Here is a 72089-nt window from a genome sequence, read left to right as displayed (position 1 = left end):
CCTCTAGGAGTTTACAAGAATATTTATGCTATAAACCAGAATTTTTTTTATCTTTACCATATTTTTCTACTTTGAAAGGTCAAGTATATTATAATGGGAGTAGTTGTTTTGGTTACTTTTTTACACCAATTGATTGACATCCATTTGCCTTCTCTATGAAATTGTTATACTGTATATCAACGTGCCTCCTAGCTTTCCTTGAGAGAAGAGATATTTTAAAACAATTTGCATTAGATTTTTTAGTCTAATTTAAATTCTAGTCTTTTGCTACATATTTACTATGTTAGCATTTTAGCAATGAGAGGACTATGACTCAAAATTAAGTAGCTGACCTAATAAGATAATATGGCTAGACAGTGTCAGAGCCTAATTCCAACTTAAAGCCTTCGAGTTATGAGACTTTATAAGTATAAAACAGTACAGTGGATAGATAGAGCATGGGGCTTAGAATCAGAAAGACTCATCCTCATGAGTTGTTTACTGGTATATTATTAATATATTAATTAATATATATTAATGTGCCAATTAATATATATATATTAATTAATATATTATTATATTCAACAACAGCAACAAAGAGATCAACAAGTTTATCCTTTCCCCTCCTGTTTTACTGATGAGGAAACTGAAGTCCAAGGAAGTCATATGGCTTGTCCAAAGTCACACAATTAGTTAAATGCAGATCTGGGACTAGGATGTAGATTTTCTGATCCACATTTCAGTGCTCTCTATATTCCATGGTCCTCCCTTTGTACATCTAGTTACCTTTCAGGTGAATTCAGGAGTGAGATTGATTTTTCATACAATTTTAAATAGGAATAAAATGCACTAAGTGAAATAAACATCATAATTACATGAATTACTAGGAATTTTTAAAGTCACTAAAATAGGAAAAAATAACACAAACTAACTGTAAATGTTTGTCCTTTCTCCTCCAAATTCTTTAAACTTAAGCATCATGTTTGTTGTTGTTAGTCCTATTCAACTCTTCATGATCCCATTTGGGGTTTTCTTGGTGGAAACACTGGAATTGCTTGCCATTCATTCCCCAGATCATTTTATAGATGGGGAAACTGAGACAAAGAGGGTTAAGTGACTTGTCCAGGGCCACACAGCTAGTAAGTGTCTGGTTGTTGTGTTCATCCATTTTCAAAGAAGACCGTGACATCAGGGAAATGATGACATGACTTGCACTTGACTTTGTTTTGAGAGAGGCAGGGCTGTGCAGGTCACCAGCCTCACTTTCTCCTCCTGAGCCATCTAGATTCAATGAGCAGATATTCATCTGGATGACTGAAAATGGCCCAAGAGGAAGTGGGAGACCTTGGTCTCTTTAGGCTAAGGTCTTTTCAAGTACTTACTTAGGGGGAGGTAAGGCTCATTCAGTGAATAGGCCTGTTTAGGAAGTAGTCAGGGGATGGCCTCTTTAATTAGCAAAAGAAAAAATAACTAAATCAAGCTGGGAGGGAAAGAGCAACAGTTACTACTGATAATCACTCTTAAGTCAGCCTGAATTTGAACTCAGGAAAACGAAACATCTTGATTCCAGGCTGGGCTTCTATTCACTTTGCCACCTGACTATCCTTATGTCTAGTTTACTTAAGTTTAAATTTCAGTATACTTATTGCCTGGGAAACATGAGTAAACTGGTGCTTAAGGAATTAGCTTAAAAGGCATTATAATATGAGAAGGTAACCTACAAAGGATGTTGAGGAATGTGCTTAACAGGAGAGCTGTAAGTACTCCTAGAGCATAAAAGTTATTACGCTAGGGATACAGGACACTAAAATTTCCACCAAAGCCCATGAAAGTGGTGCTATGCTATCTCCTCATAAATGTGGCTGATCAAGGCAAATACATTTGAACAGTGTCAACCATGGTCAACTTCCTAGTTTACTAATAAAGACTGAAATTTTAAAAAAAATCAGCAAAGTCAAATGTACTCTAGTCAGCAAGAGAGCCAAAAACAAGTGATTAGAAAGGAGGTGATCAATTTCTGGAGTTTAAAATTAGTTATTTGTTCAAAATTTCTCTGGTTTCCAAATAGCTCAAGTCTAAAAAATGTCGTTTATTTAATTAAAAAACCCCACACTTATTAAGTGCCCATTATATACATGGTAAATGCAACTCGCTTGCTAATGGTGTAATGGAAATTTCTGAAATCAAATCAGGACTCAGACACATTAGCTGCTCATAACTTTATTTACCTTTATGACTTATTGGCTATTTTGAAAATTGATATCTGGGTGATTATGGGCAAGTTACATAAAACTAAAGAGTTTCTAAAACTCTTGCATCCTCTCTAAAACGGAAATAATATATATGAAATTTGCATTGATTCAAATCAATAGGAATCTAAACAACTGTCATCTGCCAAGTGTTACATAGGTGACTAGGGATACAAAGGCAAGAAAGGAGAACTCTAGCTCTCCAGGAACTTGCATTGTCCTGAATAGTAATTTCTGAATAGTATTACTGAATAGTAATATGCTGAATAGTAGTTGTAAGGAATATGCATTACAAGTTGGAAAATTTAAAAATATAACAGTTTATTCAATCCCATTTTATTCAACAAGCATTTAAGTACCTATTATGAGTCCACCACGATGCTGGACTCAGAGTTTATGCCTAAGTTCACAAAGACAAAATGAAAACAATCTTTGCCCCCAAGGACTTATGTACTAAGTAGTCAGTAGTTTTAAGCTGTCTTCTCACTCCTTCATTTTCCCACCATTTCCCAGAAGAAGTATAATTGAGATAAATAAATTCCAGAATATACCAGGACACATTTATGCTCATCCTATTGAGGTTTAAACTCTGCCTACCCAGGGATGCCAAAAACTGTTTTGTTTTCATGATGTGTTGTGGTGGAATTGTCTCAAAGAATTCAGTCAGACCACCTCTAATCCAAGTACAGGCATTTATTAAGATTGATGCCTCTCACGAAGAAGGCTGAATTCCAAGAGGAACCAGCAACTTCAGAGAAAGCAAGATGGATTTTTATAGGGTAAAGATGCAATTACATAATAGAAATTATGAATATTAAAAAGGCAGGAGGGGTTTGTTAAGGGATTAGGTGATAGGAGAGGGATCCCAGCCATGGTGGAACTGCACATGCAGATTATCCACAATACATATAGAAAAACCTATGGGGGGGGGTATGTATTTATGATAATGATATTATAATAAGCCCCTGTACATCATAAGTTCACTCTAGGTAAGTTCTTTACTATTACTGTGCAGATGCCTACTTAGGGAAATTCCCTTCTATTGTTTTGGGGTCCACATTATGCTTGGGCATCCTGGTGCTGCTGCTTTCTGATGGACTGAGTATTGTGGTCCTCTCTAAGGCTAGATGAATGTGGTTGTGGTTGAGTACAAGGACACATCTGCTGTTTCTGTGAGAAATATGAGGAATGGGCACCCCTGTTGTTCTAGTGAACAGTGAGGCATATATGGAGAAGTCAGGATATTAAGTGGGGTATAAGGGGAGTGGCTAGGTAGAGGCAGTGGGTCTGCTGTTCAGTGGGGTCTATAAGAAAGTTAGAATATTGGGGCTGGGGGCAGCTTTATTAGAATTCCATCAATCCCATTTAAGTTCCATCTCTTAGGGCCACTCCCCCTCCCCTAAACCCTTTTCTTGCTTCATGACTGTAGTTTTGATGGAGCAAATTGCCATTTACTGCACATTTACTTAATCAATATGTGTTGTTTTCTTTTTCTGTTTCTTCTTCCACCTAAAACTCATTTTCTCTGCCCCCCCCCCCCTACACATTTGTCAATTGTAGGGATTGTCAAATAATATGGCCTGGAGTTGCTTTCTGGTACTCATCTAAGATGTAGAGAGTGGCAACCCACCAATCAGAGCATCAGGTCCCATGGAGAAAGTTCCAGGAGTGGAACGATGAAGTCCTCAAGGACTTGGCTGCTTTCCTGATTGGCTGGTTAAATGTCTGGGAATTAAAACTTCAAAAGATGTTAGAGCTGTGAGGACTTTAGACATCATCTGGATCTAGTGAACAGTTGAGGAATCTGGGGCCTGAGAAGGGAAATGACTCATCTAAGGTCACATGGCAGCTGGTTAGTGTTTACAATAGAAATTTTGTCTTCTGATTGACAGTGCAATGTGATTTCCAGTGTACTAAGAACAAGTGTGAGGAATCTTATGTAGGCTGATGTTTGATTGAAACAGGGGGTTATATTTTAACATCTACTAGGAAAATGGTGCAATTTTAAAGATTTGTGTGAATCTCAAGTTTGATATTTAAGGAATTAATTAAGATCTCTATTTGGGCTAAGAGATAAAATTTTGTGAATAAAGGATAAAACTCTATTCATTCAATACATTCTTATTGAGCTTCTTCCACTGGTGAGGGGTTAGCTAGGTGGGGAAGTGGACAGAGTAGTGGACCTGGAGTCAGAAAGATTCATCTTCCTGAGTTCAAATCCATCCTCAAATACTTATGAGCTGTGTGACCCTGGGCAAGTCACTTATTCCCTGATTGCCTCAGTTTCCTCATTTGCAAAATAAGCTAGAGAAAAGCAACAAGAGATAAATGGATATTCAATTAATGAAAGAGAGTAGATTTACAAACTGAGCTAAAAAAAATGAAAAAGATACATAGCCAATCCTGTCCAAACTGCCTCAACACCCCCACCCCAAATCTCATCATTATATCAGACACACTGCTAACAGTTTCAATCACCAAAAGAAACCAAGTAGCAAATGATCATTTAGCATTTCTCCAGGATGCACAGAATTGAGTCCAAACTACAAATGTTACTGAATATATCCACTCCTCCACTATTGTATCTATCTGTGTGTTTCATAGGTTGACCAAGTAAGCTACTGTGTTTTCTCTTCTGTTTATTAAGGTCTGGGCACAAGTATCCAAAGGATACTCAATAAAAGGACGTTCAAAGGCACAAAAAAGAAGGATGGTGATGAGGAAATGGCAAACCATTCCAGTATTTCTGCCAAGAAAACCCAAAATGATGTCACAAAGAGTCAGGGAAAACTGAGAAGACTGAACAAAAACATCATTTGTGAAGTATTGTGAACATAAGTCATGGAATATACAAAGATGAATAAGACACAGTTTGTGTTCTCGAAGGGCTTAAAATCTAGGAGAAAGGTAAGGCAAGGACCTAGACCAAGGTGATAGAGTCAGAATAGACAACAAAGGGCATATTTGAATTCCATAATGAAGGAGTAATCACTGGGATTTAATACTGGAGTGGCTCCATAGCTGTATTGATGAATCATAGAAAGGTTTTCCAGGTATTCCCTTAAAGCCTGAAGGAGAGATGGCACAGATAATTAATGTTGGAGCCAGGATGTTCTCAGATCACATAATATGTACTAGTACACATACCAGCTCTGCAGCCCTGAGCAAATCATCTAACTTCTCAACGCTGAAAACATCCCTCTAAGACAATATGTAGTTGAAGAGGAGATAGATGCAGATTTGCATCAGTAGAGATGGAGTTTTTGCTAGGACTTCCTTATAAAATATAAAAATAGTTGCTAATACTTATGTAGTATTATGGTATACTAATTACTGCATCATTGTTATCTCATTTGATCTTCATAACCACCTTGGGAGGTAGGTGCTATTATTATCCCCATGTGACAAATGATGAAACTGAGTGAAATAAGGATGTTGTGAAGACTTTTCATAACAAAAATATGGGGAGCATTGTATTTTCTAAATAAAATTTCTTTTCCATAAGGTCTCTCTTTCTTGATACCTGATTTCCAGGAGTCCAGGGCTTTGGGCAGTTGAGGCCCCTCCCTTCTCTCTGTGAAAGTGCTGTGGACTGTAGCCGAAAGGCGGAAGTTACTCAGATCTTTCCTTTGTTGGTTATACTGATGCCAAGTCAACACTACCAGTTCCCCTTTCTCCCCACTCCTACTTTTTACCTTAGTTATAGAATAGCCACATCAGCAGTTAAGTTAGGCACCACATCAGCAGTTAAGTTAGGCAATAGAGGAGGAAGTGTGCTGGGATAGGTGAATATTTCCCGGAGTTTGTGTAGTTTTTCACGCTTAGACTGTAAGCCCACTTCCCAGCCAATGGAGAGGTGGGATAGTAGACAGGTGAGATTTTCTGCATTAGGGTATATAATGGTGCTTCATAGCCCCATCCTGGTGGAGAGACTCCACTTTCTCGCGAGAATTGTAATAAATCATTTTCTGTTCTTATGTAGAAGCCTCTTCGTTTATTAAAAAGTTTGGGTGAGGGTCTTTTTATCCCACACAAAACTGAGGCAATAAAAGTTAAGTGACTTGCTCAGCTAGGTAGTATCTGAGGCCAAATTTGAACTCATTCTTGATACCAGACCTGATACTCTTACCTACTGTGCCACCTAGCTGCCAATGAAATGAAATGAATGTAAATAATGCCAATAAAGACAAGTGTGAAAACCCAAGCTGAACATAATTACAATTTGGTTCGGTTTGGTATGAGTGAGTGGTGACCTGGGAGGTGAGGCTAGCTTTAATATATAGCTAACACCTTTAGCTGCTTTCCTGTTACATATGATAATTAATAGGATAAAAGCTCTAATTAGATGAATATTTCAATGCATGAAGTTAAAAATTATTAATCAAAGGGGCAAATAATATTGTCCTCTAAGAACAAACCACCAACCTAAGTCTTAAAGGTTCTGATAAGTGTATCATAAATGATTCATGGCAAGATTTCCCTTCTGCACAACCAAGTATCTCAATGCTTCTCTCAATCAAACATAAACTGTTTGATTCAATAGCATCGTATTATGAATGAAAAGTTCAAGAGACATAGTTTCTGAGTAATTAATATCAAATGTCTTAATTATAGCTGGCAAATAATAAAATGAGGTCAGTGGCACTCTCAGGAACCAAAGATGAACTTTGGGGGCCCTCATGTTCAAATCTGTTGCCCTTGACCTAGCCTGGCTCTCCATTGTCTGTTACCTCAGTATTGCTCCTCCTACCTCTCACCCAAACCCTCCATTGTCTGATGTCTCCTGATTGCCTCCAGCTGTTTCCCATTCTGGATTAATTACATCACTAGTTACCCCAGTCCCATCAAGTTCATCCTTAGACCCTTCTCCCAGACAACTGGACCACCTCTAGAACTTTCCCATGGACTTTCTGTATATAAACTCCATCTTGCCTCCACGAAGGTGCTCAGATTCAACCCAGTTTAGACACTGCTTGGCTGAGATTCTGTCTGGCCTGCTTGTGAATACAAGCATTATAAATGCTTAGGCTCCTTAGGAGTCAACCCAAGATGGCAAATCTTTAATAAACTTTGTTTTTCTTTGGCTTTAAGAAGGCTTGTGTCTAATTCATTTGAGCAGGACCCAGTGTGTTGGCATTTGGGGATCCCCAGGACCCCTAAACCTCAATAGTAGCACATGTCAAGAGTGCTGCCTGTCTCATTGGCCCTTGAGGTAGTTTTGCCACTTGACCAAAGCCAACATCATTGACTGCCATAGATACTGTTGGAGCCAATGTCAGTTTACTAGTCATTATTGACCACATTTCAGCAGAGAAGAGATCCCAAAATGAAGGAAACAATATCAGCTTGAAAAAATGGCATATAGTCTGTTCACTCTCAAAAATCAAAGACAGCACTATTATTTGATTTCTCTCACATGTTATGGTTTGTTCTTCCTTCTCGAAGAGGACCATTGACTTCAAGAAAGTGAAGTCTTTGATTTGCGGTTGAATTGAATTTAAGTGAGGCTGGGCTGTGTATATTCACCAACCTCACTCTCTTCTCTAGAGCCATCTGGGTCCAGTGGAAAGATATAAATAAGAAGAACTGGAGATGACCCTGGATGCAGTGGGAGACCTTGGCCTTTTAAAGCTAAGTTCTTTCCCAAGTCTCATTTCTGTCTCAGGCAATAGCTATTCAATTATTAAGGCTAAGTAAGAAATCAGACCAAAAAATGGCCTCTTCTACATAGTTTAAAAAAAAAAAAGGAATATAAATTTTGATCACTGAAACCTTGCAAGATATCTATGCGGGGGCTTACGGCCTAGATTTCTATTTTTTCCCCTCTTCCCTACTTATTTATTCTATCATTAAAATAATACTTGAAATACAGCATTGGAAATCTACACTTTGATAAAGCCCATTGGGATTCAAATGCCTTAAACCCAAATCACTCTGGCTCCTACTGATCGGCCAAAAATAGGTCCCAGCCCAAGCTTCACTTGGTCATTGTTCGGGTTTTGATGGCTCAGTGTGAACATGAATAGCAATTGTTTCTGTTTGGGCCAGAAACCCTGAGGATCTTCCTGGCCCAGATTGTCTAGCATGTTGACAGGGCGAAAAAGAAAGGACAAAGTTTTTCACATATGGACAGCAGTCTGTCTTTGTTAAACAAGTATCTTCTGTTATACATATAAAGTTTTGCGTTATTTTGGAGAACACTAAAAATGATGATAAAAAGTAGATATTGAGTATTTGGATTTTTGAAATATTAATATCACAGCTGGTTCTCATTCTTTTCTTCCAAATACTTTCTTATCCCACAATATGCACTAATATAGTAGTAACTACATAAAATGTTTCTTTCCTTTTGCTGTTTTTGTTTTTTAAAGACTTTAAAAGTTATGCATCCAAGAGGCCATAACCACCTAAAATACAGATTTATTTTGTGGATTTTTTTTGTCTGCCAAGATTGTGCAAGAAGTGATTAGAAATGGTTGACATGTAGATTTCTGAAAGCTGCCTTAAAAAAGCACTGCTGAAGAGATGAGGGAAGTGTGTGTGTGTGTGTGTGTGTGTGTTGAACAGGTAAGTCAATATAAGTGGGTTTAAAATAGAAAGTAAGGTAGCTCTCAGTTCTGGTATGTTGTTTTTTGTAACTAGAATTGGGGGTGATGTACTGGGCAATGCCTACTCATTGGCCAAGGGTTTGAAATACGTGATGTTATATTTTCTTTTAAAACTTCAGAATAATATCTAGCCAATAGTGCTGCCCAGTTGCAGTCAGAAGAGGTTTTCTTCTGGGCTTTAATGCTTTGGATTTTACACCAACTAGTTTTGTGGGCCTCCACTAAAGTGATACCCCACCCTGGCATGAAGGTGACCCTGGATTATCAAAGTCTCTGCAAGGGCCACACAAGTCCTGATAAATCTGGATCAACTTGGGAAAGACTTTGAATTAAGAATCTTGCCATGTAATTCACGGCTCATGGACAGCTGCAGGATAACTTTTTTTTTCCAGCAATCCATTAAGACCCGAAAGAGATTGTAATCTGTGTTCGGCAGATGTAGTTCCCATACAGACCAGATTAAAAATCCCTGAATTACTGAAGTATAAGGTGCCTAAAATCCCCTGGAAAAGTTGTACTGGAGATCTTCTTGCCCCTCCCTATTTTGCCCCATACCATTTAGAACTCTGGACTACCTTGGATGACAAGACTTAAAACAGATACTTTAACCAAAATAGTTTCTAGTTCCCTACTCTTGTGGAACTCAACTCAGGGATTCCTAGATTTCCAGCTTGGGTATAGGGAGGGACCAAGCCCTGGGTACTTAAAGGCAGTATAGTGGCGGTGAATAAAATATAGCCTTTGGAATCAGAGGACATAGCTTCCAATTCCATTCCTATGACCTGTGTGACCTTGGGGATGTTTTCTCATTCCTAAATTTATGAGAAAGTTGAATAGGATACTTGCGAGACTCTCTTCTCTCTCTTCTCCAGAGATTGTGAGGATGGAGCACACCTCCACATCATCTCTGCCAAGCAAACATTCCAATGAGAGGTAGCTTCCCGGAAACTTAGACTATAAGATCCTTGAGGGAAGGGACGGTTTTGAGTGAGTTAATCAAAGTATTTATTAACCTGTTACTTAGTCTCAGACACTGCAAAATAATGTAACAACAACAACAAAAAAAAACTGTCTCTGTTTCAAGGACCTCGCTGTCTAAAGAGGGAGACAAAGTAAACTGCTATATGTTAACAAGATCTCTACAGGATAAAATGGGGAGTATTGTCTTCGTACAAGTCTCAGAGTCAGGTGTTTAAATACATGCTTGCGGAGTGGAATGGAAGAGAACTCACTTAATTTCAAGCTAAGTGGGAGCCGACCTCTAATAATAAGGCTAATCTCATTCCTATTCCATTAATGAAGTGCGGCCGCGGTGTGCCCAAAGACTTAGCTACCATTGTCCCCAGGGACCAGCAGTCACTCCAGGGGTACTGAGCTCAGGGATTGCTCCCTTAGCATCCTGAACCAGAGAGCGGGTTTGTAGAGAAAGAATCTCAGAGGCTTCTGGGAAGGAGCTGGAGTAGTTTGGCTCTTCGGAAACTGGTTCTTTAGCCCACTTAGTCCTACGCTCCACTTGGGGATCCATGACCATCCAGTAAATTCAGTTCCACAAACACATTTGGCTCCTGCTCTTCGCAGAGGCAGTGCTGGAGCCTTCTTCTTTAAGGGTGGTTCAAGTAGGAGAGGAAAGGCTGGGGAGATGGGAGTGGGGATCGGAGACTTCCATGAGTTGCTTCTGGATGATCAGATTCTTAGGCTCTAGGCTCCGTGTCTCTGGCCCAAGGAGAGAGAGGAGCTGCTAATCTGATGGGCCTAGGGACAGCTGCAGGAAAAGCGACAGATCCTGGGGAGCATTTGCGAAGTAAGTCCCACGCGCGTGGGAAAGTCACCTTAAGGGGAGCGCGATCCTGCAGGGGCCACAGCTCGGTAACTGTAGCCAAGAAGGTAGCCCCATCCAGAGCTGGGGCCCCGCGAAGTTTGCCGTGTAGGCGGGGAAAGAGCCCCTCTTCCATCGTAGCTGCGGCTCTTGCTTTCGCCAGCCAGGCGGCAGCTCCCAACCTTCCGAAGGCTCGAGTTCCATCTGGTCTGTTCTTTTTGGCTGCCAGATTGTGGATAAATATCCGAATTACCGGAGAGAGGAAAAAGAGGAGAGAGTATCGGAAACCCAACCCCACGATTAAGAGAGTTCTTTCCTCCTCTCCCTCATCTACAAAGAGAGTTTCTGTACTTGGAGAAATTGCCATTCCCCTTCGGGTTCCATAAAGGTGTGTTGAGACCAGAGTTCTCCACTTCCCGCCTACCTGCCCAGGGAAACTTGGTCTTACTTTTGCCTCGAGAACAGTGGAAAGAGTGGAAATATGGAGAATTTAGGGAAGGAACCAATTTTAATTTCACTCAGAGATCCTTGAATTCCCAGCGCACTTTTTGAAGGGCCCAGAAGTGACTTCGGAGAACTTCTGGGCTTTTAAGTAACTGGGGAAGCTGTGAGGACCCGAGGGAAACACTTTTGTCTTCCACAGTCACACAAAATCTGACAGTGTTGCTGGAACAGTACCTCTTTTCTTTTTCAAAACAACAATATTTTTTTCCTTCCTTCTTTCCTTCCTTCTTTCTTTCCTTCCTTCCTTCCTTCCTTCCTTCCTTCCTTCCTTCCTTCCTTCCTTCCTTCCTTCCCTCCTTCCTTTCTCACGTCGGGCTGGATATAAGGGGCATCCGGCAATAATCAGTAACCCTTCCGTAGTCTGAATACCAAGGGGCTGATTGGACTTTTCAAGACAAATGCCTCAGAAAATGATGTATTCTTCACACTTTCCACTGAAAGAGCTGTTTTTTTTTTTTTCACTTATGAACTGAAACAAGTTAGTCCATGAATGCTGGCTACTTGTTGCATAACATATATTCATGCCCTAAGAGAGAGAGAAACTTGGGATGTGGGGGTGATAGGAAGTAGGAGCAGTGAGTTCAGCTATTTGTTAGTTTATTTTATAACAGGTGGTTAATACCAAGAACAAAAACCAAAATGTTTATTTTACCATGGGCCCAGAGACGCCTTTATGAAGGTGGACCCATTTTTTTCTTCCGTGATTGGGGGCTGGGGGCGGAGATGAGCAGAGAAGGGGAGGAGAGTGAGGAATGAAGTCCAAAGTTGCTTAAATTGCATTTGTCTTTCCCCTTTCTCAGAAAAGATAAATTATATACAAACGATTACTTGAACAATAGGATCAGTGAAGTCGGTATAAATGCAGAAAAATATTTTCCAAACGCTATTTGCTTGATGTGTGCTAAGGGAATTGAATTTTAATGACTGAGACAACTCTCCCATCGAAGGGACAGTAGCAATCAAAAAGCTATCTTATTGGAATCACACTATCCCACCTCCGACCCCGAAAGTGGAAATACCAAGTTTTACTCCTGGACATTTCGCCCCCTCCCCCCCCATTTCTTCTCTTCTCTCCTCCTCTGCCTTAAAAAAAAAAATGTTCGATGCTCCATTATGAGAATAATAATAACACTGACCCAAAGCGGGAGAATTCTGTGGGAGTTTTGTACTTATCTGTTGGTTTGGGCTTTCCCCCACCTCCCGGCTCCTGTAAGTCCCTGAAAATAGTTCCTAGGCAGAGCTCCGATTTAGCTTGCAAAACAGACTCGTTCTCTGGCTCCACAGCTCCATCTTCACTTACCCAGAATGACAGACTTCTGGCGAAGGGATCCATCCCGGGGCTAAGATGAGATGGACTGTTGAAAAACCATACTCAAGTCAAGTTTGAGGCGCGATATTTCACAGTGCCTCTGGGACGCTGATTTATATTCTCGTCCTAAGAAATAGTCCAAACTCTTTGACTTTGGATTATTATTTTATTTTTTTATCAATTGTTCTTTTTCTCCGTATCACGCGGAGATAGCTTTAAGTAGAAGGGGGATTTTATTTATCACCCAACACGTCTGAAATGTATGCAGACAGAAAAGAACTCACTCTGGATCTCCGGCTCAATTTTGGAGCCGTCGGGGAATCATTTGACTAACTTTCTGGGATGTTTCACATTCGAAACAGAAACGCAGCTCGCGATTCTGCTGTAAATCAGACGGCTGTCTTCTACTATGAAACAGAAATATCTAACAAAAAGGGGGAGGGGGGGAGAAAAAACAGAGGAAAAAGGCAGTGTGGTCAAAGCAAAACGTCCTTCAGGAACGACGATTATATTTTAATTCTAGAACAAAAAACTGTTGGGGTGTAGGAGTGGCATTCAAATATGAATGCCCTTAATGGTATTTGCACCCTTACAGAGTGTTGGACGTGAAGTCAGGAAAAACTGGCTTCACATGCTGTTTCAGGAACTTAATAGCTGTGTAACTTTGGGCAAATCACTTGACTTCTCTCAGCCTTAGTTTCCTCATCTGTAAAATGAGAACACTAGCACCTGCCTTCTAGGGTTGTCCCTCACAGTGAAGATTAAATGAAATAATGAATTTAAAGTGTCATATAAATGTAAGTTCATAATAATACCCTGCATTTATATGGCGCTTTACCCATGCTGAAAGGCAGGCGTCCGAAGTTGGTGTCCCGGATGGTTTGATTTTGCATCTTCCCTCTGTCCCCTACAAATGAATCAAAATCATTTCCAACACCATATTCTCTAACTCGCTCGAAGCGCTGCGGACTCCGAGAGTGTTACCAGGTTCCGGATAGTCTACAAGAAGTTTGGTTTTACTTGAAGAGTGAAATAAGAGACAGGTAGGGGTGAAGTAGCCACAAGCACAAGAATTAGGCATCTTCGGGCGTTTTCCTTTTCCCAACTTTCTGCAAAAAGGATAGCCCCTGTGAGCCACCCAGTCACTCCACAAAACAATGTGGAAACCTTAGAACAAAGAACGCTCAGATTTCCTGCCGCACAATATAGATCTAGGAATCAAAGCCTGGGATGGGAAGAGTCCAAAATGAGCCAGAAAGTAGAGGAAAGCTGGAGAAGAGAAAACCTATACAGGTATCCCTTCAACAAGTGATTGTAACAAATTTAAAACCAAACCAAACATCTCTTGGAGTTACTCCTATCTGCAATTCTGTAACATAGCGCGCAGCCCAAAAGATACACCGGGTTACCACAACCGAGGGAAGGACAAAGCTCATCTTTGTTCTCTTACAGGATGTTTTTTTCACTACAAGAAATGTAAGAAGAGAGAAACTCTCTGAAACAGTGTCCCAAAGGGCCTGACCCTTGTACACCTGCAACACTCGTGGTATTGAATTTTTAAATATGTGCACTGATTTTTAAAAGTCTGATGAAACCCAGTTGAATAATTTGAGTTTAAGTTCAAACATCAAGTTTTTCAGTCACTAAATAAAGAGACCGCAAGAGGGCTAGGATGCTTACTTGAAATTCCCAGGCTTGATACGGATTTAGAGATATTACGGAGAGATGACAACGGCAGATTAAAAGTTTGTTTGCTTTTAATGGTCGTTATCTTGGGAATTCTCAATCCAGGGAAATAGAGTGTTTCACGGTCATTTCAAACAATCGATATTTCAAACCAGCAAAACTTTGTGTTGAGGGAGGAATCACTCTGCTCCCTTCTTGGTTTTCTGTTTTGTTTATAAAAAGGCGAAGTGTCAGTGATTTCATTAGAATCTGGAACTCCCGTAGCTAAAGAAGATGTCCTAGAGAAGTTAAATGACTTACACAAGGTCAGCCAGTCAGTACATGCGGGAGAAGAGGCTCAAAACTAGATCTTACTGACCCCAAGTTGAATATACTACCTCCTAGCTGACGCTGGCTTTGTGAGGGGAAAAGTCGAAATAGAATATAACATTTCCCAGGGAAGATCATTGGCAAGACGCTGCAAATTCTGAGAACAAATTTGATTTATGCATCTCTTCCCCCAAACAGATTGTTATTCTGTTTTTGCAGTTTTAATACATTTCTTAATTAATAATTTCTTAAGGTTCATTTCTTAATCACAGTGTTTGTATAAACTCAAAGGTACATTTTACATCGAATTACTCCCTACTTCTTCCAACGAGGAATAAAAGGGGAAAGGGGACCCTCCATTTTTTTTTTGAATGAGCATCCTATTTTGTGAGTTATTCTTTTGCCAATAGATGGCATAGTGTCCTTTCCATTCCATTACAACCAGACCAGAGCAAAGATGAGAAGTAAGCCTCCAGCTTACTGATTTTTTGCTTCCTGTTTTTCTTTTCTTTTCCTGATTCTAGCGCATAAAGGTGGGTTCTCCTCTTAGGCGTACAAAAACACAGATACCTCCAAAAACAGTGTATTTCCCCCAAAATTAAAATTACAGATGTAATACATACTGTGAACCCTATAAAAAGCATTTACAATTGTTACTTAAAAAAAGAAATTTATAACTTTCATATGTACCTTCCTTGTGTAATAGGCAACTGCCATATGTTTCCTAGTTCCACAATTCAGTTTTTCCTGGACATCTGTAGCAGGTAGTGAGTGCTTCTTAAAGCACATTTTATGTACTATGAGAAGTAACCTGCACTGAAGACTAAAGGTTACCATAAAAATATAAGTCTTTCTAGAAATGCTAGTTATTCTGAATTTACATTATTCAATAGTCAGCCTAAGATAGATCTCTCTCCCTTCTTCAAGTTATCCTGCTGGGAGATGCAGTCTTGTCTATATCAAACTTTTATTTAGCATTTCAAAATAGCTTTTTAAGGTAGTAGCGGTTCTCTGTCTATTGTTGCCATTGTTTTTTGTCTACCATATTTAAATGATGCTTGCATTGACTTCTTTTTATCCTCCTGAAAAGCATTAGGGACATCTCTGTATGAGCATTCCTGTATAATATTTATATTTATGAAGAAAAACATACTAACCTTTATTTCCTCACATTTCCTTTTATTGTTTTCATGAATCCCCTATTTTCATATTAGAGTAAAAATTATACAGGGAGAAAAGGGAGGTCATGTGGCCATGTATTTCTACTAGGATTTTTCATGTTAAGTCTTTAATTGCCACATCAATATAACACTATTCAGATGCTTACTTGAATTTGGAGAGGCACAGTCCTACAGTAATTCATTTTGCTTAAAAAATATTTTCATTAAGCTTAAACTGAAATGTTTTATCTGTAGTGACAGTACAGATATACCCTAGCCACATTCTGGACTGTTTATACTTTCAGCAAAGTACATAAATGCACATAAATTTTCCACAGCTTAAAAGTCATATCTACAGATGTTCGATACAGGAACTTAGCCCAATTTTCATTCAATTAGAAATTGTAATGGTTTTGCAAGAAAAAAAAATAAAAAAACATTGATAGCCAAAGCAGGAGATTCCTACAGCAAAGGGAGCATCAAGGGAAATCTGGTGCCAGTTTCAATTCAGTTCCCAAAGTCAACATGTTAAAGTAAGACCTCTCCTGGAAGAAAAAGTGAACTCCAAATAAGTTGTGAGAAGACGGTTTGAGATGCCAGTTCAAGGGTGATTTTTTTTTTGTTTGATACAGCAGACTTGACAAAAGTTACTAAGGCTCCCATTTAAAACACTTTATTCAGAATACAAGTTCTTTCTTTTTCATCTTTTGATTTATGGTCAAAATCCGAGTATCTGAAGGAATTTGTCATTTTCCCTTGTGTTATTCATTTCGCTCTTTTGCTAACTTCATTTTTTCCTGACCATTCATGAGATGGTTGTGATAGCTGCAGATGGAGTGGGATATATCTATGAGAGGTTGAGAATTGGGATGTATTTTTTTTTAACTTTTTAAATCATGAGAATGATTGTAAATAATACATCTTGAGGGCGAAGTGCGTGACTGAAGGAGCCAATACATAGGGGTTCTAGGAACCATCTTGGAAGACGTATTTCCAAAATACATCACAGACAATCTAACACCCAACTGTCCATTCATTGCTAGTTCCCTTCCTGATTCTCTGGCTTGTGTGCAGGCCGGTTTCTGAAATAATTGGGAAACTAATTTCTCAGATCACTGAAGGTCAGCACCGAAGCAATATGTTCAGTCCGAGATTTCTTCATCTCTTCCCAACCTAACCCCAACTCCCGCCAGCTGGCTGACTTTTCTGCAGAAAACTCAAGTTTTCTGCAGAGTAAACAGTCCAAACTGTTCACCCCTTTTTACCTATCTTCTAGAAAGAAGTAACTACTGGTTGAAAAATAAACACGCAGAGGAAAAATGGCTCAGAGCTCCTTTTATTTGCAATTCGCTTACTCTGATGCTTTCTTTTCGGAATAGCTTTGGTCTCTGCTAATAGGGGTTATGAAGTGAAGGGTTATTGTATGGAAAAAGATTCAAACGCTTTGGTGTGGTGGCAGCATCAGAGGCCTAAGGAGGGAGCAGGGCAGCAGTGGTTGAATACACGCACCATACCACACCAGACACACACTACCTTATTAGCAGGAGAATGAGGAGAGAGATTTTCGACATTCTCCCTTTCGTTCTGTTGGGCCTGCTTATCTAAAGGCCCCCCAAAAGGGTTGTTACATGCTTCCAAAACGTCCAGTGCTATAGTTGTTAAATTGAATTCATTTAACCTTGCTTTCAGTGTGGTCTTCATATCTATGATAAATTCACGGAAACCTTTTTGATACTAGTGGACAAAGAAGTGCCATTATTTAGGCACTGAATCTGCTCTTCTTGGGACATTTCAAGCTTTACAGACTCTAGACTCCAAATTTTATTCATTGAGGTTAGAGGTCTGGGAAACTAAGTAGAAGAGAGAGACAGACGGGGGGGGGGGGGGGTGGGGGGGGCGGGGAGAGAGACAGAGACAGAGAGAGACAGAGAGACAGAGACAGACAGACAGAGAGAGAGACAGAGACAGACAGAGAGACAGACAGAGACAGAGACAGACAGAGAGACAGAGACAGAGAGACAGAGACAGAGACAGACAGAGACAGAGAGACAGAGACAGAGAGACAGAGACAGAGACAGAGAGACACACAGAGAGACAGAGAGACAAAGGCAGAGACAGAGAGAGAGACAGACAGAGACAGAGAGATAAAGACAGAGAAACAGAGAGAGACAGAGACAGAGAGAAACAGAGAGAGAGAGAAACAGAGACAGAATCAGCGACAGAGAGACAGACAGACACACACACAGAAACATAGAGACAGAGACAGAGAGAATCAGAGACAAGAGTAGAGAGAGAGGGATGGAGGGAGAGACAGAACACACGGACACAGACAGACACAAAAAGGGAGGGAAGGACGAGGAGAAAGAGGAAGGAGAAAGGTAAAAGATTATGGGGGGAAAAAGTAAGGGGAAGGCGAGAGGGGAAAGTGGGGGGAGAACAACGGGATGCTTGGTCCATTTTTATAACGCAAACCATTTCTTGAAGCCTTCTAATCAGTATAGGGATTTTATGCAGGGTTCCCAATTAGGAAGATGTTCTTCACCAGATTATATTACAAAGTAACTGAGCCAAACTAAATAACTTCGCGTTGGTGCTTTATGGAATCGCCTCCACCCTTCTGATCCCCTCCTTTCCCTTCCTCCAATGTAATGCCTTTTTTTTTTTTTAACTAATGAACAATTCTTTCTTGGTGGAAAGGAAGCCAAAGAAAGCCTTGACCCTTCGGAAAATTTGTGGATCTTGTGATGATTTAGGAGTTTAGAGTTGTAGTTCATTATACCAAACAGAACCCTTGAACTTCAAAACAAAATGCCCATCCTCCCAGTAGACTCAATTCTCTAAGAGGTGCCTACGTTTGACGGCTAAAAGGGAGGGGTGGGGGATGGAGACTCAGTATCGCTAGAGAACACACTTACCCACGAAGGTATTTTGAAAGAACTGAACTAAGCGGAAGGCAACATATTAACTCGTTACTCCAAGTCTAAGGAGCGGAGGCTTTAAAAATTTGGAAACCTAAACTCGGAGACAGAAATGGGTCGGTAAATCGGCGGTTAATCATATTTTAAATGCCACTCTTCCACAAAAACAGCAGTCTCTCCTCTCAGACCTGCTGAAAATTCCCCGTAAAAATCAAGTATTTTGAAATAAAATAGCCTATACTTACTATCGGGCCAAATAAAATTTATCACCCGACAATTTATAAAAGGAACTGATGCTTTAAACGCACTGGAGAGAGAGTCAGTAGGACAGACTGGGCTTTGTTTCACACACACGATTCTTTCCACTCTGTGCAACTTTAAATGACACCGAGAAAAATAACAATGGAACCCGACAGGTTTAAACACACACGAATGCACAAACGCACACGCATACACACAGCCCTTTGGTTGCTGGTGTTACTAATGCCTGAATCGAGATTACATTCGGTTCCAACTTTTAAAAAAAAGTAGCCTTTCTTCTCATCAAATTAACTTCCTGTAATAGACTTTCAATTTAACATTCCTATACTGGTGGGAATATCATCATCTATATTGCTGTTTTCTGGGGTAGGAACTTGATTTATTTAGAGAGTGATGCTTGCTCAATTCATTCAGTAATTGTTAAAATCCAGCCCTTCCCAGAAAAGATTATTTCTCTCCTAGATAGTGGGTTTGTTCCCGAATGTTTTTGTAGGAGTCTAAGAAGGGGCTCCATTCTGAGGAGATCGTTCCCTTTCCTGCGGATAGACTAACATCAATAAACACTTTCAATCCTTTGCATGTGCTGGCCCTCTTTTTTGAGACATTGATTTGACATTTCACTTGTTCATATTCTGAAAAGTAGTTAGCAGAATCACTGGAAGTCCGAAGAAAGTGGCTACAGCAGTCTCCAAACACTGGCTTCACCAGGGGTTTTGGGGGCCTTGGAAGTGACTTCCCACTTTATGTATCCTAAACAAAAACAAAGTGAGTTCTCATCTCCTCTGCCTCTCTTTCTGATTTTGGAGTAATCCTAATATTGGATGTGTTCAATCATGGAGCCCAGAATAGATGTTGGCCAATTCAGGCAAAATGAAATGGAGAGAAGATGTCTAGTTCAAATGAATTTTTTGCTCCTCCCACACCCCCACGTCCAGAATTTAGGTGGAGTTATTAAAAATCTCCCTCCCTCTGCTTTTCTCTCCATAACTGTTAATGTATTTACATTATATCTATAATCCAGACTGTATGTAGTAAATAAGTGCATGTATGTACAAATCCAAACATGACATACGAGCACATAGTTGTAGATTTATTTTTAATGTAACAGTTTTAAAATTATTTTATCAATCCATCTCCATTTTTATCTAAAAAGATATACCAGCACAGGGAGTTAAATCCACATATACATAAATTATTGAGATAGAGAGAAAAGGATGGAGATTAAAGATTAAAGAGCTTGGTTTTACATAATGTTAAATCCATATAGATTATATTTATATAACTAGATGATGAAACCAACAGGGACACAGATAGAGTAAGAGACACACCCAGACAAAGTGAGAGAGTTTAAAAAAAATAGCCACTGCAGATGGTTTGAGGAAGGTAGCTCATCTATGTACTTGAGTCTAAGTACACAAATGTATATGCATCTTAAAATTCAGACTACCTGTAGATTATCCAGACTGGGCTCCTGGCTCTGTTGTTTAACATCACCTGGTGTCAAAGGAGGAATGGAATTAACGAGTCAGATAGAGTTTCCATAGAGTTCAACCTTGTACATATGAGAATGTAACTTGAGGGGAAAAGTTGATGTCCCACCTGCAGCAGACTTTGCTGGTTGAAGTTACTTTCAAAACAGAGTGGGGGATTCCCCTGTCTCTTCTAAGAAGACATTTTGGTGCCAAGGAAGATTTGCTGAACTTAGAAGTAAGAAAACATCGAAATTTTAATACTGCTTCTTCAAGGTCATCTGAGTAACCTTGGGCAAGTTGCTTAACCTGCCCAGGCACGTTTACTCATGAGGGAGCCCTCAGAGATCTTTTCCAATTCTAAATCAAAGATCAGCACTTCTGACCTTAGAAAGTTCAGAGGGGGAAGAGGGGTGGGGCTCCTGAAAGTAAAGAGAATAGTCTGATCCTGGTCCTGAGGGATCATAGTGATGTCTATTCTTTTCTTGCAATCAATTAGCTAAGGGACTAACAACTCAAAGAACTTAAAATGATAGAACTATGCAAATTTCTATGATTCATTTTCAGTTCAAACTTTAAACATTTGAAGTCCTAAATATTCTCCTTCTCCTTAACTATATGTGCAATTCAAACAAAAAATAGATTATTGTTGAGTCATTGTTATAAAGATAGTTGCGATGTGTAAAACTGTACAAACAAACAAACAAACAAACAAAACAGAAGTATCTCCTTTTACCCCAGTCTGTTTCGGTTTGTAAGAAATAGAGTTAGAGATTCTACTTCCCCTGGGAGTACCTGGATTAAATGGAAGAACCAGCAAGGGATACAGTTTAGGGGAATTGTGTGTGAGGGGGTCTGAATTAGTGGGGGTTTTGCAGTGGGGCTAAGGGATGTCACATAGAAGTAATAGGGGAGGCCCAGAAAGTGGTGGAATCAGCCACTAAAATGTACTGGTATGGGCTAGAGACTTGGTGGGAAGTGAGAGAGGGAAGAAACTGCAGCAGAGGTGGGGGGGGGGGGCAGGATGGGATTGGGTAGAATATTGGAGGCTTTGCAGGTAATTTGCTGACATGAGGTAACGTTCCCCATCTTGGGGGAGTGGTCTAGCTGACTGAGGGGGGATGCACAGTCTTGCAAGTTAAAGCATTCTCTGAAATCTCCCTACCTGGAAAATACATTGCATTTGTTCTCCTGCAAGGAGGTTGCACACAAGTGGGGCACTAACTTTCTGAACTCAAGCCTGAATTTACAGTACTTTATTTAAAACTAGGCTCTACTACATAACCATGAACTCTAGCAACCCTTTAAGAGCTAAAGGAGAATGAGGAACAGCATTGTATGGTCTCCTCAAACCCTCTTCAACTCCTTTTCCACAAGCGTGTTACAAGAACACGGAAAGTTTCTGTACTTAGTGCATAGGGAGCTAACCTAGGAATCAAGAAGTTCCGAGACCTGCCCCTGAAAAAATAGTAGCTGTGAAATCATGGGTAAATCACTTAATCTCTCAGTGCTTGGAGACAACTCTCTAAATTACTGACCCACCTTTGGAATTTCCACACCTGAAAACTCCCATTGTTGATTTCTTACACCAGTAACAGGTCCAGACCAAAGCTACACTTTCAAGTCTTGCTGATAGTTTTACACCCGTGACTTTAATAGGCAGACCTATTCTGTTCAGCTCACCCCACACTGTGGGATAAGCCTCTTTTATGCGTTAGATCAACTGCAAAAGTATATATTTTTAATGCAACTCACACACACACACACACACACACACACCACACCATATACAACACTCTCAAATACTTCCCAAACGTTTGCTAAAATGATTCTTACCAACAAGAATTCAACCTGATGAAGAAATTACTGTCATCAAGTACACAGATCTGCCTTTGAAAGATCATTGTAACCCCGATCTTGTAAGGCACTTTAAGCTCTGAGATAACATTAATCCTTTACATTATTTCACACTGCCCTATTACTTTTTTCCTGTTGGCTATGGTAAAAATGGCGCGATAGTGGATAGATTATTTTAATCTGACTACACAGATTCTCAGAATAAATCGTGTGACGACTGTCTTCCAGTCTATGCAGTTGGATTATTTTCTTAAATGAGGAGGATTTCTTCCTCCTGAATCCTATAGAAAGAGAATTGTCTTAATACTTCTTTAACTGCATTTTACAAAAGGTTGAATCATTTAAAATTGAATCTTGTACTACATTTTAAAAAATGAAGAGTGAGAAAGTTGAGTCACAACTAAAATATAAATTACACATATATGCTGTGCCCCACTCATTCTGTGTTCCTCCTTCCTCCAAACATAAAACATGGAGTTTTGAGATTGGTTGAACACCGCACATACTTTTCACAAAGAGATGATGAACTCTCAAAAGTTGGAGAAATGAAATTTTATTGAATAGCAAATAAGTAACCCTACCCCTAAATTGTACCTAATGGTAGCAGACTTTTTAAAATCCATTTAAATTATTTTTATTTTGCATCATTTATAAGTTTTTATCTTAAATCTGTGCCCTTAAGCACATTTAAAATAACGTGTTAAAAAACCATGACCTGAATGCTAAAATAATTTTTAAAAAAGAGGGTTGTGGAGAAACACTTTTTAATAAAGTGGTGTTCCATTTGGGATCTGCTTGGTTTCAATCTATAAGAGCATAAGATGATTGGGGATATAAGCTTCTGATCACCTAAACTTAAAGGAATTTACAATTCTCCTATTCCACACGCTCCCACACACCATAAAACAGGTTTTTTTTCAATCCATTGAAAAGAAATCTTGGTGATGGTGGGTTCCCTCCGTCCCTCACCCAGCCTCCCTTTAATGTATGTTCGTGACCAGTTGCTCTGGATCTAAGTGAAAAGTTTCGCAGTGCCTTTCACTTGGAGGATTCCTAGTATTACTATCCTTTAAACTTTCCCCTAATCAAACCAGGCGGTCTTGCAACCTTCTGAGATAGTAGGAAAGGGATCAGATGTTTGACCTATACGTGTGGGTGTGGAGGTAGGGGAGGATGGAGTAGGGACCTGGGGAAGGGCTGGAGACTGGTGAGATGGGGGAAATCGAGGGGGCATCCGTGCTGGCCGTCTGACTGAGCCAGGCTGCGGCGCATGGAAGCCCTCCACTTTTGCAGCCTTGTAAGGAAATGGGCCCCGGCTTCCCCCAGACCGAGCCTCGGGGATTGGTGGTTGAGCTGGGAGATTGACAAGAGTTCTGGGGCTCCACCCCGCCCCCGCCCCTTCCCAGCCGCTTTATTGACACTAATGAGCAAGTTCTTCCCACCGCTCTCCTGCTTGGAAGTGCTGACAGATCAAGGCAACAAATTTCAATTACAAGCCTTAATTTGTGTCCGCAGAGTGTTTTTTACCCATGTCAGTTCTTTCTGGCGCATCAGACAAGGCAGAGCTTGGAGGAGAAGAAGGAGGTGGGGGGTGGCAGTGAAGACTCACATCCCTGGAAAAAAAAATAGGAAAAAGGAGAGAGCTCGCAAAAGGATTAATTAAAAACAAAACAAAACAAAGACAAGTTGGCGAAGGCGCTGCCGATGACTCGGATTTAAGGAAAATAGGAGAGGAAACGCCAAATTTGTTCTTGCCAGCGGCAAGGAGGGCAGATCTGAAGCTGTGGGCGGCAGCGCGTATTTTTGTTTTGTTTTGTTTTGGGGGGAGGGAGGAGGGGAGAGCGAGTGTGTGTGTGTGCGTGTACGTGTGCTTGTGTGTGTGTGCGCGTGTGTGTGTGTCTGCGCGCGAGTGTGCGTGTGTGTATATGAGAGCTGGGAGCGCCACGCGCGTGTGCTGGGGCGGCGGGGATGGCCGAAAAGAGAAGCTCGCCCTGCAGCATGCTGAGCCTCAAGGCTCACGCTTTCTCTGTGGAAGCGCTGATCGGCGCCGAAAAGCAGCAGCAGCAGCAACTGCAGAAGAAGCGGAGGAAGCTGGGCGGAGAGGACTCCGCGACCGCCGCCGAGGGAGGCGGTAGCGGCAGCGGCGGTGGCTCCGAGAAGGGCTCGGTGGAGGGAGCCGAAGGCGCCTCTCTACCGCCGCCGCCAGGGGCCGGAGCCGGGGCTGGCGCGGGGTCCCTGTCTGCCCGGAGCTGCGTGGAGATGGAGCGGACCTGCGGTTCCCGAGGACCTGCCGGTGAGTCCGCCCCTTGCCCACTTCTATCTCCAGCGGAGCGAAACTGCACTGGACCCCAGGAGAGGCAGTCCCTGATTCCCGACCCTAGTAGGGTCTGCTACTGACCTCAAGGCAATTCCCGGGGGGCAAAATGCCCAGGCTCTGGGCCTCCGGCGGCTAGGGACTACTGCGGGAATATTTCTCTGCTCAGCAGGTTTCATTTGGGTTTGGGGGTAATCAACTGCAGGGAGGAGGGCTGCACTGCCTTCTCTGTCCCTAGCTCCCCCCCAGCTGCGGCAGCTGAGATGCCTGCACTCCCACACGCGCAGCTATTTACACCCGTGGGTGGCAAGGCACAAGTAAGTGTCTCAAAGTTACGAATCAAACTTCCTCACTCTTCACTCTCATTCCAAGGCCCGCTGGTTGATTTGATTTGATTTGATTTTTTTAACTTAATTTGAAAACGTCGCCTTGGCCTCTAGGCTTCTGGCTCACGCTTTTGTGCAGCCTTCTAGTAGACGCCCTCGTTTATTCGGTATCTCTTCCCCCCGCCCCCACTACCCCAACCCATACCAGTGTCGCGGCCCATCAGAGATGCTCCTGCTTTCATTTTAAAGCGTTCCCCCACTCCTAAGCAAACAGCGGGTTATTTTCTTTCTAATGTCTTTTAAAACTGACGTTCCAACTTCCTTAACTGTATAAATTGACTATAGAGAAACTCAGCCAAGAGGGAGATAGTGTTTTCATATGATTTCTTGTCTCTGGCTCGCACGGAGGACTCGTTTTCCGCTTTTGTCCTGGAGCCTTTTGGGGACTGGAAAAGGTGCCCCGGAACAACAGGTTGGTGCGAATGGTCGGGAACTGAGCTTTTATCAATATTACTATTTTAATTTCATTGCGTTCCTTGAAATCAGGTATGGCCAGCATATTTTGTGGAAAAGATCGGGAGGCAGGAAATCCTTCTTGCCGTCGTAACCAGGGTTGATGAAATGGATTTTGTCAAGAGGGGCCGGTAGGCTCCTGGCCAAATTTCAGTGGGATTGCGGGGTCGCGGCGGTTTGTTACCATCTGCTTTCGGGCCCGGGCTGGGGCAGCGCTTTGAGGAGGGCACGGCTCAGCGCGATCAGGAGGGGACTGGGATGATTGATCCGTGCGACTTTCCTGCTGCTTTCTCTTGCCTGGCAGAGGGTAAGGATCTCCAAGTGGCCGGCGCTGCTGCAACTTTGTTTTCCATCCCAAAGCCTGCTTGGTTTACAGCTGGATGCGAGGCCCGGTTATCTCTCTCTATTGCACCCTAGAAGCTCCCTTCTTGGCAGGCATTTTCTAGTTTCAGCCCCAGTGTGGAGATCCCACCGCAGGCCTGTGCCGGCGGCTCAAGGACTAGGAAGGTAGTGAGGGCCCAAGGCTGGGCCTGGGGATTGGAGAAGTATGTCAGGCCTGGCATTGCACCTCTCCCGTCTTTGAGGGAGGCCTCAAGCAGCACTTTTCAGATTGTCAAATAGTGAGGGAAGTGAGGTTGGGGGTTAATGTGTCACAGAAAACAAGGGAGGATATCCACTTCTCTCTTGGTTTCTTTAGGGCACACAGGTCACAGTCTTGTCTCTAGGGTCTGCCTCCATTTCTCCACCTTTTTCTCCCTGCCTCGGTAAACTATGTTCAGTAACCTCTCTCTCTTTTGCAGGCGGCTGTGAAGACGGTTTCCAGCCGGGTACTTCCCCGGCGGTGTCCCCGGGAGCCTCTCCGAAAGGGTCTCCAGTTCCTCCTCCTGCCCCTCTCCCGGCACTGCCTCAGTCCGGGTCCCCACTACCCTCCCCACAGTCACCCCGGGTGGATCTTCAAGGCGCAGAGCTTTGGAAACGCTTCCACGAGATCGGCACAGAGATGATCATCACCAAGGCCGGCAGGTAAAGGTCCAGGCTGTGGAAAGACCGATCCTCTTTTAATTTTAGTAAATCAGTTGGAGAAGGCACAAATAATGGCCTTCAGGAGTAGGGCCACCTGCCTATGCGGATGCCCTACTGTGGCACCTTGATTAGAACAGACGGTCAGGAAGAGACACAGACAAATATGTTCCATATCTATCCCCTTTTTGCCTCTCTGTGAAAGGGGGGGGTGGGCAGAGGCAGACAACTGGAGCTGCCTTAGCTATTGAGTAGAGTAGTGAGTAGTAGCCTTTGGGAAAGCAGGCTTAATAAAACACCACTGAAATCCAGAAGAAAATAATTGTGACCTAATGTAGAAAGCTATTAGCATTCAGATTCACCACGGAAATTAACTTTAGGTGTAGAATTCTTCTGTGCAGTTTTCCAAAGCCCTAGAACATGTGAGGAAGCTCTACCTTGCAGCACTTTTTGGCATTTACTCTTTCGACTTCCAATCCTGGGGTCTTTCAGTTTTGAAATTCACATTTAAGGTTACCCGTTCTTTCTATATCATCCAGTTCTGTTAAAAAGAAAGTGTGAATTAAGATTGGATTGTGATGAAAATAAATTTGAAATTCAGTAGTAAATTGTTAGCAGTTTGAGCTTAGATCGTTCCTATATTGATTGCCCTCCCCTTTGAATTTGCTCTTCTTAGTAGGTAGATGTGGGATCCTCCCCAAAGAAATTTTCTAAATTACATGAAATCAGTAATGCCATCAAATTTTTTTTAAAGAATAAATAGATTTTTTTCAGACAGTTTTTTAATAAGCTGTAGAGATTTATACAAATGGTAAGCAAGGCCTAAAACTTGTAGTATATCCCTCTAACCATATAAAATAAACTGATTGGTATTCCAGGCAATGAAAGCACAGAAGCATTTGGAGTTTTAAGTTTCCTATTCATTTAGCACAGTCCCAAAGTCTATGAATAATACGTTTTCTTAAAAGGAACCTCCCCCCTCCCAACTTCCAGTGGGTACACATGGTAAAAACCTGCGCAGCATAAAAGTATCCAAACTTATTAGAAATTACAAAAACATATTTTATTGAGTCCATATGCTTCTTTCTACATTTTCAGAGACTTTTTTTTTTATTAATGATCCAAATTCACTCTTCAATAGCACAAAGTAACATTTGTCTTATGTAAGGTCCAGGCAAAGAATTTTTCTATCTTACAGGTGCACTGAAATAACACTAAAAATGAACTAGCCAGTCAGTACTCTCATGCCTAGTTAGAAATAATGGAGTTTCTTTTCTGTAGATACATTCCTTAATTACATTCATATTTTAGGTAGGGAAGACTATTTAGTTACTTAGTATTAAATAGTTGTTAAGAAGTTAAGAGTAACCAAAGTAAGATTAACTGTAAGAGATCTTGGATATAAGCCATAGCAGGAAAATATTTTATTTTAAAATTTAAAGTCTTGATTTTTTTCTTTATTTGACTCAAGACTAATTATATAGTCCATAATTTCTTACTTTTGCTCTCGAAAGCAATCACAACTTTAAAAGATGAGTTATATGGCTTGAATATTACAGGATAGTGGCATCCTAAGGAGGCAGATAAATGGAAAGTTTTCCCAAATGTTGTAATTAACCAATTATCTAGTTATTCATGGTAAACAAGATTATACTATTTTGGTTTTTTGTTGTTGTGAGGATTTATTATTATTTTGGAAGGGTGGAGTGGGTGGTATATATACCTTGTATTTGGTTTCTGCTTTCAATAAAGAGGTTTTACTATACCTTTCAAACTTCTAGTAACTTTTGTTCTTCACCTTTAGCACGTTGCAGACAGGAAGTCCTGTCTCAATAAAGAACATATTGTTTCGGGTAGAGCATGGCACCTTGGCTCCTTGTGGCTTTTTATAACCTTTGTAAATTTCACATTAGAATCTGCTTCCTCTACTTCCCAGAATTTAAATTCTCAGTCTTCTATTAAATATACTTTCTTGTTTGTGTATTTGTATAAAACATTCTGCAAGAACTTTTGTCAAAACAAATCCATTGTTAACTTTAGTATAAGCTATCCCTAACTTTACTTTTTTGCCTTGAAATAAAAAGGTAATTTCAGTAAACTTTAGTACGTGTACATGGCATATCAGATTGCATCTTGTAAACCACTTTTGATAAGCGCCATTTTTTGATCACTTGGCATTTATTTGTACCAAAAATAGAGATCTGAAGAGACAACTTTGTTCAGCTCGCAAAATTCCCTTTTTCTGTACTCCACATCCTTCTTGGTAGTATATGGGGATAGAAGGACGGAACTGTTTGATTTTTGTCTTTTTTTATTCCCAATGCCTACCAAGGTTTCTGGCACATAGTAGGTATTTAGTACACCCTTGTCAGATTGAATTGAATTGATTAAATAAACATCACCATGCTCATTCCTTTAAAAAACAATAACTTCTTTCCCCCTTTTATTGTTATGTAGGAGAATGTTTCCTGCTATGAGAGTGAAGATCTCTGGTCTAGATCCACATCAACAGTATTATATTGCAATGGACATTGTACCAGTGGACAATAAGAGATACAGGTATTCTTAATGGCCATGCAGATGAGCCCAGAAACTGAAATTTCATTAGGAACAGAATTTGTGACACGCAGTTGATTGTGAATTTTGTTTTCAGTGGTTTAAGAAATTTTTTCATTTCCTCATTTTAGAGTCTAAAACCTTGTCCTAGGGCCAGGAACAGGACGATCATGAATTTCCTAGGACAGTGCTTTCTACATGTGGTGCCCATTGCCTATGTAGATGAGGGCTCTTTGTTTTGTTTCACTTTGTTGGATGCTATCATTCCTCTGACTCCATGAAAGATATTTAATAGGGAACATTTTTAGTGCCGTTTGGTTTCCTGTTTAAAATCTCCACACAGACCACTTTGCTTTTTAAATTAGCTTTCTATTTTCATTTTAATTTTTGGAGTAAATGTTTGAATAATGCAGATAAGAACATTTGCATCTTAGTGACCCTACAATGTTCATTTAGGATTATTTTCCCAGATTTAAGTAAACCTCAAGCAAAAGCAGTATCTTTTTGGTATATTAAATTGAATTTGGGACAGCTTTTTTAAAAATATATTTCTACAAATTTCCAAAAAATACTTGTGGTTTCTGTGATTTGCTACCAACATATGTGCTGGTAATTATAAAATGCTCTTTGATTACTTTTTTACTTTAATTGTTTAACCTAAATAATAACAGAAAGTAACACCATTAATTTACTGACACTTGAAAAGGCCTACAAAACTAGCTTGTTCTCTTCTTTCAGGCAACAGCACAGTTTTAAAAATTACTTTTTATAAAATCTGAGCTTTGTAGTTATTTATAAGTACAATGGACCACCAAGAAGGCTTAGAAAAGGTCATCTGGAACACAAATTGAAATTTTGTGTATGCTCTATCAAGTTTAGTTCCAAATTTCATGGACAATATATTTTTAAAATTTTTTTCTCATGAAAGAATTAGAAAGGCCACAAAAAGTTACCATTGGATGCTGAGATTTTTAAGAAGTATTTACTAGCATAGGAGATAATTGTTTTTAACTTTACTTGCTTTCTTTTTTCCATTTTGTATTTTGTGTAAAGGACCAGAATGGTTCAAAAAACAATCTTACTTTTAATGGGTTGCTAAATGAAATTAGGTTTGGGTTCCATATAATTTTATTTTCAAGTTGGATCAAGTTGGATAATTTATTGAAACAGCTGAATGGTGTTAGAAGAGCAGACAGATTTTAATTAACAAATGGAAGTATAGAATATGAATGCAGTGGATAATAGAAAAGTCAGTTTTATTGATCTTAATTTTTATTGTAGCATGATTCCATTTGTGTTTTGTGGATAAGTAGTATTTCTGAGAATTTTAATCTAAATCATTATAGATTTCAAAATAAACTTTAAAGATACACATAGTGCTAAGAGTGACTATCTGATTGTGTCAGTCATAAAAAACCAATAAAGTTTATTCTTTAAATGAAGTTTTTCTAAAATCCATATCTGAAACTGAGTTTTGTCCTAAACAGTATTATATAATGTAAGGTGAACTAAAAGAAACCATCGATTTTGCTTTTAAATCAGCTTTCTCAAATTAATTTTTGGTTAATTTGCTGAATGTAAATTATTCTCTAACTTTAGATAGGAGCAAAAGAGTAGTAAAACAAGAAACAAACATTTCAAATAAAAAAAAATAAGATGTCAAATGCATCGTTCCCTCACATTTTAGAGTATTTTAGCTCCTGTGTTACTGAACAGGAAAATATTGGAATTCAGTATTTAGATTTACAAAGTTTGACAAAGAATTGTAAAATGCAACTTTGCTACTATTAATGGGGATTGCTTTTCAAAATAGTTTAATATGTATGGCTTTTCAGGTTTTTTACAACATGATCGTGGTTTTACCTCATTTGCTAATAATCTAAACCATCCACAGTGTCATTCATTTTTTTCTTATATCCCTCCAGAGCTTATATCTTTTTTTTTCTTGGTTGCAGCAATATTAGATGTTCAAAATTATATAATAGATTCACATTCTAAATTTTAGAATGTTATTTAGAGAGTAAAGAACATTGGTGCTTTTATGCTCTGGTATAAAATGAACAGAGAAAATTAGCATATAAGAAGAACTATTCAAAAGGCAACTTCAAATATAGTAATTAAAGCAAGACATAACTGTATAATCATTAGGTATATTTTTTCTAAAGAGAGGGTTATGGGACAGAAAGAACATTATAATTTTAGAAGAGAAATGCACTAAAATATGTGAATTTATTTGAAAGTTGTCATTTCATGCAAATGAAAACTTTTGGAAATGTTTTGTATTTTTTGAGTAATAAATTGATGGCCTATGCATATAGATATTATTTCTGATAATATTTTAAACAGTTCCTTGGAAATAACATGATGCATTTGAGAAATAAAAAAGAGCTAAAAATCTACCTCTACAGATAGTTTGATTTCTTCCCCTCTCCCCTTTTCCTGAATTCATTAATAAGCCCAGATCCAGGTTCTAAAAGAGTGGTTTTTAGATCAGTATCAGTAAATGATACCGTCAAAGTCAGGAATGGATTGCTTTTAAAAAGATGAAGGCTAATTTCATATTGTTAGTTAATTTCACCAAATAACCACATCTGTATTTTGATATGATCCCAAAGAGAATTGGTATATTTCTCTAAAAAATATTCAGTCAACTTTAGGGGTTTTTCTTGTTATTTTCATAATAGTGTACTTGGAAGAGTACAATTTGAAAATTATTTGAAAGTGTTCCATATTTGGGGGAATTGTTTTCTAGAAGTAGTTCTTTGGTTAAAAACTTGTCATTAGTCCATAGAAGTATGGAATCCTAATATAGACAGGGAAAAGAACACATATAAAGTTCTATATTTCATGAATATGTACAAGTTAAAAAGACTAAATAAATTATGTTTAGCTTATATAATATTATAGCATTTAAAAAACTCCAAATAACAACCATCGGGGAAGAAAACTATAACTGAACTTTTCTGATTATTGCCTCCCTTCTCCTTCCTCCCCCCAACCCTGACCTCTGCTATTGCTTTAAATACCTGAATGTAAAGAGATTCCAGAAAGAAAAATGTACTATATAAACTGACAAGCTTTTCAGATTTTTTTTGAGATTGTGCTAAGACTGTAGCATAGTCTGAGGGGATTATTTGCCTGCATCATGCAAGCATCAGTTCTCCAGACCAAAAAACCATGACAAAATCACTGTCATTGTCACAATTTCCAAATATTAAGATGTTCAGTATCCAGTAGCTTGAGGTTGAGATGAATTAAAGAGTTGGTACCTAAGAATCAAGGCATTTGCCCTTTTTGTTGCATGTGTATCAAGCTCATTGCTACTAAAAGCTTCCACCAAGAGTTTCAAAAAGTACAAAAAAAAAAGTGTTTTATTTTTAACTGGAATTGATTGAAGAAGAGGGAAAATTCATTTTTGTTCTTACTGCATTGGTGCCATTGTTGATCTCACATTTGACCCAAATTGCTGTGGCATATATTTCTGTTCCCTGCTAGGTATGTTTATCACAGCTCCAAGTGGATGGTGGCAGGTAATGCTGACTCACCTGTACCACCCCGAGTTTACATCCATCCTGATTCACCAGCTTCAGGGGAGACTTGGATGCGGCAAGTGATTAGCTTTGACAAGCTGAAGCTTACTAACAATGAGTTGGATGACCAAGGACATGTGAGTGCCTTGCCTTACTTAACTGAAGCAAGGAATTGCTTTTCTTTCTACACAGCGAATTGCTGTGCCCTATTTGACTGAAGGCAAATGAACTGTTTTCTAGTCTTCCTGTTATTTTGCTAGATAAAGCAGCTATCCACAAGTCATGTAAAATTTAAATTTGTTTTCTTCAAATGGCAACTGTGGATAGACAGTCCTTAGATGTTGAGGCTGAATTTTGTATTTTTACCTGAAGAAAAAGAAAAACCAATTAGCCCTCCTTTTCTTTTTAACCACAACATTTGTCTTCAATACCATGAGGTGCTAATTACTGCACTCAGAATATGAACAGCATGGGAGCTGGGTCGACTCAGATAATGATTTATTACATACCTTATGCGCTGAGCTCCTTTCCCAGCTGAAGTTCATTACTTCACAATAACTAGCTGAGACTTATGCTGTTTGAGTGTTCTGTTTGCAAGCTCCAAATTATTTAGTTATGACATTATCTGATGTGACAAAACGTGCTAAGTTAATATTTCTTTTCTTCTTTAAAACTACTGAAACATGATACATGTGAGTCAATCCAATATCTGTCTAGCTTTGTTCAGTGATAGCTCTGTTCTTGACACTTTGGCAAAAACAGCAAAACAAAAAACGCTAAAATTAAAAAGAATTTTTTTTTGGACACCACTGTTGTCAACAAATATAGTAATGCTGTTCATTTGTGGGTCTCCTTTCAGAACAAACACTGAATGCTGTGAGGAGCATTCTGATACATGACAAGGACATGTTTGAGAAAGGATTGGGATGCCTTCAATCCTGTCCTAACAAATGCATATTAAAATAACGCTGCTTGGTTTCAGAAAGGAATGAGGAAAAGTGAACATCTTTGATAGCAAATTATGGATTATTTGGTATAGAAAAATCTCACAACTCCAAACCAACACAAATCTTCAAGGAATGATAGTTTTATACACGGGATGATGGGAACAGGATATGATTTGTAAATCACAGATTCTTGTGCAGCAGGCCTTTAAAAAAGACATTCTTGTTGAGCCTAATAAAAACTTTGGGCCCACAATTGTTTTACTTATTGATTGATTTTTGGTTGCTTTGTGTGACTTAGATCAAGCCCCTATAATTTCATTACTAAATTTTCTTGTCAAATGCTGAATTTTATTATTTGTTTGCCTTATTAAAAAAAAACTCAATTTACACAACCACGTTAAAACAAATATTCCTCATTTGCCTATAGTAAAATGTATTTTTAAAAAGAGTGTTACAATTTAATATGCAGTATCAAAGAAGGTATACTGTGGTCATGCAACTATATTAAATTTTACGAACATTTAGGTATAATATATATATACATTAAAATTGTATTCATTGTAGCACAGTTTAACTTTTATTCAAATGCGTCTAATTTTAATGAGTTCTTCAGTTTAAGAACAGGTCTTTCAAAGATATAAAGAAGCTGAAACTTTAAGTTATTGCCCTGTAAAATCCAAGTTCTCTTCTTAATCCTTAAAAGGTACATAATATTTCCAGTGTCATAGGTTCAGTTAGAACATTGTTCATGAAGCTGTGCCATTTAAAAATAACAGTATTCTTTTTGCTTTATACTTTTCAGTTTAGAAATAATTAATAATTTAGCATTCAACTAAGTCAAACAGCACATTAGCTTAGTCATACTGAACTGGAAGTGGCATATTGGATTCTTTTACAATGTTTTGTTTTGTTTTTTTTAAAAAGGCTGTAAGATAAAACCTACTGTTAAATCCAGATGTTTATAAACATTTCATTCTTCATTACTAAGAAAAGTGAACTGTATCCATCAAAAACCCCCACCCAGAAAAGGGTCCTTTCCAATGGAAGATTTCTCTTAAAGTTGTGCAATGTTGCATGCAAAAATGTAGAATGTTACTCTGAAGGGATTTGTGGACTTTAAAGTTCAGTGGGGAATAGTAAAAATCTGTGGATTTGTCATTTGGTGAAGAGAAAACAGAAGGACCCAAGAGCATCTTCAAGATAAAAATCAGTCAAATAAGAATCAATAATTCTGTCAGTTCACTTAATAAAATAAGATGTGCCCACTAGAGAATAACTCTGACTCAATTAAACATTCACCTTACCTCTTATTGGCTAAGACAGCAGCAGTATCACATCAATTGCATTTATAGGTAGACATATTAATTTCTTGGCATTCTCTCTCACAGTCTTACTATGACATCCAGCTAAAATTTTTTCCCTTTAAAATTCTAGAGGATGTATTATCTTTCCAAAACCAAGGCATAGAATTAAATTTGAATGAAGTTTTACATGTTTCTTTTCAGACATGTCTGACTTTTCATGACCCTGTTTATTTTGTTGTGTGCGTGTGCTTGGCAAAGATACTGGAGTGGTGTGCTATTTCCTTCTCCAGATCATTTTACAGATGAGGAAATTGAGGCAAACAAGGTTAAGTGACACGCCCAGGGTCACATAGCTAGTATGTGTCTGAGGCTGGATTTGAACTCAGGTCTTCTCGACTTCAGTTCTATTGCTCTATCCACTGTGCCACCTGGCTGCCCTTGTCAATCATATTTTGGTGTTCTTAGGGAAAAGACAAAGTGTAATGTTTTCATTCTAGCTCTGACACTCACTACTGTTGTGACTGGATGAGTCACTTAACCCCTCTGAGCCTCAGTTTCCATGGCAGTTAAAATAATAATAGGAATACTTACAATATTCACCTCCTAGGGCTGTTTTTGAAGTCAGCACTTTGAAAACCTTAACATATAAATGAGGGTGATTATTCTCGAGTTTGATATCTTTTGCCCTCCCTTTTTGTTCTTTTTATCTCCTGCTTTGGGCTGGTTGAAAAATTTGAATCTCTGCACACAATTCATAGTCACTGAGTTTTATTAATAAATAATGAAAAAAAGTGGGAAGCTGTCCCAGCCAAACTGTTTAACTGTCCCACAGCTGTAACTTCTCGGCTAGTCTTGGTAAAAGACTGTTTAGGTCATGATCATTGCCGAAGTTATGTATCATAGTGAAAATAACCCATATTTGATCTATTCTCAGTATAGTATAAGCTTTATTCACCCTTGCAGACCAAGATTCTTTAACCAGCCTTTCCCTTTTCCCTCTTGGAGCTAATCTTCCCAGCCTTGCTTCTCATATTGTTGCTGTGTGGCTTTTTGGGGGGTTAGGGTGTACATTCTTAATTTTGTCACTGGTGATGGCTTGTCCCATCTAGTCACACAAACTTCAGCCTTACAGAGTGAAATTCCTGAATAAGAGTTTTCCCATGGAAAAAGTGATTACAGGTAGGGTGTCTGGAATCTGTGTAGGTTGGATGTGGCCAGCTATGGCCACTGAATTCAGTCATGCGCAGGTGTGAAATGAAGGAACTGGTTACAAGGAGTTCCAAAGAACAGATCTTTCATTTTTTAATCCTTTTTGATCCTGCTTCTTTATTTTTGTGTCATTGGAATTTGGATAGTGTTTAAAAATTTCCAGTCCTAGCAAAATGTTTCCCTCGTGCTAGACAGTAAGATATTAATCAATCAATCAGTAAACATTTATTAAATGCCTATTATGTGCCAGGCACTAAGCTCTGGGGATGTAAAAAGAGACAAAAGACAATCCCTGTCCTTGGACATTCTCCCATTAAACCAAGGGATCCCTAACCTAATCAGTGCCCATGTGAGTGACACTGCTCTTCTCACTGACACCATAGGCCAAGTAGTTAAAACAAACATGTATTAGCCTACTGATCACGAATGATTTTTTAAAAATGTAAATTGAATCATGTGGGCTTTCCATGCATGTTATCAGTAGAGGCGAAGGAAAAAATAACAGAACGGTGAATATGCCCAAATACACTGACTTAGTTTCACTGATGAGGAAAGGGATCATCATCAAGGCCTCTTTGTGGTTCTAAGGATTGTGTCAAATTAGTGTAAATTGTGTCATGACCATTCCCCCCAAATAAATCAAGGCTTACTTTAGAGTCATGCAGATTTTTCAAGGGTGGGTATGTTATTCAATTAATAAACCTTTATTAAGAACACTTGGGCAGTAAGGTGATGCAGTGGATAGATTGCTAGGCCTAGAGTCAGAAGGACCTGAGTTCAAATCCAGACTCAGACACTTAATTGACATGAGACCCTGGGCAAGATATTTAACCCTGTTTGTCTCAGTTTTCTCATCTATAAAATGAGGTGGAGAAGGAAATGGCAAAGCACTCCCATATCTTTGCCAAGAAAACCCCAAAAGAGGTCACAAAGAGTCAGACACAACTGAACAAAAGACAATTAATATTTCAGTACTAATAATAGCTCATATTTATATAGCACCTTAAGCTTTGCAAAGCACTTTAAATATGTTATTTCATGTCATCCACAAAGCAACTATGGGAGGTAGGTGTTATTATTCACATTTTACAGATTTAGAAACTGAAGCAAACAGAGGGTAAATCAAGTGACTTGCCCGGTGTTAACTGCAAAGAATACTGAATGGGAAGGCAAGAGACTTGTATTTAAGTCTTCAAGTTAGTCACCTCTTGGAACCTCAGTTTATTCCTTTGTAAAATTAGAGTTTATTTAGACAATTGCTAAATGAGATATTTGTAACTACTCAGTTTAGTGCCTGACACATAGTAGACACTTAATAGATGCTTATTTTTTTCCGTTCTTTTTAAAAGTTTATGTTATTTTCAACTCACAAAACAAGCATATCCATAATACAGTACAATAAAAAGATGATTGCATATAAAACTGTAAATATTTTCCTTTGAAAGTTCTTTGCAGTGTTAACCATCTATGATTCTGCTTTCTTGTTGAATGAGTAAATATTGATTGCACAGTATTGAAAGGAAGCAGCATAGCGTACTTGGAGGAGTGCTGGATTTGGAGTCAGAAGACTTGGGCTTAGCACAGTGTTTAGCCAATAGTAGGTACTTAATGATTGATGATTTGTCCAGATCCTGACTCTGACCCTTGCTGCCTTTGGGATCGTGGACAATTGACTCATTCATCCTCTCTGAGCCTCAGTTTTCCCTGGGTTAGGTAGATACTATATCACATTGCTCTACCAACTAAATGTTATGGTGAGAAGAGTACTTTGAGAACCCCATAATGCTATGTAAATGTGAACTTTTATCATGGGGAAAGCATCAGAATTGTGCTGTCTTGGGATAGAATTCTGGATTAAAAGCTGAGACCTTATGGTTGGTCCAGGCTCTGGAGCTAAATACCTATATGATCCTAGGCAAGAAATCACCTCCTTGGATCTCATTTTCCTGATGTGCAAAATGATGGGGCTAGACCAGATGGTTTTTCAAGTTCCTTCTGGTTCTTACATTCCATGATCCTTCCATGAAAATAAAGTGAGTTTTCTCTAAATAAGAGCATTATGCCCTGTAGGTTTTATTATACATTATTACACTGCTGTATAGCTTTTCCCATTATTTGCATAGCTTTATGAAGAGTTTCTAGAAACCAGTTGTAAGGCAGAGATCTATAGTCAGGTATTGTTATATGAGGGAATCTTGGAATCTCATTTCCTTAGGGTCCTAGAAACATTGAAAATCTATCTGGGATTACAGATTCCAGTTAAGGTTGTAATTGCTTCCACTGAGAGGTATTCACTGTAAGAATACCATACCACAGGTAGTGGCACTGACTAATAAGGAGAATAAGTTTTTTTCTCTTATAGCAGCAAAACAATTCTCTTAAAGTCAGGGTTATCTATAATCAGGCAGGTTCAGCTCTGGTCTTCCTTCATAATTGCTGCTAATGTTCTCATCCAGCACTGGATTTAATACCAGAACACCTGGGTTCCAATTCTGTCTCTACTACTTAAAGCCTGTGTGAGCTCGAGTAAGGCTTTAACCTTCATGGACTTTAGGTCTTTTCCAGCTCTTAGAGCTTGCAAACCCAAACATTATTAGGTGTTCCTGCCCAAGATATTTTTCATGTTATTTATATATATATGTATATATAATAATAATTATTATTTCTTGGAAGGCCTTTCCAGCTTCACAGCTCAGAAAAGAATCTTTGGGAATAGGATTTCAGATCTAATTTCAACCGTCAGATTTCAGAAGAGATTCCTTCACACTAAGTTCAACATTGAAAGGCAGCCAAATTCAGATTAATTGCAATGACAAATCTAGGTCCTAAAGTACATATGATGTAATACACTTCCCTCTCAGTAGAGAGGTGGCAGGGGAAATGAGAGGAGGGTACAGGAGATGAATGTTGTATTGGAGTCAGATGAAGTTGTTTTATCAGTTAATTTTGTTGAACTGTTTTTCTTTCTTATGAGAGAGGGTCCAAGAAACTAGGGACAGTATGAGGAAATGATTGTGGTGGAGAAACAAAAGGCATTAATCAAACAGAAAGAAAATAAACCAAACCTCAATTCAGCTAGAAAGAATCTTAGGCCTTTGCATTTCTACAGCACCATAAAAAAGATGAAGGTAAATGCACATGTTGAATAGCCATTGACAATGCTTAAGGAAGTTTATGAATGTTCTTGAGATGATTCTCAAATCCATCGATAATTTATGATGCTGAATTCTCTACACCGATGAAGTGAATTGGGGACAGGAAGAAGCAATACCTAATCTGAAAGCATAAATAACTAGAGAAGAGGGAGACCTTCAAAGAAATTTATCACTTAGTGGACATGTAATTATTACTAATGAATCAGACCTATTGTCTGAATAAAATTGGGCATATGATAGCTAAATTGACAGGATTAAACACATTCTAATCATATGATTTCAAGTAGTTCCCATTTGATGTAGAAAAATAAAATAGTTGGGGTGAATCATATCAATGTTAATTCCTGTATATGAATCATGGTTATGAATATATTTTCATGAAACTGGCATAATTCACATGACTATAGATCACAGACTCATAAATACAGAAACTGGAATCATCTAGAGACTTAAAGTTGTGAAGATATTTCCTAAACATACTATTTATACATTAGTAGGAAATTTTATTTCCAATAAAGAGACATCATAACGTTTAAAAAATTGTCAGTGATGACCAATTGATGATGAGGAGTGATATCTGACAATTGTGTTTTTTTTTTTTCCTTTTCTCACTTCAGATTATCCTTCACTCTATGCACAAATATCAACCACGAGTACATGTCATTCGAAAAGACTGTGGAGATGATCTTTCTCCGGTCAAACCTATTCCATCTGGGGAAGGAGTTAAAGCATTCTCATTTCCTGAAACTGTCTTTACCACTGTCACTGCCTACCAGAATCAGCAGGTAATTTCTCGGTCTTTCATGGACTGCTGTGCCACATTTCTTACCCCAGGAGAAAAGAAAAAAAAGTTAGCCTTGTCAATTTATGATGAAATATTATTACAGTCTATTTTAAAGAAAAGACAATGGGCTGTGATAGATAGAGAGCCAGGCTTAGAACTGGGAACACCTGAGTTTAAGTCTTGACTGTGACGCACACTGGCTGGGTGACCCTGGGCAAGCTACTTGGTCTCTCACAGTGCCCTAGAAGACCAATATTCTGCAATGCAGAACAGTCATTGATCTGCATTGGTAGAGGGAGTTTCCGCACCAGGAGTGGTTTGAGCAATGAAATAGTAGATCTAGACCTTATGCTCAGTACTTAAATCTAAGACTGTGGTAGGAATAATTCTTGAGTGCTCCCTCAAGCGAGACTTCTCCAGCAAGGCCTCATTGATACAATAATCTTAGTCTCATGTAGCTCTGGTAAGTGTATTTTTTAGGCACAGTTTTCCTGTGGTTATTGAGGTAATTTGGTGGATCCATGATGCTGCCAGCATAGATATTTCTTTAATTGGTACCATGTCATTTCCTTCTCTGAGATTTTTGTCTATATTTTCACATAAGTCCTATATAGTAGGATTTATAGTAGTAGTGTAAGCTCCATACTACACTAGAGGCCTTCCTTTTGTTTTTTTAATATTTTGATTGAACTAGTATATAGAAGTAGAATGTAGTAGAGAGGAGTTAGGAAGCCAGAATTAGAATCATGAAGACCTGGATTCTAGTCCTGCCACTGACATTTATTAACTGAACAACTAGAGACAACTCACTTAATTACTCTGTGCCCCTTGGTAACTTTTTTTTTGAAGCAATCGGGGTTCAGTGTCTTGCCCAGGGACACACAGCTAGTCAGTGTCTGCAGTTGGATTTGAGCTCAGGTCCTCCTAAATCCACGGCTGGTTGCTCTATCCATTGTGCCACCCCCTACAACTCTTTAAAAAAAGACTATATACAAGTCCCCCCACCCAAATGAAATGATAAATGTAGACAAAGACAAAGACAAAACCAATCTACACTAGAACTGAACATCTATTGCCCTATATTCTCTCTATATGATCTGCACATCCTCTTTTATTATCATAAATTTTCAAAATAACTTCAAAAATAATTTATTTCATATCTTATTTGCAAGTCATCCTTGGTAAGATGCTAAAGTCCACTCATACCTACCTTGGATCTTTTTGATGTTCTTGGGGTTATTCATCATACTAATTCTTCTGAGAGCTTTGTCTTCCATTTTAGGGTGATATTAATATTCCTTGCTGGTGAGGTTTCCAATGAGCATTAAAAATTGAAATTATTATGTATTCCTACACATTATATAATATTTTATATTATCATTCTATATTATATAATGTTATTATTAGTTATTATTCAAGTAATATAAAAATAAAATTTCACAGAGGAATTATGCTGAATGGAATGCAGACAGAAGTTCTCTTTCTTTTAAAACATTTTTAAAATATACATATCATTTTAAGCCTGTGTCTAGTTAGACCAAGTGAACTAGAAAACTTTATCTACAAACAGTTTTCTCAAACATAATTATCAAAAGAAATAGCCAACTGGTTGAAGATATTCTCTGTGTAGGTCTTTTCCTATGCTCCTTTTATGATTTCATTTATATAGGAAAATCCCTCCACCAAAGCAGGGTCAGCACCTGCTTTACAATTGAAGGTCTTAGAGAGTTGCCTGGGAGATTAAGTTACTTGACCAGCATCAACTCAGTCAGTCCTTTGTCCAAGGTGAGACTTGAATCCAGGTCTTCTGGACACTAGGGCCAGAAAATTGTCTTCTAGTTTGGTTTCTGGCTTGTTTATTTGTTTAAAGGGCCCTCATAAATTGTTTTACTTCACTTTCCATGTGTAAATATCTCGTCTAAGGACCCCAGACATTATCATTTAGTTTCAATTACTTTTAGTGGAGAAGGACTAGAAATGAATTTTGTCATTCTGAATTAAAAGTGTCAGAGTTATTTGGGTTTAGGAACCAACAGGCCTTCCTTTGGGGCAGAGATATAAAACCTCTCCCATATCCCCCCCCCCCAATAGATATACATGTCCAGGCCTAGAAATGAACCCTTTCTTCACTCCCTTTATTGATGGCACTGTGGTGGCCCTGGAAAGAATTGCAAATTTGGAGTCAGACAACCTAGGTTCAAATCCTGGTTATGCCACTTAACACCTGTGTGACCTTGGACAAATCACTTTACTGCTCTGAGTCTCAGTTTCCTCATCATTAAAATAAGAAAGGTTAGGCTAGATGTCCTCTAAGATCCCTTCCATAGCTCTAGACCTATGGTCCTGTGAAATAAAACACACATTAAATATATAAAATGGACCGTTAAATGCTACAAAGAGTTGCCCAAGGAATTTGGGACTTAAAAGGTCTATGGGGAGAGTTTCAAGAAGAAGAATACTAAGAAATTATAAATCTATATACAGTTCCAAATATTTTAATAAATCATATAGAAAGATTTTATAATGGGAACTTTAAAAAAAGTTTGTAATTCAATATATTTTTAAATATCAAGAATTAGATTATTTTAAACTAATTTTATAATTTTAAAAAATTATTTACCAAATTGCCAGAAAAGTGTGAGGTGGAAACTTAGTTGCCTAAATAAAGAATTGATATACTCAAGAGAAGTTTTCCAAAAAAAATGCTAAAGCTCAATTGAAGAGATACTCTGACAAGAGGGACAATAGGACTCAAACAGATCAATCAGAACTCCATTGTTGATTTATTAAGTAGATCATCTTTGCAAATATCCATGACCAAAAACTTTAACAGTCCTGTAGTCAACCTGGGAATGATCCCCCACAAACTCAGCTTGTATGGCCTTCAAACAAAAAATACTCCATCCTTGGGCCCACGTTTGAAGACTTTACAGCTTAGTTTGCATTACTTAGACTTCTTACCCTTCCTCAAGTACCATCGCTCCTATTTCCTAACTGAATTTTCACTGGCTGTCTCCTATGCATAGAATTTTCTCTCCCTTTATCTCTGTCTTGTGTCTTTCCTGGTTTCCTTCAGGCCTCAGCTAAAATCTCACCTTCTGGAAGAAAAGCTTTGCCTGTTTTGCTCAAAGCTAGTGTTTTCCCTCTGTAGACTATCTCCAGTTTATTCTGTCTCTGCCTTGTCTGTACATAGTACTTTGCACTTTCTCCCCTATTAGATTGTGATCACCTTGGGAAGATTAGCCTTTTGTTTCTTTGTTTTGCTTTGCTTTCTTTTCCCAGCACATAGTACAGTGCCTGGTACAGAGTAGGTAATTAATAAATCCTTATTAATTTCAATTGATTTGACCAAGTTCAACCTACCAGGTTCATACAGTACTGGCAGAGTCTTTGAAAACCTGCTCTTAGACATCATTGTTGTTGTTCAATTGTTTCGGTCATGTCTGACACTCCATGTCCCCATTTAGGGTTTTCTTGGTAAAGACAGTGGAGTGGTTTGCCATTTCCTTCTCCGGCTCATTTTACCGATGAGGAGACTGAGGCAAACAGGGCCATATAGCTCGTAAGTGTCTGAGGCTGGATTTCAATTAATGAAAATGAACTAGCAAGTATTTATTGTGCACCTACTATGTGCCAGGCATGTGCTAAGGGCTGGAGGTACAAGAATGTAACAACCCACAGACATGTCCTTATAAGAAACAAATCCTACAACATTTGTTAAACACCTAGTATGTATGTGTGGTGCAGCATTTAGATAAAATATGACTCCTGATATATTTTAAGGATACAAAACTTCCTTTAGTAGCAGAGCAACAAGCTTGGTAAATTGAAGGGAAATACTACACATATAGCATATTATGGTCTTAACAAGGCTTTTGAGTCTGCTGCTACAATAAATGCTTATGTATGCTGAGATGACATTAATTTAACAGGTGATGTTTAAGTTAGGCGATGTCCATTTAGCATGATGGAGGTTGAGTCACTGAGTAGTGAATTACTGAAAATTTGGAGAGATTTAGATGACATGTTTGTTCTTTTCCATAGAGGTGTTTCCTATCCTTGGTTATTAAGAGTTTATCAGAGGTGTCCAACTCAAGTGTCAAGGGCCATTTACAGTGCCTATCTTTTAAAATTAATTTTATTATTTCTTTCTTACATTTTAAGTTCTAAACTACCTCCCACCCTCCTTTCCCACCCCTCACTAGAAAAGGTCACCATTTGGCATAGATAGATATGTATATGTAAAATCATATTATGCATACATCTACTTATCAATTCTTTCTGTGGAGATGGATGGCATCTTCCTTCATAGGTCTTTTGTAGTTGATTTGATTAGTTATAATATTCAGAATAGCTTAGTTATTCTTTCAACAATATTGCTTTAACTGTATACAATGTTCTCTTGGTTTGGTTCATTTCATTCTTCATTATTTCATGCAAGTATTTTTATGTTTTTCCTACAAATCAACCTTCTAATCATTTCTTACAGCACAGTAGTAGTTCATCACAATCATATACCATAACTTGTTTAGCCATTCCCCAATTGATGGGCATCCTCTCAATTTCCATACAGTACCTATTGAGCCAGGTTAAGATGTAATTGGGAAATTTTTTTTTAACAAAAATAAATAAAAATTCAAGAAAACATAGATAATGTTCACTTGTGAGTTTCTGGGTCAATATGTCACCTACAAGGATCTTTTTCTATTTGACCTGGACGCTATGGGTTTGCATCATCCTTCTAGAAGATGGAATTCTTAGAATGACTATTTTGTTGGGTGGAAGGGGAAAGAGCTGGAGGAGGAAACTGAGCAATAACTAACAATTTAGGAGCATAGTCTTCTAGAACTAGAAAGAACCTCAGAGGCCATGTAGAACTAAATTCTTCATCAACACATGAAGAAACTGAAGTCTGGAAAGCTTAATCAGCTTGTCCAATGTCATGCAGTAGAAATCATCAACTCAGGTTATCTAACTACAAAAACAATCCCCCCCCCCATTAAAATTTTTTAAAAATACATAAATTTAAAGTGATCTTGCCAAATTGTTGATGTGATCAAACATAAAAACAGAACAAACTTTACTAAGGACAAATTCAAAATAGTCCTTCTGGGGAGAGAAAAGCAATGTATAATACGGAGATAGATAATATGCCAGAATGCCCTATCTTTCGGGGACAGGGCATCATAGAACATTGTAGAACAACAACCTATGAATGCTCTAAAGAGGATTGTAATTGAAACAGAAGCACAATACTGTGTTAGGTCAATGATACTTCAGTACCAAGGAACCAGCAGTTACCCTCTCATTTTTTCTATCCATAGTCCATAATATATGAGTACTGTTGTGTCCAGCTCTGGTCTATAGAAATTATAATGTATCTGTAAAACTTGGATGAGGGTTCAAAGGAGACCTGTAAAGATGATTAGAGGGTTGAACAGTAAGAGCCACAAGGAAAAGTTATAGGAATCTGCATTTTTTTTGTCAGCTAGAATAAGAGAAGGCTGAGTTAGAATTTAATAACATTGTTGAAGCGTATAAAGTAGTCATATACAGAAGATGAAAATCAGCTCTTTTTTCCTCTTTACTAAAGGAAGAGAAGAAAGACCATAAGTTATAGCAAAGTTCCCAGCATTTCTTGTGACCTCTTTGGCAATTTGGTGAAACCTATGGACTCCTCAGATTAATGTATTTAAATACATAAAATAAAATACATAGAATTTCAAAGATTATATTGAAAAATATTTGGAGTAGCTGCGTGGCTCAATAGATAGAGCATCAGCCATGGAGTCAGAAGGATCCAAGTTTAAATTAATACTAAACCAGATATTTACTAGCCATGTGACCCTGGGCAAGTCACTTAACCCCGATTCCCTCCAAAAAATACATTTATCAAAAAATATTTTTAAAAAACTTCACAGACTCCAGATAAAGAACCCCAGCTCCAGATTAAGAACCCCCAAGCTATTAGCTCATAGATATAGAGATAGAGGTCATCTAATCTCATTTTGGCAGTTGAGATAACTGAGGCACAGAACGATTAAGTGACTCATACAAAATCACATAGGTAGTAAGTGGCAGAGATGAGATTTGAACTCAGCTCCTCTGGCTATGACTCTTCCACTCTGCTTCCTGAAGATAGATCTAAGTAGGAATTTCAGTATAGTAACGATTGTTAAAAATTAGAATAAGGTGTCAAGAATGGTTATAGAATCAGCTTCTAAAGAGGACTTATATGGAGAATGCATTTTTACCTTTTTCAGTGAAATATATGGTTCTGCTTGAAGGGATTCAAGGCATGAACCTGAATGGATTTCTCAAATTTCTACCGTGTCGATTATTTATATCTAAAGTATTAGAAGATCAGAGGGAAGCTGTATAGTGAAACAAAAGTTCATCTTATCCTTATGAATTCTTAGTTTAACTCTTGCTTCAGACATTTACTAACTGTTTAACCTTGCGCAAATCACTTATTTTCTGCCTGCCTCAGTTTACTGATCTATAAAATGGAAATAATAATAGCACCTCCCTCGCAGGATTATCATGGAGACAAAATGAGATAATATCGGCATAGAACTTTGAAAACCTTAAATTGTTGCATGAATACTATTCTTATTGTTATTCATTCTGTGAGCATTTTGTCTTTAAAAATATTCTAGGTTATAAAAATGCATTTGCTTATAATTTATGCTTTCTCAATATGACTTTTTCTTCTCTAGATTACACGACTGAAAATCGACAGAAACCCATTTGCCAAAGGATTTAGAGATTCTGGCCGTAACCGGTAAGGTTTTGACACGTTTTAGTAATGATAGATCTTATTTATTGGCCATGTCATACTCCATATTTTAATGATAAAACATCTCATTCAGACTTCTGTTACTCTGAAAAGCAGCTTTGCTTGACAAGAATAATGTCCAATAACTTTGGAAAGTTTATAGGTATGGTGATCACAGAACTGGTGGTGCAATGGATAGAGCAAAAAGCCTGGAGCCAGGGAGACTCATCTTCCTGAGTTCAACTTCAACCTCAGACACTTACTAGCTGTGTGACCCTGAGCAAGTCACTTAACCCTGTTTGCCTCAATTTCCTCATCTGTAAAATGAGCCGGAGAAGTAAATGACAAACTATCTTTGCTAAGAAAATTCCAAATGGGGTCACAAAGAGTCAGACACAACTAATAAAAAAAAAACAATACAGATACTTTACAACAACTGAAAAATACTATGATTTGATATTTATAATTCAGCTAAGCCTGGGGAAAACCCATCATAACAGGTTGGGCTCAGTCTATTAGCCTAATACATTTATAATAATGCATTTTGGGGCTAAACTTTCTTGACCTACAATCATTAATAAAGCTCAACCGCACAGAGTCCCTTTTTTTTTTATTTGGCCAGATAACATATATGAAAGCTACCTTACTCCCCCTCCCCATTTTATCTGCCTTAACTTTTAAATATTCCTTAGTCTCCAGAAAGTCTCCTTTGCCAAAGTTACTTACTTTCTTACTTTTTTGGTGTTTTTACTTTTAGGATTATTCCTACCAATAATTTCTTGTTGCCTTTCTTTACTAATCTGGTTTGTAAATCAGTTGTTTGTTCTGTGTGTGTGTGTGTGTGTGTGACCTCTCTGCGATTATGACTGTATTCCAATATAGCTCATAGTGGATATTTGATTAAATAACTAGTTGATAGCGATAATTTTGACAGTGTAGGACAGGAACTAGTATAATCTCAGCATTCCACATCTCAGTCCAGGGTTTCACTTAGAATGCCACTTTGTTTTAAGAACTTTTATATAATCCTTTCTCCTCTCCCCTCCCCCTGCAAGAAACAATTTATGATTTTATTTTTATAAAAAATATTTTCCTATGAATGACCCCATTGCCTCATGGAAAGATGGCTTTCGTAGGATGTACGAACAAGATGCACAAACCAGTTATTTCACTGGAGGAGAGAGGAAGAATCCTTATCAGCAATGTATGATGATTCCTAGTAACCCGTATCTCAGTTATGTGTTTTGTGAAATAGAGGAATCCCAATGAAAGCTCCCCTTGAAATCCTTTATTGTACTCAGAGAAGGTTACCTGTTGTGCTTGAATTTTTCATTCTTGTTTTACAGCAAAACAAACAAAAAACTTGCATTAGGAAACTGTGTAGTTCAGGTTGAATTTTCAGTGAGTTCTGTTTTACCTGGTTTTATGAAGTTTACTTTTTCCTGAAAAGTTAGATATACATTGAACTACATTTTGAACAGTACACAAGCATTTATTAAGTACCTGCTGTGTCCCACACGCTGTGCTAGATGTTGAGGACACAAAGATAAAATGAAATATTACCTTCTCTCAAGAGCTTACCTTCATTTTAGAGAGACGATATGTACGTATATATGGAAGTTTACAACATGCAAATACACAGTAGTTTAGGAAGGGAAGGAGAGCAATTTTTACAAATATTGCTGGCAATAGCAGTTTGAGGGAGAATCAGTTAAGACTTCACATGAAAGGAAGGTAGTGCTTCAGCTGAGTCTGGAAGGGATTCTAGGAAATGAAGGGGAGAAGGTTAAGGAAAGTGTATTCCATACACAAACAACAGCAGCGACAAGCAGGAAAGAAAATTTGGCAAGACTGTAGAGTTTTTGGAAGGGGAATCATTCATGAGACCAGAAAGATAGGCTGGCATCCAGTTGTGAAGGGTTTTAAAACCATTCAGAGGAGAGATTTTATTCTAGAGGCAATGGAGAAATATTGGAATTTATTGACTGGACTTGCAGTTTAGGAAAACCACTGTGGCAGCTTTATGGAGGGTGGATTGGAATGAATGAGAGACATGGGATGGGGGATCAGTTAGGAAGTCATTACAGTAGTCTGCATGAGAGGTGATGAGGACCTGAATTAAGGTGGTGGCTTTGTGAGTGGAGAGAAGAAGAATTATATAAGAGGACTTTGTTGTGGTTCAGTTGTATCCAATTATTTGTGACTCCATTTGAGGTTTTGTTTTCAAAGATACTGGAGTGGTTTGACATTTCCTTCTCCAGCTCATTTCACAGATGAGGAAACTGAGACAAAATCAGTGACTTGCCCAGGGTCATACAGCTAGTTAAGCGTCTGAGTTCACATTTGAACGCAGGTCTTCCTGAGGCCCATAGTTCTATCCATTGTGTCATCTAGCTGCCCTGGAGGATAGGTTACCTAATAGAAATATTTGGAGTAACCATGTATTGACTGACTCCTATTTGTAAGTGATAAATCATTTTTAAAAATCATTTTTTTAAATTTTGTTTTTTATCATTATTGAATCTAGGAGTCCTGCATCGCTTGCGAGTTGTTTTTGGAGTTAGATTTTAGATTATTTTATTTAGATTATTCAAATAATCTTTAGGTTATTTAAAAATAATAATAATGACAGTTATAAATGAAGCAGAGTGAACACGGTTTGGGGGGAGGGGGTCAGAAAACCTGGATTTGAATCCCAGTTCCACCATTTACTACTTGTGTGACGTTAGACCAATCATGTCACATGATCAGGCTATGAGTTTTGCAAAGATTAGCCTTGCAACAATGAGAATACCGATCATTCTGCAAACAGAGAGTTTAAGGTAAAGGCTAATATGAATATATGTAAAATATATTGAGAAGACACCCAACCTGTGTGTGTGTGTGTGTGTGCATGGCAACCAAAGTTTATCACTTAAGATCCTTCAATTTAGCAAGCATTTCTCCAGTGCCTATTATATGAAAGGTACTGGGAACAGAAAGATAAAATGAGGAAGAATTCTACTCCTCAGGGAACTGGAATGAGAGTTAGGAGAAAAGAGGCTGGAATAAGACATTTAAACAAATAAACATGCTATGATTTGAGAATGGAGGGATTAGGTATCAGAAAGGACTTCCTGAAGGATATGGTACCTAAACTGAGCCTTAAAGCAGGTTGAGAATGCCAAGAGGCAGAAGTAAGAAGGGACATGATGATCAACTTGTAACAAAAACATGGAAATGAGAGATGAAAGATTGAACATGTAAAGGAACAGGAAATAGTCTAGTTTTATTGGAATAGAGAATGAGTGAAGGGAAGTAATGTGAATCAGTCTAGAAAGGTCTATGGGAGCTAGATTGTGAAGGGATTTCAATGCCCAAGTGGTTTATGTTTTATCCCAGAGGTAATAGGAAGCACCAAAAAAATTATTATTTTTTAAATTAGCAAAAAATAGCCATTCAAATCAATTGCTTAGTTTGATGTTTAGTTCGATTTCAATAACTACTTGGTTGATGTTTTGTTCTCTTTTTTTAACCTTATTTTGTGTTATGAAAATGTGAGCTCCCTCCTGATAAGTAAATTACTTCCTCTTCTTTCCCTGGGTTAATTGAAAATATAGGAGACAATCCTACACTTACATTAGTTTTTAGCTTCTTAATTATTTCAAAATATTTGTGATTTAAATCTTCATACCTAAACATACAACTTAAATAAACTAAACTTTAAAATTGTTAGTATCATATGAAAATATTGAGCTATCATGTGGATTGATGACTGGGGTAATTAGGGCATTATAGTTACTTTTCAAAAAAAAAAAACAAAACAACCCACACACAGATAAAATGTACATTTTGAAAATGCAAACTCTGTTACCTGATTTTAAAACATAATTTACTTTGACTAACAAAAGCTGTATTTTTATAGAAAACAGAACAATACTACCTTTTAGTGTCATCCATCCCTTATTTGCATAATTCAACTCAATGAAAATTTATTAAGTTCCTTCTATGTATCAGACACTGTATTTAAGCTGCAGGGAATGATAAAGGCATAAAAAAACCCAGACACTTCAAAGGCCCTGTCTTCCAGGTGAGAGGGATGCAGACAGGGGGTAGATAATAGCATATACAGAGAAATAAATATGAAATATTTTATGTATTATTTCTAGGTCAAATATAAATCTCCTTTGGAATGGCAGAAGAGGTGGGACCATTTTATTAGATGTGATAAGAGAAAAGTCACAATAAAAGATTGGATTTGATTAATTTGTTGTGATGGCCTCAGTAATCTGACTCATTTTTTAGAAAAGAATTCTAATTCTATTGTTTTTTCATATATATAATAAACACGTTGGAGAAGACAAGATGTAAACAACAGTTTCTAATTGTTTAAACTGCATCAAGCAATTCTCTTTAATTAAAATTGCTCCTTTCCAACCACTTTACAGTCCCACAGGCTGTTTTATAGGAATCAGTAGCTTCAGCCCTCAAAAGCTGTGCTGCAGGACATTTGCAGAGTAAAAGAGAATTTATGTGCTGAGAATAGTTTCATTCTTCAGCAAGGCCTCAGGTTTGACCCTATAAAATTTTTTACTCAGGAAGGTACAAAAATTTCTCCTCTTTAAATACTTCAGGAAAAACATAACCATTTTACTAAATAAACTTGGCTATTTGATAGCATAAATTAGGGTGGTGATAAAATGTGGAAATTGTTCGAAGGCATCTTGTATAAATTATCGCCTTGGCTGTGCTCCTCCAGGAGGTGCCTTTTATCTTCTCTTTAACTAGAAGCGAAAAGTCTCCATTACTGCAGAAAATGAAGGCTTGCTTTTTTTTTCTTTAAATGTCCAGGTTCAGCTAATAAATATTTTATAACGGTTTCCTGCAAAATATCTCTGATCCTTTCTGGAGCTTGCAGCCTGAAAACAGCCATCTAAGAAGAAAATATTGATGGCGTCACATCTGATCATTCATATATTTATAACTTTTCCATGAGTCTCCTCCAAACCTGGCCTTTGGGTTTTATTGTTGATACTATCTCGTCCTCAAGAGATTTTATTTTTGTGAGTTTGCAGTGGAGGCGTAATGAACTTGCAGTGAAAAGACCTTGGGTCCTAGATTTTGAGAAAGGGAGCTCAGGGAACATTTGACCCAACCCCCTCCTTTAACAGATGAAAAAACTGAGATCTAATTAGGTGAAATGATTGGTCTAAGGTCGTTCAGAGAGTAAGTGGTAGAACTGGGATTCTAACTCATGTCTTCTGACCCTCATTGCAGTGCTCATTCTACCCGACTCTTTAGAAATGCTTCTCTTCTCTCATTGCCCTGAATTTCAGGGATTCTTAACTGGTTTTCCTGATATGGACTGCTTTGGCAACCTGGTGAATCCCATGGACCCCTTAAACGTACAAAATGAAATATTTAGACTTACCAAGAAAACCAATTTATTGAATCAAGAGATTTTTTAAAAAAATTCTTAGAGCTCAGGTTAAGAATCTTTGTCCTATGGTACCTTAATCTTGTAAACTAGTTCATATTCTTTTGAAGTGATCAGGGTATAAATTTTAAATTCTAAATGTCAAATGAGATAATGCATACAAAGTAATTTGCAAACTGTAAAGCTCTCTATAAAGTCAATATATTAATAATATTATTGTTAAATATACAGTCACATCCCATCTACTGTCCTATATTAAGGAAAAAGACCCTAGAACAATACCATTCAATAAATGGTGGTTACCTAATTTATCTGAAGGGTATACTACATGACTCTTTGGGTTATTAAGTCAAGTCAAGTCAGTAAGCATTGATTAAGTACTTTCTACATGCTGGATACTGTGTTAACCACTGGGCATACAAAAAGAGATGAAAGAACAGACCCTGTTCTCAGAAAGCTCACAGCCTAATGGGGGACATAATGGGCAAACAACTATGTAAGGTATATATATAGGATAAATTGAAACTAGGCTTAGAGGGAAGGCACAAACATTACAGGAAACCTTCAGTTCAACTAATGCTTATTTAATGCCCACTGTGTTCCAGATACCCTACTATGAACTGTGGCTAGAAAGAAAAAAATGAAAGTCTGCAGTCAGGAAGCTCACACTTGGCTGAGGGAAGGGAATATGTGTGTGCATAGTTAATCAGTAAACATTTATTAAGTGCCTTTTATACACCCGATATTGTACTAAGCACTGAAGATAAGACAAGAGGCAAAAGACAATCCTGCTCCCAAGGAGTTCACAGTCTAATGGGGGTAACAACAAACAAACAAATATCTATAAACTTGATATAGGATAAATAGAAATAATTGAGAGAGGGAAGGAACTAGAATTAAGAGGAGTTGTAAAAGTCTTCCTATAGATGATGAGATTTTAGTTGGAACTTAAAAGAAGTCAGGGAAGCCAGTAGGCAGAGATGAGGAAAGAGAGGAAAAAGGAAATGCAGAGTCTTAAAGTATCATAATTCCTAAGACCATCAAAATGGAAATATAAAGCAGTTTTGAAAAGCTATTTGGGACAAACTTAAAGATTCAAAGTTGTTTTTTAAAATTATATTATAATGTAAAAATGTATACATATTTAGAATTAATATTAAGTTCAGATATTTTTAGTGCAGGCAACATGGAGTTAGAGATTTATGTGACTACAGCTGCACAACTCTCTAGCAAGAAAGTGTGATCTCACACCCATACCACTGTTGGATGGTTCTCATTCACAATTTTGTCATTGATGCATGGTGTAATTTGGGAACTGTGAAGAGAACATTGATTCGGAGAGCAGGGGTACAAGTCTGTAATCCCTTCTACGGGAGGAGGCTGAGATTGATGGATCTCTTGAGCTCAGGAGTCCTGAGCTTTAGTGGGCTAAATTAATGGATGGAGATGTGCTTCTATAAAGTTTTACATTAATGTGATGAGCTTTTGGGACACTGGGGAGAGGCCACACAGGGCCCCTGGCTTGCCTAAGGGAGAGGGAACTGGCCAAAGTCAGAAGACTTGGTTTCAAATTTATGCTCTGGTAATCATCAGATATGGTTTCTTAGGAGAGTCATTTTGCCTTGGAGGTTCTGTTTCCTTATCAGTAAATTGCGAACAATTATATTCCTTACCTATCTCACAAGCTCTCCTGAGGTTTAAATGAGCCAACGTGTATAAAGCACTTTGAACTGGAAAACTTTGTAAATATTGTTCTTCAGTCATGTCTGATATCTGACTCCTTGTGACCCCTTGTGGAGTGTTCCTAACAAATATACTGGAGTGGTTTACCTTTTCATCTCCAGCTCATTTAACAGATGAGGATACTGAGGCAAACAGGATGAAATGACTTGACCAGGATTACACAACTAGTAAGTGTCTGAGACCAGATTTGAGCTCAGGAAGATGAATCTTCCTGAATCTAGACCTAACACTCTATGTACTCCTCCACTACTAATTTTAGACAGAATTTTTAAGTTGCAAGGACCCTTAGAAATTATCTTGCCCAGGGAGTCTTAATCTGAAGTCTATGAACTTTTTTTTAAAAGAGATAGTTTGATAACTGAATTTCAATATAATTGATTTTCATTATAAACTTATGTAGGCATTTAAAATGAGTTATTCTGAGAAGGGGTCTATAGTCTTCACCAGACTGCCAAAGGGAGCCATGACACACAAAAGTTAAGAACTCCTGCTGTACTTCAGCCTGACTATGCTACCAACAAAATAAGCTGAAGCCTATGGCACTTGTAAGTGGCAGAAATGTTACCATAACTTAATCCAGGTTCCTGATTCCTAATTCAGTATCCTGTAGCACTATGCCATATAATCTCACCCTTAGTGTTCATTTTCTGTGGTCAAAACAGACATTCCTAACATATCCATTTTGTAGCTTTCCACTACCATGGCTGAGGCTGAGTTTGTAGAATCACAGAATCTCAGAGTCAGAAGGGACCTCAACAGTCACGTAGGTCCATTTATAAAAGAAATGCCCCTTGGCCCCCGCCGAAACGCATCCACTTCCATAATGTACCCAACAAGAGCCTCTGCTTAGAATCAGGATTCTTACAAAGAGTATGAATTTGTGCAATTCCCTGGAGCCTTCTCCTTCCACCCTAACTCTTACCAGCCCTTCTTTGTAGCAGAGGGAGTTCTTAATATTTCCTTGGGTTTCGTGGTTACTCTTGCAAATCTGCTGAATCCTCAGGACTCCTTTTCAAATGTCATAAATGTATAAAACAAGATACAAAGGACTAAAAAGGAAGCCAAAGTCTATTGAAAATAAAGATATGTTTTTCCCCCAGTCAAATAAAAGATTCATGTAAAATCTATCTACAGCTCTAATGATGTTTCTTTGCAGTATTAGACTTACTTAATACACCTGTGACTTTTTCAAATTACTTTCCATACATTGTCATATTTGAACCCAAGACGACTGTGAGGTGTAAATGTGATAGGCATTATTATCTCCGTTTTACAGAAGGGGAAACTGAGCCACATAGAAGTTAAGTGACAACTAATAAATTGATAATAATTCAGCTTCAGACGCTTATTAGCTGTGTGAACCTGGACAATACACTTAACTGCTGTTATCCTTAGTTTCCCCAATTGTAGAATGGAGTTAATAAAAGCACCTACCTCCTAGGGTTGTTGTACGGATCAGATGAAATCATAATTATAATGCACTTAGCACAGTGCCTGGAACATAGTAAGTGCCAGTAAATTCTTCCAGCCTTCTTACAACAAAATTGTATTGGGGTCTTAAGGTTTCTATTCCGCCTATAGCAGGCTCCTAACTTTTCAAGATGCATGACTCAAGAGTTGGAATTTGTAATCAGTAGCATTTTAATCAAATCATTTAAAAAATAGTGTAATAAACTATCTGTGTTAGGAAGTGTGGAACAAACAATCTAATGGGACTTTTGTTTTTTAACATTTAGAATGGGTTTGGAAGCTTTGGTAGAGTCATATGCATTCTGGAGACCTTCCTTAAGGACTCTCACATTTGAAGATATCCCGGGAATACCCAAACAAGGTAAATGAAAATCTTGTAAAATCACATGGGTCAGACACGCAGCCTGGTTCTGATGCCAAGCTAGGGCTCAAAAAATAATTTTCATTTAATAAAAGTTTATTTTCTTTTCCTCCCCCATTTGAAAAAGAAAAACAAAACCTTTGTAACTGATATGAAGTCTTGCAAAGCAAAATCCCCCACTGACCATTTCCAAAAACATGTATCTTTCTGGACCTTAAGTTCTTCAGCTGTTTCAGAAGATGAGTGTCATGTGTTATATGAGTCCTCTGGAATGATAATGATAAGAATTCTTAAGTCTTTTAAAATTGTCTCTTTTTAGAGTGTTATTATTATATTGGTTCTTCTGGTTTTTCTCACTTTATTCTGCATCAGTTCACACAGGTCTTCTAGGTTTTCAATGAAACCATCCTTTTTGTCATTTCTTGTTAAATAGTTTTTAAGACCATTGCCACCAATGAAAAAAAATTCATGACCTCATCTCCCCTGATAATGGGAGCCTAATCTCCTGTCTTTCACATCCCTCAGAATCCCTCTGTCTCCAAAGTGCTAGTAAAGGGCTTGTTCTGTGGTGCTTGAAAAGATTCATGATTTCCCTGGAGTAAATCGTGCTTCTATGAGAATCACTCCACCTCTCTCCCTTTCTCTTCTAGTAGTGGATATTTTCATGAGTCTTTGTGGCCAAAGGGAGTCATCATCTGTCCACACTAAGCCAAGATGTACCTCAGGCTTTACCAAGCCTACATTCAAAAGTTTTCTAGCTTGTAGACTTCCTGGAAATTGTGTTCTGTGGGCATAACTTTTGAGGACAGAAGGTCAGCTCTATTCTGCTATCCATTAGAGTAGGGAATAGTAGTGAAGTATAAGATTAGCCCTTCAGGTGAGACTTTGTGGTTTCATTGGTGAGGGGAACTCCTGACATGAAAATCCCCCTCATCCTTATAGAGCAGCAGCTCAGCTGCAACTAGAAAACTGGGGAGTGGATGGTAAACCCCAACAACAACAAACCTTTTAGATGACAGATTGAGTTTTGGATATTATTGAATTAGGGAAATTGCATGAAAAAAAGGCTTCATCTCTTTCACCTTCCACATTGTCTCATTTCTTCCCTTATATATCTTTCCTTTCCTTATCCATTATCTTCTCAAATCTATTATGAATATATGTATATATAAGTGTATACATGCACACACATGTATATACACATACACATATACATATATATGTATATATATATATGTATAAATGTGCATTCTACATTTCTCCTATGAGGAGACAATATAGGTTTGAAAAAAACTAATGGGGAACAATATGAAAGTGGGAAGAGGAGAAGGGATGGTGACAATTTCAGATCAAAGTGAAGTAGGAAATTAAGTATGGATTTGATACAAACTTTGGGAAATTCAAAACTTGTAACATTCACTACAATACTGAGACCAGCTGAGGAAGCGACGTTAAGACCATCACCACTTTTAAGAGGGGAATCTGAATTCAGGAAGCTCTCTTGTGATTAAAATCCTGAAATATGTCTTTAAATCCTTTAATTCCAAGTCAAATGGAATCAAAAGATAGCTGAGTGTCATTGGCTGTTTATGTTTTATTAATCTTTTATAGGAAACACAGGCTCATCTACCTTACTTCAAGGTTCTGGAAATGGAGTTCCTACGACCCACCCTCATCTTTTATCTGGTTCTCCTTGTTCTTCTCCTGCCTTCCACCTTGGGCCAAATACAAGCCAGCTATGCAGCCTGGCACCTGCTGATTATTCAGCCTGTGCCCGTTCAGGCCTCACCCTTAATCGGTACAGCACCTCCCTGGCTGAAACCTACAACAGGCTCACTAACCAGACCAGTGAGACCTTTGCCCCACCAAGGACTCCCTCTTACGTTGGAGTTACCAGCAGTACGACCGTGAACATGTCCATGGCTGGCAGTGACGGAGACACATTCAGTTGTCCGCAGACCAGTTTATCTATGCAAATTTCAGGGATGTCTCCCCAGCTCCAGTATATCATGCCCTCACCATCTGGCAATGCCTTCACCACCAACCAGACACATCAGAGCTCTTACAATACTTTCAGGTTACACAGCCCCTGTGCTTTGTATGGATATAACTTCTCCACTTCTCCCAAACTGGCTGCCAGTCCTGAGAAAATTGTTTCTTCCCAAGGAAATTTCTTGGGGTCCTCCCCGAGTGGGACCATGACTGATCGGCAGATGTTGCCCCCTGTGGAAGGAGTGCACTTGTTGAGCAGTGGGGGTCAACAGAATTTCTTTGACTCTAGGACCCTAGGAAGCTTAACACTGTCATCATCTCAAGTGTCTGCACATATGGTTTGATGGAACCTTTAAGTCAAAATACAAAATTTTTTTCTAGTGTATTTTCTGTTCTTAGCTGTATGAAAGGACTATCATTTTGTGGCTTGTATAATGTGTATATAATAGAAGAGGAAGGTGCACTGAGCCTTTAAATTTGCTCATGGTGAGATTATATATATATTATATATATGTGACATATATATAATATATATACATATTATATATCCATTGTGTATATACATAGCCTTTTGAGTTATTCAGGCTATACAACTGTACCCTCCATCTGGTAATCCAGTTGTACAAAGTGTTTGCAATGTATACAACATATTAAGCTCCAATTCCAAGACTTTTTTAAACACAAGATGATATATTTAAAGACTGGCCCCGAGAACTAAACATTTTAAACTTAATTTATCAGAAAAATTCTCTAAACATTTGTTCCACCTGTGTTGATCATCTAGTCCTCATGACTGCTGTTATTCTTGGAGATTTGGAAGGTGTGGAGACCTTAAGTGCAGAAGGTCACTCAAAGACAACATTAGAAGTTCTGAGCTATCCATAAGAGCGGAATAGTTTTCATTCTTTTACTTTTTTCTTATTCACTAGTGCTAGCATGGGATCTTGAGAAACAGCCTGGTATATAGTAAATAGATGGGGTTGCCTCGAGTGTCAGGCGATCTGAGTTCGAGGGCTGCCTGTGATGTGTATTCACCATGCGACCACAGGCAAGTCAGGTCATCTCTCAGTGCTCTACACATTTCTTAGAGACTATAAATTATAGATAAGTCTCACATCTATAGTGGAATTCCCATACTGTGAATCCCCTGTACTAACAAATCTACAAATCTATTCCCCCCACTCCCAATTTTTTTAATCTTATGACTTAAAGTTCTTTGTGATACTGCTTCTTAGAAAACCAGAAACACCACTAAAATGTTTTTTTTTTTAATTTTTTTTAAGGATTTGTTTTCATTTTCACTGCCCAGCAGACACAGTAGTGATTCTTATTCCTCAACAGAGAATGCATTGGTAGCTATTTTAATTTTTGCTCAAGTATTTCCTATTCTACAACCAATGTGACTGAAATATGTCCATGTCCAGTAGGCTCCCAAAGTGTATGGCACTTTTATTTTGATTTTCACTAGAGAATGCAATATTTTAATCCTAGTAAATTGAGAAAGAGAGAGAATGCTTATTTTTTAAAATAATTTAAATCCAACTCCACATTCCCATGATTCTAATAATGAAATACAGGAAATCTCTATTTTAAATCAAAAGGATTAATGTTGTCAGTTTCCCCCTTAGCTGTGCTTGGGTCAAGGGTGTGAAGGGTCTCCCTTGCTTTGGGTTCTCACTACTAATTGCGTAGGTTGGAATTCTTGACCTATGGTATATAGATGAGGAGAGGGAGGTTATGGTTCTTATTTATAATATAGTGTCTCCTAACTCCTACAGCTTGGACACTCGCCCTTGTAAGTTGCCCTCTGTCAGAGTCTTTTCCTGTGTAAATTGATATGCTGCCTTTTTGGTTTTAAATAACACTACAAAGAATTTCTGTGAGTCATCTCCATGAATCTGCCTTTTGGAGTCTCTCCTGCCATACTAAATAGAAAGGAATTTCACTGAAGGAATTGTAAAGCCATTTCATCTTCTCATTTTAAATGCTAAGGACATGTTTAACCTTAAGACCTGGAAAAATGAGGAATTAACTTTGGCTCCTCCACTCTCCCCACTTTGTATGAAGATCTGGGGAGTTTGTAAAGCAATTACTTTGATACTATATCACAAGACAAATGAAATTAGTTACACAGGCAGAGCAGTACCCCTGTACAACTGCTGAGAAAAAAATAATTGGACCATTATGGATATTTCATATGTGTCAGGTTAACAATGCTGTGAGTTCGTTATGCCTCTGCACTGAATTAATTGCTTGAATTCAGGAGTTCTTAACCTTTTTGGCAATCTGCTAAAGCCTATGAACCCTTCCCAGAATAATATTTTTAAGTGTACAAGATAAAATATGTGGGATTATAAGGGAAACCACTTATATTGAAATTTAGTTAGCAAATTATTTTTAGAAAAATCAGTTCATAGGCTCCAGGCTAAAAACTCCGTCTTGACTTCATTCTTGTTTTGGTTAGAAAAAGCAGTGTAGGTCTTGATTTGTTCATTAATACAGTCTCAATTAGGTGTTTAGGAATGCCCTTAGATTTAAACAGAATCTGCATAGGACAGGACTCATGGTTTCCATGCCTGGTCCATTTCTTTCAGCGTGCTCTATATTCCCAAAACCTGAGTTCATCAGTTCAGTATTATTCTTGATTTTTTTTTTTTACAATTAACAGAAGTAGATTGATATAAACCTTTTGTAATGCCTCAAAAAATATTGTGAGTATATTAGCAGTCTGCTTCTGTACTGTAATTTTTTTCTGGACAAAGATCTGAAATAATGCTAAGAAGACTACGTTTATGAGTGGATGCAAGGCTATGTGAAAGCTTGTTAATATTCAAGGAGAGTTTTCAGTGCCTTGGGAAAATGGAAAAGGTACTCATTCATGTCCATCTATGTGCACGAAAAAAGTATTTTTTTTGTCATTATCAGTGATTTGGAGATGATACAACACCACGGACATGTTGTTGTTTGTTTTTTAATTCAAGGTCATTTTTATTTTCTGCAAGATTTTACAAATACTACTCGAATACTTTGTTCTTTAAAATCTTACTGTAAATAGTTATCACAGTGCCACTATAAAGACTTGCTTTTGTTATTATATTAAATAGTATCTATGCTTTGGTATCTGTAATTATCCATCTGTATTTTATTACTACAAAAATGCCACAGAAATTATATTAAAGTATGTATCTGAACACATTATTTTGGACGAGAATTATTTGAGTGTTTGCCCTGAATGTGTGTGTTTTAAAGAGCCATCAGGAAACCAAGCTCTCAAAGTTCAGGGCTTTCCGTTACAAGGGAGAAGAACTAGATTACTGCATATCTCCTGGATATTAGAGCAGTGACAGTGCCATTTAAAGGTAAAAGTCATGACAAATGCTGAGCACATCAAGGTTCTCACTGTAGAAAAGAAGACATAGGATTTTCTCCCCCTTCTCCTTTTTCATCCTTTTCAGAGTGTAAGGGAAGAAAAAAAAGCCAGGATTCAAGAATGAGTGGCTTAAAACTGACTGGCTGCTGACTGATCATTTTTTAGGCAAATAGGCTGGAATCTATTCCAGTAGAAAAGGTGGGGGGAGAGGTGAGGGCAGCTCAGTCATGACCAGTCAGAGTCTGGAAATGCACAGTTGTGTGGGCGAAACCTTTCTGGTTCTAAAGGGAGGGTCATCAACCTTTCTAAAGTGAGAATGCCAAGTTATTGACCCTTCCTTTTTTGGAATGCCAGGTCATGGGTTTGGGGAGAGGTGCTGGTAGCAGCTCTAGGCATGAGACACTTAAAGGGTCTTCTGATGCAAAAATCTCTCTTCTCATTTATTCTTCCAGTTAGAGATTCATTTGGGCTAACAAGCTTCTACTTTAAAATACTGATTTCCCCCTGGGAAGGGTAAACATGGTAATAATTCGAACTAAAATAAAAATCTAATTAGAGTTTTAGCTTGGTTTTCGCTGCATCATCTAGTTAAAGTTGGCAGAGGGAACATGAATTTCAAAAGTGTGGGGCTGGGGGGTGAGTTAAGTAATTTTGGAGCAGGTTAATTTACAAGCCTGGAAGAGGAGGGATTAGGGATCATGAGAGCACTAGGGGCCAAAAGAGGGGAGGGCTGCCAAAGACAAATTCTGAGTCACAGATTTAAAGTTTGAAGAGATTTTGGAGGTTATGAGGTCCAGCCTGCTTATTTGGCAAATCAGAAAATGGAAGACTAGACATGTTAAATGATTTGCCCAAAGTCCCGTGGATAGTAGGTGGAAAAGTCAGAATTTGAATGCAAGGCTTGCGGCTGCAATTCCAGTGTTCTTTCCACTTTACTGTGCTACTAACATTGTGATTTTGCTAACGGCAGAAGTCAAATGAATGCTACTTGAATGGCAGCTCTTGAACTTTGTGAATAGACCACTATACTTGGAGGAATGAAAATTCTGAGGTCAGATTTTGCTTCAGATACTACTTACCTGTGTGACTGAGCAAGTCACTTAACGTCTCCAACAATGATCTCTAAAGTCCCTTTCAGTTCTAATATTATACATTACTGATAGCAGTGCTGCAGCATTTCTTTCATGTTTTTATTTTGGTTGTATACCTGTGCATAGAATATTTTATTTCTAAAACATACTCCAGGGTTGGTATTTTCCCTGAGTTATTTGTTGTCTGATCACTAAAGCAAGTGAAGTTAACTTAGAGTATTACAATGGAAATTAATAGTAATTGCTGCATCACACATTGCTGTAAAGTTTGCGAAGCACTTTCTTCACAAATAATCCTGTGAGCTAGGGATTGTGAAGGTTATCCTGATTTTTACAGAGGAGAAGACTGTGGATATGAGAGGTAAAGCTATCTGCCCTTGGTCACATGGTTAGTAAGTGTCTGAGCAGGGTTTGAACTGAGCTTTCCGAGTTTCCTCCTACTGCCTAGTTTGAGAATTTGTGCTTTGTAGGTACAGATGGCTAGTAATTCCTCCTGCCTTAATAGATGGGTTCATGAGTTGCTCTGTTACTCTGCCCTGCCCTGCCCCTCCCCAAATGATCTTATGACCAACTTTCTGGAGTTGAATCTTTTCGTCGTTAGCTAAGCTGATCCTTTCCAAGGGTAGAAGGCTGATCCATCCTGGATGAAGTAATTGGTGTGGAAATAAATCTCTGGTTTAGCAGGAGCTACCAACAAGGTAGTCTTTGGACCTGAGCTAGAATTTTACCTCAGACGTTTATTAGTTATGTGACCTTTGGGCAAGTCATTTAAGCTTCCTGTGCCTCAGTTTACTGATGTGTAAAATAATATAATAATATGTATAATATATAATATAATAGATGTATTAATATAATTAATGTAATATAATGTAATGTGATATAATACAATATAATAATAGCACCTACCTCCCAGGGTATTTGTGAAGATAAAATGAAATTAAGTTTCTTAAGTTTTTTGCAAAATTTACAGGGTCATATAAATGCTTCTCCCCTTCCTCCTCTTCCTTCCTCCTATAATTATGACTAGTCCCTGAGATTCCAAACTTATATCCACAACACTATTGGTAGGAATTTACTAGATTAAATTGGGAATTGATACAATTAAATTATTATATTAAGTTAAATTTTTATATCATAATTTTCATCTTCTGTAGTGTTTATCATGATTCTGCTACTTAAGTAGTTATATACTCTTGGAGAAGTCATTTCCAGCTCTCTGAATCTTGGTTTCTTAACCCTACAAGGGAGTGTTATGAGGATCAAAAAACTTAAAAGATGTAAAATTCTTTGTACCATCAAGGTACAAATGTTCTGTGATTTATCTAAAAATGTTTAGTAAGTGCTGAATTACATTTGGTGTTACAGTGCCTAATGTGAAAAGTTAATTGGACAGATATAGAAGACTTCTAAGAACTGATGATCTGAAACAGACAATGTCAATATAGACAAATAAGTAGAGAAGATTGAGCTAATGTTATCCAGGTACTGAAAGTTTCATTCATAGATAGTACTGACTGATTCCACAATTTTACAAATTCTTCTATCACAAATAGTAAATATTATTTTTCTTCCATTTAGAGGAAAAAACTTTCAAAATAAAATTTTTTTTGTTGAGGATAAAATTTCTTTTGTTGAGCAATATATTGTCACCAAAAGGATTTTGAATTTGGGCATATTAGATTTATATTCTAAAATAAATAGAAATATTGGGTTAATTAGTTTTGAAAAACAAATTTATGTCTCACTGTAGGAAAAAAGCTTCTAATAATTTCTTTGGTGCTTTATTTTGTAACTAAAACATATTAGCCATGCTTTATTCCCATGATTCTGTTTCTTTTCAAAATATTCTCATTTGCATGGCATAAATTCATCCTAGTGCATATTCCAATTTAGATTAATATTTGGACAAATATAAACTATAACCAAATTTGAGAAAGTAATATTTTGATAATGTATTTAAAATTTCATGGAAGAAACCCCTGAACTCGTTACTTTCTTAATCTCTTATTCATGTGAGACTAAAACCTCATCATATGAAGTAGCAGATTACTAGGAAACTTATTTAACTTAAAGTTAGATCAACATATATACCCTAATCTTCTGTTTTTAGTTGTATTAAGTGGTTCACTAGAAAAAATGGAAGCATTTATGTCTTCACATTAAGATAATAATTTTACTTCACCTTTAGTTATGGTAATAGATGATCATTTTAAAAGTGCTTTTGTAAGGGCATGAATATTACCGTGGTTGCTAGAAAAATTTCTTTAAATGAAGTAGTGTTTAGAAAGTTGGCAATACCTTTTCCTCTTGAAAATAGACAAAGTTTTAAAAAAGAGGAGAGGAAACATTGTACAAGGAGAGAAAGCTTTGGATTTGAAGTCAAGGGACTTGACTGGTTCAAATCCCAATTCCCATCCAGACACTTCCTCAGTATAACCTTGGATAACTTAGCTGCACTGAGTCACAGTGTTCTCTAAATTCTGGTGTGTTCTCTAAGTTATGATGCTGTCTCTACGGTGTCTTGAGTTCTATCATATTTAAAACAGAAAATGGATCTTTATATTCAGAGCTGAGGTAAAAGCATTTGACATCTCCAAATATTTTCCAAACTTTTGAAATATTGAAGTCCAATTAAAAAAATGACAAGGTCCTGTAATGATAACATGCTTTTCAGAAAAAATAAAAGGATTCTCCATTGATTTCTTTATGAGACAGTGCTAAACGGTACTGTAGCTCTCCTTGGAATGTTAAATAGACCAGATGGTTCCTTAAAAATATGTGCTCCAACGCCAAGGTACAACAGGGAAGCATTATCACCTTAACTCAGGGTTTGTTTTGTGGTTTTCTCTGCAAACCATAAGATCATGTTAATGTTGTTTTTTTTTCCCCCAATTTGGCTTAGTGGACTGAGCTATAATGAGAGATTTCTGTGTTGGTACCATGATTGGGAATGGCTTGAATTGTTTGGAATTTTGTAGAACTCTGAGGCTTTTTTTCCTAGGGTATTTTAACAAGGAAAACTCCTGGACATTTTGGGTAGACTCCTTATGGCAAACTTATGGGAGGACATCAATAAGAATCATACCATGTAGGCAGGCATGGATGGTCTACATTGTTGAAAGGAACAGGCCTATAGATGAGATCATAGATCCATTGGAAGATCGGAGTTACTTTGGCTGAATTATACTGTAGAGGTCTGTATGTTGTCTCCACTGCCTCTTTAAAGAATGCAAAAAACACCAAAAAAAGTCCTTTGTTGTTGAGTCATTTCAGTCATGTCCAACTCTCCAGGGCTTCATTTTGGGGTTTTTTTTGTAAAGATATTGGAATTGTTTGCCGTTTCCTTCTCCAACTCATTTTACAGATGAGGAAACTGAGGCAAACAGGGTTAACAGAAACCAAGGGAAACATTTAAATATGAAAAACCAAACAAGTATATGAGGGAGTCACAGATGAGGAAACAGATTACTCAGGGTCACACAGCTAACAAAGATTAGCCTCATCAATAAGAATCTTCCTATTCCAAGCCCAGTGCTCTATCCACTGTGCCACCTAGATACCCCCTCAGACCCCTGCCCCAAAACTAGATCTATGATTTACATTGATATAGGGAGCGGTTTTATTTGTGAGGAGCTCTCTTTATCAGTGAACCTTCTCTGCAATTTATAGTCAATGGCCTGAGGTCACTGAGAGGTTGCCCAGGCTCACAATACAAGTATGAGTCAGAGGAGAAACTTTCCCTGAGGTCTTCTAGATTCTGAGGCTGCCTACTTCTCAGTCTTCCTGGTAGTTTGTCCAAATACATTTCAAGGATAATTACCTTAAACTGTCCAGGAAAATTCAAGTCAATAGCTTTGTGGATGAGTTGCCTGAAAATGAAAGAGGGACCTTAAAAAAATAAGTTTGGTATTTGACTTATTTTTGAGTGTGTTCAAGTGGGATGGGGAACTGTAAGTTATATAACTACAATTGCTGTGCTCAGCTTTTCCTTGAAAGTGCTGTGGCAGAATTGATGGGCTAGGGGATTGCACAATAGATTAAGTAGGATAACTGAGTTTGGAAGAGAAGGATTGACCATGTTGGATTATGTTTAGGCTCACAATATCCTGATTCCTTTGTAAGCCTGAGAATTCTTCCTAAAATCCAGAAAATTGGGTATCTTCTGGTAAACTACTTGATAAAAGGTGTCCTAATATCCTGAATAGCACTCCACCACTAACCAGTAGGACAAAACCAGTAGGAGCCAACATCTGGGAAGGTCTTATGGCCCCTTGTTCCACTAGCACCCACCACGGCACCTACTCTCTCACCCAGTCCAAGTCTTGTTGCCTTTAGGGATCATCAACACCCCCACAGAGTCAGAGGCGTCCCACCCACAGTGTGATTGTACCTGACCAAGGCAAACTAAAATTTGTCCCCTTTCATCCATCACTTGCACAAATTCAATTGAATTTTTGCCCTGGATACCAGAATAGACAGTTACAGCTTTGACTATCAGACATGTGTGCTCTTATAATTGAGGAGAAATAGAAAAAATTTGTTCCTTTGCTAGAGTGAAGATTTTCATGAGCAAAATCACCTAAGCAGCATTTAGATATGGAAATGTACAACCCAAAGCTCTGGGTTTCATTTCCAGTCTCTCCATTTTCAACGACCCACTTGTTTGGGTAGGAGTGTGCATCACAAGGTAAAGTAACCTGTAACCCTGAGAACAGAGATTGTGTCATTTTTGGTTTTTGTAGCCCCAGTGCCCTATGCAGTGTCTGGCATATAGTAGGACTTTAAAAAATACTTGTTGATCGAGTGACTAACTAAATATTGATACCCCAAGAATGTCCTTGTCCTCTCTTGCTGCTACCACTTCAGATTTTCTGCCCCTTCTCCTTCCTCTTTGCCTTTATCAGGCTATTGTCTAAGACCATTCTCTACTGCACTCCCCAACTCTTCTCATACCCTGTCAGTCCCCTCTCAACAGGATGAAGTCTTCAATGCTGGGACTGGCACTGAGAAAGACTGAAGATCGCTGTCCACCTCCTGAAGTCTCACCTATTGGTGGTATTTTATCATCTCCATCTATACCTCTGCCCAGAGACTTTGTCTTGATCTTCATCACTAACCCTCAATGCCTCTGTTACCCTCCTCTCTGCCCCCCAAAATCATTTGCCTCAATGCCAATGAGGAAAAGCTTGTGATAGTCTGAATGTGATTTCTCTTCATCCCCATGTATGTGACTATCTCTATGGCTCTAAATAAAAATGATCAGGGATGTAGTGCATTTGGGATATTTAAACTATAAAGAAACTCAGCAAGTACTCATAAAGTACCTACTGTGTATCAGGCATTGCTCTAGACATCAGAGACACAAAGACAAAAACAAAATTATTTCCAGTGGTCAAGGAGTTTACATTTAACTTCACATTCTATTTTATTCCCAACTGGTTTCTCCTTTGTCCAAAATGACAATAAAATAAAAAATAAGAGCATAAAATACCTCAAAAAGGACCTTTTCTACAGAGGCCTATGCTCGGAAGAAATCCAGACTGAAGCAAGAGGTAGTAGTAACAGTGGAAAGGGAAGCAGTAAGGCCAATTCCTCAGTCCTCAGAAGGTAACACACACACACACACACACACACACACACACACACACACACACACACACAAGGAGGGGGCACATCAGGAAGTCAGAAGAAAAGAAAAACGGGGGAAGGGAGTTAGGCTTCATGCTGACAAGACTCCCTAGCTCCCTACAGAGAAGATCTGAAATGTAATTTGGATCTTCTGAAAGACAACACCACTTTTGCTGAGTATTCTTGAAGATAGTTCCATAATGACAATTTCCTAAAAAATAAGAGGGTACCAAAGAGTGAGAAGAATAGTCTGACATTCTAGGGCATCTAGCTACTCCAGACGCCCAGGGGGCCAGGGAGGTGGAAGAAGGAGACAGATCAACCATAGATCTAGAGGTCAAAGTTCATTAGAGATGATCAAACCTGATCATTTCACTTTACAGATGAGAAAATTGAGTCCCAAAGAGGTTGTGCCTTCCCCAAGGTCATCTAACAGGGGTCAGAGGCAGAATTTTGAACCCGGATATCTGACTACAAATTCTAAGTTCTTTCTACTGTATCACATTAGGCTCCGTACCTTCATTTTTACTCTAAAAAAAAATGTGCATATAACATTGTCTTGATTTAACATTCTCCATGCGTGGCTTGTAAGTTTTTTTTTTAGTCTCATTTGACCTCTCCCAGGAAAGAGTTGATTTAGCTGCTTGTGGCCTGTGCTACATTGTTTCTCCTCAGTGTTTAAAGCTTAAAGTCTAGGAAGCCAGACACTTACTCTAGCAAGAGTTTACACAGTTTAGCAGAAGGTCATCAGTGAGGAGACTTAGAGGAATTTTTGCATATCCCTACCCAGGACCTACAACACTGGAATTGGGGAAACAAGTAACCAACTAACTAATAATCATTAAGCACTTATTAAGCACTTACTGTATGCCATATGCTGTGATAAGTACTGGAAACCAAAAGAAAATTGAAGAGATTCAACATTCAACAAGAGCCTTCAATGTTCAAAGTACTGTTTTAGGTACTATACAAAGTATATATATGCAAGATAAATTAGAAGTAATTAACAGAGAGAATGAACTTGCACTCAGTGAGGTTGGGGGGAGAAAGTCACAATCTTTCCTTTCCTTGTCTGTGAAATGAGGGGATTGTACTGGATGTCCTCTTAGGTCCTTTCCAGCCCTAAATCTATGTTCCTAAGGAATTTAGTAACTGACTTCGCATCCTCAACATGTACACATAACACCCACCCACATACATACAGATGCACACTCACCCCATTGACTCATCTGAAGAAAGCAGAAGCCTTGTAGATACTTCTGGGATGTTGTCATAAATTAAAACCTGTTGCCCAGATTTATTGACCAGGCTCCACGAGAAAGGAACCTAGAGTAATTGCAAGAGATTTTTCCCCTCTCTGGCTCATTAATGTTTGGCAGAGTATTTGATGACAGTTGCAAGGATCTGATGAACAGCAGTATGCTTTACAACAGTTTCGTCTTTGTCATCAAATCCCCAGCCACCATGATTGACAGTATTCCCTGAACTGGTTTCCCAAGCTGAAAAATGTAGCTGCTGTGGCCTCTGATCTACAGTTTAAAAAAAATCATTATGAGACAAACTTTTCCTGTAATCTGTTCATCTAATTCAGTCCCACACAAATACCCTGGCATTGGAGGAAAGGAGAAGAGGTAGGTATTTGATATTGATTTAAACTTAATGCTTATGACAGTGTTCTAAATATTATGTTAAAGTGGATTCTTGTTTCCAGTGAGATAGGAGATAAACTCTATAAAGAACAATTCTATCTCATCACATGGAAAGAATATGTAAGAGAGTTTCCCAAAGATACATTTGATTAGGAATTCCCTGTGCTGACTTGGCCCATGTATAATTTAGACTTTGTTTTGGCCCACTTCAGTATACCAATTCTTTGGAGACAGGGTGGTAAAATGAAAGGAATGCTCGATTTGGAATCAGGAGATTTGGGTAGAAATCCTGGCTCAGACTCTTACTATGTGTGTGATCGTGGATGGGCAAGTCACTTCTCTGAACCTTGGTATCTTCATCAGTAGGATACACTTTGTTTTACAGGGTTACTGTGGGTTTATCTTGTAAACTGCAAAGAACCACATAATCTAAGTTATGCAGTTTAGGATCTGTGAGGTTACCAGAGAGGCAGAGCCAAGATTGCAGAATCTTTCAGGAGACTCAACAAGACCCCTCCAAATACCTTTGAATAATGATTCTAAACAAATTCTAGAGTAGCAGAACCCACAAAAAGATTGAATGAAACAATTTTCCAGCCCAAGGCAATGTAGAAGGTTGGCAGGAAAAGTCTATGCACCATAGTGAGAGTGAATGCAGGCTGCACCAGTACAGAGTGGGCACCAATAAACAAGCCAGTGAATCAACAGCTCCATCGGATGCTACTGGAGCTCTCAGTCCACAGATGGTAAGGGGATCAAACAACTGATAAGAAGGAGATTGCAGGGGTCTCTCTGCTAGTACTGAGGCAGAACTCTGTTGTTTGTCCATTCTCTGATCCAGGTCTCAGTCCTGGATCTCAGTCACCAGGCAAGGAGGAGCACTAGCATAGCCGAGCTCATGGCCACAGTAGAGCTGGACTCTTCTCACAGTTCCAGGAAAGAAGAGAGTGATTGTTGTCACTCAAAGAACAGAGGACAAGCCAGGAAAGGAGTAAGGATCTGTGAGGCAGGCATAACCTGTTTATAACTTAGACCACTCAAGCTTATAATATAATAGAAAAGTCTTGAGATGAATTTTCCAAATCTCAAAGGAGTGATTTATCCTTAATCACCCAGTTAATGTTAGAAGGCAGGACTTTAAAACTGGTCTTTCTAACCTGAAGTCCAAAACTCTTTTCACTATATCACATTCTTCTTTGTTCAATTATTATAAATGAACTTTTTATAACTTAAAAAATGAACTTGATTCAAGTTGTTTCAAGCAGAGGGGATGGTGATACCAAAATATATATATATCTGTAGTTCTTAGTTAGACATATATTGTTTCTATAATTCCTTTAGGCAATTGATTGTATTCAGTTCAACACCACATTATCTAATTAGCCTCTTTTCCTGTTCTTGTTTGTTTGTTTGTTTTATGTATATAATCTTGTCTTACCAACTGGGAGTCATCATGGTGCAGTGGAAGGGGCTCTGACTTTGAAGTCAAATTCCAGCTCTGCTACTTAATACCTGTATAACCCAGGTGATATAGTGGTAGAGCACTGAGTCTGAAGTCATCAAGACTCATCTTCCTGAGTTCATATCTGGCCTCAGGGGTGGAGCCAAGATGGCAAAATAGAAAGAGACATATATGCTGGCTCTCCTCACACAGCCTATAAAATACCTGAAGAGAGAGACTCTCAACAAATTTTGGAGCAGCAGAAGTGGAGAACAACAGAGCAGAGGAGATTTCCAGCCCAGGGTGACCTGAAAGGCTCACAGGAAAAGGTCAGTTGCACCTGATGCAGAGTGGAGCCTAACCCAGCCTTGGCTACACAGCACAGCTCAGGAACAGGCCTTGGGGGCAGAATCTCCAGTTGCAATAGCAGCAATTTGCAGATCCTTCAACCCACAGGCGCCAAAGGTCAATGACAGAGTTTTCTCAGCTGGCAGAGAAGAGAGAAGGGACTTCCCATAGCTCCAGCCTTACACAGTGGCTGTAGAGGCCACATCAGGCAGGGAGCAGCAGTTCCCATAGCAACCCCTATAGCAGCTTGCATCCATTGTTGGATTATAAAAACCCTGGGGGCACTGAGGAGCTGAATATTACCTCAGCCCTGTGAAGAGACCCTGAGGGAGCTGATCTTTATCTCACACTGAATGACGGCCCTGTCCATGAAACTTATCTGAATCTCAGGCCCCAGTGCTGGCTTGGTAGAACTGGAGGACAGGTGGTTGTGAAGAGGAAACTCTGATAAGATTCTGGGCACAAAAATCTCTTCCTTCTCCCAGACCAGTATACACACGTGATTGTGCCACCTTGGAGGAACTGAGATCTTACAGATTCCCAGAGTATACTCTACTCTTGACAAAGGACCCAAAAGTCAAGTAACTGGTTGGGAAAATGCCCAAAAAAGGGAAAAATATAAGACCATAGAAGGTTACTTTCTTGGTGAACAGATATCTTTCCCCATCTTTTTGGATGAGGAAGAACAATGCTTACCATCAGGGAAAGACATAAAAGTCAAGGCTTCTGTATCCCAAACATCCAAAATAAATATTCCGTGGGCTCAGGCCATGGAAGAGCTCAAAAAGGATTTTGTAAATCAAGTAAGAGAAGTGGAGGAAAAATTGGGAAGAGAAATAAGAGAGATACAAGAAAATCATGAAAAGCAAGTCAACACCTTGCTAAAGGAGACCCCCAAAAAATGCTGAAGAAAATAACACCTTGAAAAATAGGCTAACTCAATTGGCAAAAGAGGTTCAAAAATCCAATGAGGAGAAGAATGCTTTAAAAAGCAGAATTAGCCAAATGGAAAAGGAGGT

General features: G+C 38.3%; 1 protein-coding gene across 1 annotated transcript; it reads left to right on the top strand.

The window, feature by feature from the left end:
- Window positions 1–23509: 23509 nt before the first annotated feature.
- Window positions 23510–60741, top strand: TBX18 (T-box transcription factor 18). Its single transcript, XM_072642731.1, has 8 exons — window positions 23510–24418; window positions 26079–26301; window positions 28756–28857; window positions 32350–32521; window positions 39617–39784; window positions 46503–46567; window positions 55457–55551; window positions 57163–60741. Exons 1-8 carry the CDS (start codon window positions 24094–24096, stop codon window positions 57885–57887), a joined length of 1875 nt encoding a protein of 624 aa, XP_072498832.1. The 5' UTR covers window positions 23510–24093; the 3' UTR covers window positions 57888–60741.
- The last annotated feature ends 11348 nt before the right edge of the window (window positions 60742–72089 follow it).

Source organism: Notamacropus eugenii, chromosome 2 (genome assembly GCF_028372415.1).
Source record: "Notamacropus eugenii isolate mMacEug1 chromosome 2, mMacEug1.pri_v2, whole genome shotgun sequence".
Taxonomy (NCBI): Eukaryota; Metazoa; Chordata; class Mammalia; order Diprotodontia; family Macropodidae; genus Notamacropus; species Notamacropus eugenii.
This window is presented reverse-complemented; position numbering and strand designations above follow the sequence as displayed.

Excerpts from the sequence above, each read along its gene's own strand:
- TBX18 (XM_072642731.1), top strand. The coding sequence starts at position 24,094 with ATGGCCGAAAAGAGAAGCTCGCCCTGCAGCATGCTGAGCCTCAAGGCT. Across the intron at positions 24,419-26,078 it reads CGGTTCCCGAGGACCTGCCG|GCGGCTGTGAAGACGGTTTC; the intron begins GTGAGTCCGCCC and ends TCTCTTTTGCAG. Across the intron at positions 26,302-28,755 it reads ATCATCACCAAGGCCGGCAG|GAGAATGTTTCCTGCTATGA; the intron begins GTAAAGGTCCAG and ends ATTGTTATGTAG.